The sequence below is a fragment of the Grampus griseus genome (genome assembly GCF_964374135.1).
Source record: "Grampus griseus genome assembly, chromosome: 5".
NCBI lineage: Eukaryota > Metazoa > Chordata > Mammalia > Artiodactyla > Delphinidae > Grampus > Grampus griseus.
The window spans coordinates 128,206,160-128,278,248 of record NC_138998.1 but is presented as its reverse complement, the minus strand read 5'-3'; the positions used below and the strand labels follow the sequence as shown (position 1 = coordinate 128,278,248).

The window sequence follows — 72,089 nt, the reverse complement described above, 5'->3', positions numbered from 1 at the left end:
AAAGGTACAAACTTTTAGTTTTAAGACAAATAACTCCTGGGGATGTCAGGTATGGCATGGTGACTATAGTTAACAATACTGTATTGTGCATCTCAGAGTTACTAAGAGAGTAGATCTTGAAGTTCCTATTGTAAAAAAAAAAAATTGTAACTATGCAGTGATGGATGCTAACTCGATTTATTATGGTAATCATTTTTATATATATATATATATATATATATCACATCATTATGTTATACACCTAAAACTAACACAATGTTACATTATATTCAATTATATTTCAATTTAAAGCAATAAATTAAATAGTTTTTCGGTCGCACAAGTCATGTTTCAAGTGTTCACAAACCACATGCGGCTAGTGGCTACCACATTGGACTGTGTAGATATGGAACATTTTCATCATTACAGAAGGTTCTATTGGACAATGCTATTTTGGAGTTTCAGAGCCAATCATTTTTGACACTGAGAAAACACTCCTTTCTCCTTTGCAAGACTAGATTCTTAATATTTTAATCCTCAGTGAATTGAGCTTTTATAAAATATGAAGGTACATGATATCAGAAGCTTGTAAGAACAGAATATTATTTCTTATTTTAGAGACAGGCCAAGTTCCCTTGATAACTCTATTTTTAAACAGCCTTACTAGGGCCAAAAGACATGTAGAAGTCCAAAGCTGCAAAACTTTTTCCTAGAAGCCTTAATGCCTTTCACATTGCTTACAAACCATAAAATTTCAGCACTGGGAGATTTAAAATGTTGAATTAATAACCTCATGCATTCAGCTTTTTCTCAGAAGTTTTCATGGCTTCTCTACTAAGCATACAATGCACATCTTTGTATTATATTCTTTTCCCATATTGGTCATTTTCACTTCCCTTTTGCATGATACATATTTTAATGTATTAATGCTACATTATTTGCTGATGTGGATAGATATTCATGTGAATATTACAGAAAAGAGAACTTTCAGGAACATTTTTGGAATTCTGTCATCTTAGAGTCTGATAAAACTAGAGACTTTTTATTTGCTTGGAACAAGAAAAATTATGAGTTTTGAATATTTTAGAGTTCATTATACAGCTCTTCTTCTCCACCAAAGAACAAGCTGAAGAAATCTTTGTCAGAGTTTAAATTTTTCTCTAATTACTTCCTCCGGAAAGACTTGGAAGATTGGGTCATCAAAAACAACATTCGTTGTCTAAGGAAGACATGTTCAAATCTCAGAAATTTTATCTAATGTTTAGCCAGAATATGTTATTTAATCTGTCCAGAGTGGGAAAATCTGTGTTTAACCTATAAAGTCTCATTATGATTTTTTTTGAACTGTCAGCAGATTATAGGGAGACTGAAAAGACATAGCTTCTTTATAAGCAATATGGCCGCCAACACAGAGCAACACTTCCATGTCCTCCTGGAGCACTGAAGCCCACAGGGAAACAATCTGGCTAGAGAATTCTACAAATGTACTTGTGTGATGTTTACTGTGGCTACCACTGCACGGTTCTGGCGCCAGACTTCTGAAAATAAATTATTGTGGGAGGACGAGGGGAAGATGGTGGAAGAGTAAGACACGGAGATCACCTTCCTCCCCACAGATACACCAGAAATACATCTACATGCGGAACAACTCCCACAGAACACCTACTGAACGCTGGCAGAAGACCTCAAACCTCCCAAAAGGCAAGAAACTACCCACGTACCTGGGTAGGACAAAAGAAAAAACAGAGACAAAATGATAGGGACGGGACCTGCACCAGTGGGAGGGAGCTGTGAAGGAGGAAAGGTTTCCACACACTAGGAAGCCCCTTCATGGGTGGAGATGGCGGGTGGCAGAGGAGGAAAGCTTTGGAGCCACAGAGGAGAGCACAGCAACAGGGGTGCGGGGGGCAAAGCGGAGAGATTCCCGCATGGAGGATCGGTGCTGACTAGCACTCACCAACCTGAGAGGCTTGTCTGCTCACCCGCCGGGGTGGGTGGGGCTGGGAGCTGAGGCTCGGGCTTCGGTCTGAGCACAGGGAGAGGACTGGGGTTGGCGGCCTGAACACAGCCTGCAGGGGGTTAGTGCACCACGGCTAGCCGGAAGGGAGTCCGGTGAAAAGTCTGGACCTGCCAAAGAGGCAAGAGACTTTTTCTTCCCTCTTTGGTTCCTGGTGCACGAGGAGAGGGGATTAAGAGTGCTGCTTAAAGGAGCTCCAGAGACGGGCACGAGCCGGGTCTAACAGCACGGACCCCAGAGATGGGCATGAGACGCTAAGGCTGCTGCTACCGCCACCAAGAAGCCTGTGTGCGAGCACAGGTCATATCCACACCCCACTTCCGGGGAGCCTGTGCAGCTCGCCACTGCCAGGGTCCTGGGATCCAGGGACAACTTCTCCGGGAGAACACACGGCGCGCATCTGGCTGGTGCAACGTCACGCCAGCCTCTGCCGCCGCAGGCTAGCCCCGCACTCCGTGCCCCTCTCTCCCCCCGGCCTAAGTGAGCCAGAGTCCTCAAAGCAGCTGCTCCTTTAACCCCGACCTGTCTGAGCGAAAAACAGACGCCCTCCTGCGACCTACATGCAGAGGCGGGGCCAAATCCAAAGCTGAGCCCCTGGGAGCTGTGAGAACAAAGAAGAGAAAGGGAAATGTCTCCCAGCAGCCTCAGAAGCAGCGGATTAAAGCTCCACAATCAACTTGATGTACCCTGCATCTGTGGAATACCTGAATAGACAATGAAGCATCCCAAATTGAGGAGGTGGACTTCAAGAGCAAGATTTATGATTTTTTCCCCTTTTCCTCTTTTTGTGTGTATGTGTAAGCTTCTGTGTGAGATTTTGTCTGCATAGCTTTGCTTCCACCATTTGTCCTAGGGTTTTATCCGTCCTTTTTTCTTTTAAATTTTTTTTCTTAATAATTATTTTTTATTTTAATAACTTTATTATATTTTATCTTACTTTATTTTATTTTTATTTTACTTTATCTTCTTTCTTTTTTTCCTTCCTTCCCTCCTTCCTTCCTTCCTTCCTCTCTCCCTCACTCCCTCCTTTCTTTCTTTCTTTCCTTCTTTCTTTCTTTCTTTCTTTCTTTCTACTTCTACTAATTCTTTCTTTCTACTTTTTCTCCCTTTTATTCTGAGCTGTGTGGATGAAAGGCTCTTGGTTCTGCAGCCAGGAGTCAGTGCTCTGCCGCTGAGGTGGGAGAGCCAACTTCAGGACACTGGTCCACAAGAGACCTCCCAGCTCCACATAATATCAAATGGCAAAAATCTCCAAGAGACCTCCATCTCAACACCAGCACCCAGCATCACTCAACGACCAGCAAGCTACAGTGCTGAACACCCTCTGCCAAACAACTAGCAAGACAGGAACACAACCCCACCCATTAGCAGACAGGCTGCCTAAAATCATAATAAGTCCACAGACACCCCAAAACACACCACCAGACGTGGAACTGCCCACCAGAAAGATGAGGTCCAGCCTCATCCACCAGAACACAGGCACTAGTCCCCTCCACCAGGAAGCCTACACAACCCACTGAACCAACCTTAGACACTGGGGACAGACACCAAAAACAACGGGAACTATGAACCTGCAGCCTGCAAAAAGGAGACCCCAAACACAGTAAGATAAGCAAAATGAGAAGACAGAGAAATACACAGCTGATGAAGGAGCAAGATAAAAACCCACCAGACCTAACAAATGAAGAGGAAATAGGCAGTCAACCTGAAAAAGAATTAAGAATAATGATAGTAAAGATGATCCAAAATCTTGGAAATAGAATAGACAAAATGCAAGAAACATTTCACAAGGACCTAGAAGAACTAAAGATGAAACAAACAATGATGAACAAGACAATAAATGAAATTAAAAATACTCTAGATGGGATCAATAGCAGAATAACTGAGGCAGAAGAACGGATAAGTGACCTGGAAGATAAAATAGTGGAAATAACTACTGCAGAGCAGAAGAAAGAAAAAAGAATGAAAAGAACTGAGGACAGTCTCAGAGACATCGGGGACAACAGTAAATGCACCAACATTCGAATTATAAGCGTTCCAGAAGAAGAAGAGAAAAAGAAAGGGACTGAGAAAATATTTGAAGAGATTATAGTTGAAAACTTCCCTAATATGGGAAAGGAAATAGTTAATCAAGTCCAGGAAGCACAGAGAGTCCCATACAGGATAAATTCAAGGAGAAATATGCCAAGGCACATATTAATCAAGCGTCAAAAATTAAATACAAAGAAAATATATTAAAAGCAGCAAGAGAAAAACAACAAATAACACACAAGGGAATCCCCATAAGGTTAACAGCTGATCTTTCAGCAGAAACTCTGCAAGCCAGAAGGGACTTGCAGGACATATTTAAAGTGATGAAGGAGAAAAACCTCCAACCAAGATTACTCTACACAGCAAGGATATTATTCACATTTGATGGAGAAATTAAAACCTTTACAGACAAGCAAAAGCTGAGAGAGTTCAGCACCACCAAACTAACTTTACAACAAATGCTAAAGGAACTTCTCTAGGCAAGAAACACAAGAGAAGGAAAAGACCTACAATAACGAACCCAAAACAATTAAGGAAATGAGAATAGGAACATACATATCAATAATTACCTTAAATGTAAATGGAGTAAATGCTCCCACCAAAAGACACAGATTGGCGGAGTGGATACAAAAACAAGACCCATATGTATGCTGTCTACAAGAGACCCACTTCAGACCTAGAGACACATACAGACTGAAAGTAAGGGGATGGAAAAAGATATTCCATGCAAATGGAAACCAAAAGAAAGCTGGAGTAGCAATTCTCATATCAGACAAAATATACTTTAAAATAAAGACTATTAGAAGAGACAAAGAAGGACACTACATAATGATCAAGGGATTGATCCAAGAAGAAGATATAACAATTGTAAATATTTATGCACCCAATATAGGAGCACCTCAATACATAAGGCAAATACTAACAGCCATAAAAGGTGAAATCAACAGTAACACATTCATAGTAGGGGACTTTAACACCCCACTTTCACCAATAAACAGATCATCCAAAATGAAAATAAATAAGGAAACACAAACTTTAAATGATACATTAAACAAGATGGACTTAATTGATATTTATAGGACTTTCCATCCAAAACCAACAGAATACACATTTTTCTCTAGTGCTCATGGAACATTCTCCAGGATAGATCATATCTTGGGTCACAAATGAAGCCTTGGTAAATTTAAGAAAATTGAAATTGTTATCAAGTACCTTTTCCGACCACAAAGCTATGAGACTAGATATCAATTACAGGAAAAGATGTGTAAAAAATACAAACACATGGAGCCTAAACAATACACTACTTAATAATGAAGTGATCACTGAAGAAATCAAAGAAGAAATAAAAAAATACATAGAAACAAATGACAATGGAGACACAATGACCCAAAACCTATGGAATGCAGCAAAAGCAGTTCTAAGAGGGAAGTTTATAGCAACACAATCCTACCTTAAGAAACAGGAAACATCTCGAATAAAAACCTAACATTGCACCTAAAGCAATTAGAGAAAGAAGAACAAAAAAACCCCAAAGTTAGCAGAAGGAAAGAAATCATAAATATCAGATCAGAAATAAATGAAAAAGAAATGAAGGAAACAATAGCAAAGATCAAGAAAACTAAAAGCTGGTTCTTTGAGAAGATAAACAAAATTGATAAACCATTAGCCAGACACATTAAGAAAAAAAGGGAGAAGACTCAAGTCAATAGGATTAGAAATGAAAAAGGAGAAGTAACAAATGACACTGCAGAAATACAAAAGATCATGAGAGATTACTACAAGCAACTCTATGCCAATAAAATGGACAACCTGGAAGAAATGGACAAATTCTTAGAAATGCACAACCTGCCAAGACTGAATCAGGAAGAAATAGAAAATATGAACAGACCAATCACAAGCACTGAAATTGAAACTGTGATTAAAAATCTTCCAACAAACAAAAGCCCAGGACCAGATGGCTTCACAGGCGAATTCTATCAAACATTTAGAGAAGAGCTAACACCTATCCTTCTCAAACTCTTCCAAAATACAGCAGAGGGTGGAACACTCCCAAACGCATTCTATGAGGCCACCATCACCTTGATGCCAAAACCAGACAAGGATATCACAAAGAAAGAAAACTACAGGCCAATATCACTGATGAACATAGATGTAAAAATTCTCAACAAAATGCTAACAAACAGAATCCAACATCACATTAAAAGGATCATACACCAAGATCAAGTGGGGTTTATTCCAGGAATGCAAGGATTCTTCAATATATGCAAATCAATCAATGTGATAAATCATATTAACAAGTTGAAGGAGAAAAAACATATGATCCTCTCAATAGATGCAGAGAAAGCTTTCGACAAAATTCAACACCCATTTATGATAAAAACCCTGCAGAAAGTAGGGATAGAGGGAACTTTCCTCAACATAATAAAGGCCATATATGACAAACCCACAGCCAACATCGTCCTAAATGGTGAAAAACTGAAAGCATTTCCACTAAGACCAGGAAGAAGCCAGGGTTTCCCATTCTCACCACTCTTATTAAACATAGTTTTGGAAGTTTTAGCCACAGCAATCAGAGAAGAAAAGGAAATAAAAGGAATCCAAATTGGAAAAGAAGAAATAAAGCTGTCACTGTTTGCAGATGACATGATCCTATACATAGAGAATCCTAAAGATGCTACCAGAAAACTACTAGAGCTAATCAATGAATTTGCTAAAGTAGCAGGATACAAAATTAATGCACAGAAATCTCTGGCATTCCTATACACTAATGATGAAAAATCTGAAAGTGAAATCAAGAAAACACTCCCATTTACCATTGCAACAAAAAGAATAAAATATCTAGGAATAAACCTACCTAAGGAAATAAAAGACCTGTATGCAGAAAACTATAAGACACTGATGAAAGAAATTAAAAATGATACAAACAGATGGAGAGATATACCATGTTCTTGGATTGGAACAATCAACACTGTGAAAATGACTCTACTACCCAAAGCAATCTACAGATTCAATGCAATCCCTATCAAACTACCACTGGCATTTTTCACAGAACTAGAACAAAAAAATTCACAATTTGTATGGAAACACAAAAGACCCCGAATAGCCAAAGCAATCTTGAGAAAGAAAAACAGAGCTGGAGGAATCAGGCTTCCTGACTTCAGACTATACTACAAAGCTACAGTAATCAAGGTAGTATGGTACTGGCACAAAAACAGAAATATAGATCATTGGAACAGGATAGAAAGCCCAGAGATAAACCCACAAACATATTGTTACCTTATCTTTGATAAAGGAGGCAGGAATGTACAGTGGAGAAAGGACAGCCTCTTCAATAAGTGGTGTTGGGAAAACTGCACAGGTATATGTTAAAATATGAGATTAGATCACTCCCTAATGCCATACACAAAAATAAGCTCAAAATGGATTAAAGACCGAAAGGTAAGGCCAGAAACTATCAATCTCTTAGAGGAAAACATAGGCAGAGCACTCTTTGACATAAATCACAGCAAGATCCTTTTTGACCCACCTCCTAGAGAAATGCAAATTAAGAAAAAATAAACAAATTTGACCTAATGAAACTTCAAAGCTTTTGCACAGTAAAGAAAACCATAAACAAGACCAATAGACAACCCTCAGAATGGGAGAAAATATTTGCTAATGAAGCAACTGACAAAGGATTAATCTCCAAAATTTATAAGCAGCTCATGCAGCTCAATAACAAAAAAACAAACAACTCAATCCAAAAATGGGCAGAAGACCTAAATAGACGTTTCTCCAAAGAAGATATACAGACTGCCAACAAACACATGAAAGAATGCTCAACATCATTAATCATTAGAGAAATGCAAATCAAAACTACAATGAGATATCATCTCACACAAGTCAGAATGGCCATCATCAAAAAATCTAGAAACAATAAATTCTGGAGAGGGTGTGGAGAAAAGGGATCAGTCTTGCACTGCTGGTGGGAATGTGAATTGGTACAGCCACTATGGAGAACAGTATGGAGTTCCTTAAAAAACTACAAATAGAACTACCATATGACCCAGCAATCCCACTACTGGGCATATACCCTGAAAAAACCATAATTCAGAAAGAATCATGTACCAAAATGTTCATTGCAGCTCTATTTACAATAGCCCGGAGATGGAAACAATCTAAGTGTCCATCATCAGATGAATGGATAAAAAAGATGTGGCACATATATACAATGGAATATTACTCAGCCATAACAGGAAACGAAATTGAGCTATTTGTAATGAGGTGGATAGACCTAGAGTCTGTCATACAGACTGAAGTAAGTCAGAAAGAGAAAGACAAATACCATATGCTAACACACATATATATGGAATTTAAGAAAAAAAAATGTCATGAGGAACCTAGGGGTAAGACAGGAAAAAAGACACAGACCTACTAGAGTATGGACTTGAGGATATGGGGAGGGGGAAGGGTAAGTTGTGACAAAGCGAGAGAGAGGCATGGACATATATACACTACAAAACCTAAGGTAGTTAGCTAGTGGAAAGCAGCCGCATAGCACAGGGAGATCAGCTCGGTGCTTTGTGACCGCCTGGAGGGGTGGGATAGGGAGGGTGGGAGGGAGGGAGATGCAAGAGGGAAGAGATATGGGGACATATGTGTATGTATAACTGATTCACTTTGTTATAAAGCAGAAACTAACACACCATTGTAAAGCAATTATACTCCAATAAAGATGTAAAAATAAATAAATAAATTGTGATGAAGAATGTTATTTTTCATATATGCAGAATTTTTTTTAACTCTTACGAAATTTTTTAAATGGAAAGGGATGATTCATACACCCCTCCACCCCCATTTCTTACAGTTAAAGAAAGACAGAGAGACTGACTTTGGAAAACTAACGGACAATATTCAACAATTTGCAAAATGTTTATTAATTTTCTAAAGTTTACTGCAGTCCTGTTAGTATTATCGCAGACCCGGCATGGCTCTATATAAAATAAACCACCAATGATATTAGAATCCAGAGGAAGGAAATAGTATCAAAAGTTTGGATTGAAATGAATGGTCAAGGTTTTGAATTTCCAGGAAGGGCAGCATTGCAATGAATTCTAGATGGAGTAGGCAGGGAGAGAAGGAGGTGACAGGAATGAGCTAACCTCTGTCAGGAAGAGTAATAATGCAAAATGCTGTCATCAGTGATTTCAGACTTTAGAGTGCACAGGAATCACATCTTTCCAAAATGTAGCTTTTGATAAAATAAGTCTGGTTTAGAGCCTGAGAGTCTACATTTCTAACAGACTCCCAGGTAATCCAATGCTTTGCTTCCATAGACCACATTTTGAGTAACAAAACTGTGATAGATTCAACTACCACAGTCACTAAATAACTCACATTTATATTGATGCTTTGTTGTCTAAGATCGGCTTTCACATGTTTTACTTCATTTGATTCTAAATGAATGAAACAGGATTCTGTGAGTATCTGCTCTTATACGTCACCTCAAATCTTCTACATTGCCTTTCCCAAACTGGATGTGATTAGATATACCGGCAATAAAAATGCTCCACACTCAAAGAAGTTTGAAAAACGTTGAGTTAAACACAGTTAGATAAGTTCCTTCACTACAAGCCTTTCAGAGCCTTAAACACAAATGTACATTATGAATCTTCAAGAAAGAAAATTGATCACACATAATGCTTTCTTCATCGTAAGGCTATTAATACTTCATGGAGTAGCTTCCCTATGCTGTGAATAATGAGGTTTTGAATACAAGTTCTGAGGTCTCATTGGTTCTTAAGTTCGTAGATACTACTTTGCTCAGTGCAAGTGGTGACCTATACTGAAGTGAAAGTCACTGATAAGAGAGTTTTCAAAGATGACCAAAGCATCAGGTTAGAAATAATGATCACCTTCGGGCCAGTCAGAGCAATCTTTGCAATCAATCAGATGAGGTTGAGCAGAGAGCGACTTTTGTAGAAAATACTGGAAAGAGCATGATGCTGAGAATGTACAGAAGACATGTTACAAAATTAGGATGTTACCATTTCATAGGGTACAACATAGCTAGAACCTGTGAAGAAATGATGGTAGCAAACAGAACAGACCAGTCTTCTGTGTACCAAACAGAAATGGACTGACTCATGAAAAGTAAGGCACGAAGTGCCCAACCCAGGGATATGGTTTAAACAGAAGTTTTCCAATTGTGCTGCATAGTGCCTTGTAATCATTGCCTTTGCAAGCGAAGACTAAGAGCAAACGCTTTGCAGCACGAGATTTGGGAAGTCTGATCTCACCCCTGCCCACTATGATGACTGGATAAGAAGCTTCTAACTATATAAAATATGTGAAACCCAAAGCTTCAAGAAATACTCCTCTGGCATTTACTTGGACTGGTCATGTTGAACTAAATGGTAGATTGAGGGTTTGCCTACAACAAATGGACACAGGGTGCTGATGGGCCACTTCCTTCAATGAATTCTGAGTAAGCCAATAATGAACTTGTTCCTTTTAACATAAAAAATGAAAAGAGCTTCAACCAAACTGGCTTTATCTTTTCTGCGTATGTAGAATTTTATGCTTTCAAACTTCAGGAGGAAGTAGCAAATATACTCTCATGATAGCTAATGAGGATCCCTGATGTCAAAGTCTCATCTATATGGGACTAGAATGTGATGATTCTCAACATTTAACTGCATCAGAATCACCTGGAAAATTTTTTAGACACAGAGTACTGCAGCCCACCCTAGAGTTTCTGATTCAACAGGACGGGGATAGGGCCTGAGAATTTGAATTTATAACAAGATCTCAGGTGACGCTGCTCTGCTGGTCCAAGACCCACACTTTGAAGAAGACTGCTGGAATGGAAGGAGCCTTAGTGATCACCTGGGCCATCCCCTTTACCTTACAGATACAGAGTCTGAGGAACATAGAAGAACTTAGCACCCAAGCTGGGGCAAGAAACCATCCCCTTGACCACAAGTCATGTGTGCCATCCCTGCAGTATACCCAGATCTCTGCTGCTTCAGTCATGTCCAGTTTCTCAGAATGTCACACAGCTCCTGCCTACACTCTCCTTCTCTCCATTCCTGTATCAGGAAAAATTATGAAAGACTTTGATGTGGGCAAAAAATTACTGGGTGTCCTGTTCATCTACCTTTCTAGTCTATCTTTGCCTTTTAATGTCTTTCTGCTATTTTATGACTCTAAAAGTTGCAGAAAACTGATAATAATGCAAATGATTCTTGTCTGTAAAAATGCAAGTGAACTGGGCCTTGTGAAATAAAATTGATCATTGTGTTATTAACCAGATATGCCTCTATTTGTAAAATTATTTCAGCATTCTCAGTTGCCTGTGTGTATGTGTGTGTGTGTGTGTGCGTGCGTGTGTGTGTGTGTGTGTGTGTGTCTTTTAATTCTCTCTTGATTCTGTAACACCTTACTGGGTCCCACATTAAGTAATGAGTTAAGTAAAATCACTGGCATGTGCTCATTTCATATTTGTATGATTTGTGTATCACAATTTTACTTTTTTTAAAAAAAATCTTTTAACATCGTAAAAAGGGGGAGTCCTCTTGAATGACAGATTAAGGATCTTCAAAAATAAGCTACTTCATAGAAGCAATAAAAGCAGTGGCAAAAATTGTCCAAATCAACTTTTTCCGGAAGTCTGCAAATTAACTAAAGGATTGCAAAATTCTAAGGAGTGTTTATCAAGAAAAATTGTTGAATTTTGGTAAGAACAGCTAGCTGCTTTGTGGCATTTTAACTTGACCTAATCCCATCTTCCTCTCCCCATCTCCATGGTAGCCTTGAAAACAAAAGGCATCACAACTATGGTAGTTGTGCAAACTAGCAGTCTAGCAACCACTGGACAGGGTAGAACGGATTTAGAGCTTCCCAAAAGCCCTGTAGTTGTTAAGATTTGACCAGTGCAGCAGCTCATTGAAAATCCCCATTCTCAGGGCTTATATTTATTTGACCTGACTCAGGACATGCTCTGGGCCAACAGTCCCATCTCTAGGGAATTTGCTGGAAAAAAACAATCAGTGACAATTGTTTAACAGTGCAGCTGCCTGGGACGATGTTACTGGGTAGAGTTAACCAAAACACTTAGAAAGAACAACTGGGGAATGAGAGGTCCATGCAGGACTTTTAAAAGCTCACGCATATTCTTAGGAATCTAGAAGACCATCATAGGGCTGTGTGTTTGCACAGGAAAGACCAAAGAAAGTTCTAAACTCTCATTGTTAGCTTGCCTTGAGGCTCTGCACAAGCAGAAAGTAAAGGCTAAGGTAGAGTTGTAAACTGCCTGTAGGATCATTGAAGACATACCCCAACACACACATATAGCCAATCAACAAAAGCTGGGAGAGTTACTGGTTCAAAGCATTTATGAGAATCTCTTCTAATCATTAGCTAAGACTTCAATGGCCACACATGACAAAGAATACAGACTTTATAGAATTAGTCCAGGAAAGTCACAAACAAATGAATAAACAAACAGCAACAATAATAACAAAAACAAAACTAGCAACAACAACAAATCCTGGGGACAAGACAGTGTCTGATTGTCAGAGTCACAGCAATACATTATTTTAAATGTTCAGTTTTCAACAACAACAAAAAATGAGATACACAAAGAAATACAAATGCATAGCCCATTCAAAAAAAATAAATAAATAATCAGTCAATTCTCCCTGACAAAGTCCAGATTTGGACTTACTAACCAAAGACTTTAAGATGATTTTTTTAGTGAACTAAAGGAAAGCATGTCTAAAGAATTAAATGAAAGTATAATAATTCAAAAATACAATTAAGAAGACAATTCCATTTAAAAGAGTATAAAAAATAAAGTATTTAGGAATAAGTTTTTTTGAAGCATAAAACTTGTACTGAAAATCTGTAAAACATCATTGAAAGAAATTAATATCTAAATAAATGCAAAAATATCCTATATTCATGGATCAGAAGACTCTATCCTTAGGATGGCAATATTCCACTAATTGATCTATAAATTCAACTCAATCCCTATCAAAATCCCATCTTCTCTTTTTTGCAGAAATTGACAAGTTGATTCTAAAATTTACATGGAAATTCATGGAAACTGAACTACACAAAGCAATCTTGAAAAAGATGAAGAAAGTTGTAAGATTTAGACTTCCCAGTTTCAAAACTTACTACAACATTACAGTAATTTAGACAATGTGGTGCTGGTATAAGGATAGACATATAGATTAATGGAACAAAACTGAATTCAGAAATAAACCCTTACATTGATGGTCAATTGGTTTTCAGCAAGACAATTCAATTGATAAACAATAATCCTTTCAACAAATGATGCTGAAACAACTGGATGCAAAAGAATAAAATTGAACCCCTACCTAAACACCATATATAAAAATTAACATAAATTTGACCATGACATTGGGTTAGGCAATGGTTTTTTAGATATGACACTAAAAGCACAAGCAACAAAAGAAAAAATAGATTAATTCAATTTCATAAAAAGTAAAACCTTTTTGTGGTTTTATTTTACAGTAAAGAAAGTGAAAAGACAGCCCACAGAATTATAGAAAATATCTGTAAATCATATTATATATCTGATAAAGGGCTTATATCTGGAATAAAAACAAAACAAAACTCTTACAACTCAACAATAAAAAGAACACAACAAAAAAAGGAGGAAGAATTTCCTCCTTGTAAATGATACTCATGAAAAGATACTCACTATTAGTCATTAGGAAAATGCAAATCAAAATCATAATTCGATACCACTTCATACCTACTAGATGGCTGTAATCAAAAAGACCAGTAAGAACTATTGAGAAATATGTGGAAAAGTTGAAACTGTCAGACATTGCTGGAGGGAATGTAAAATGGTGCAGCCACATTGGAAAGCAGTTTGGTAGTTCCTCAAAAAGTTAAACATAAAGTTGACCCAGCAATTCCTAGCTATATACCAATTCCTACTCCTACCCAAGAGAACTGAAAACATAGGCTCCCCCCAAAATTTATAAATTAATATCCATAACAGCATTTTCATAATAGCTAAAAAGTAGAAACAACTCAAATGTCCATCAACTGTTGAATAGATAAAATGTGGTATATCCATGTAATGGAATATTATTCAGCATGAAGTACTGATACATGCAACAACATGGATGAAACAATATTTTTCTAAGTGAAAAAAGAGATTCAAAAGGCCACATATTATATGATTCCTTTTATATGAAATGTCCAGAATGAGAAAATCCATGGAAACAGGAAGTAGATTAGTGGTTGCCAAGGGTTGAAAAAGGGGGAGTAACAGCTAATGAGTACCAGGTTTCTTTTGGGGGTAGTAAAAACATTTTGAAATTGAGTAGTGGTGATAGCTGCATGACTCCATGAATATACTGAAAATCACTGAATTGTACACCTTATTTTTTCCAGGTTTATTGAGATATAATTAACATATAGGATTGTTTAAATTCAGGGTGTACAGTGTCATGATTTGATACAACTATGTACTGTGAAATGATCACCACAGTAGGCTTAGTTAACACCTCCATCACCTCATAATTATCATTTCTTTTTGGTGATGAGAACACTTAGATATACTCTCTTAGCAACTTACAAGCATATAATATGATACTGTTAACTATAATCACCGTATGGTACAGTAGATTCCTCAAAACTGATTCATTTTATAACTGAAAGTTTGTGCCCTTTGACCAAACTCTCCCCATTCCCCCGCCCCCTGCCCCTGACAACAATTCTACTCTGTTTCTATGAGTTTGATTTTTTTTTTTTAGATTCCACATATAAGTGAGATCACACATATTTCAAGGTCCATCCATGTGGTCACAAATGGCAAGATTTCCTCCCTTCTCTGGATAAATAATACTATATATTACAGCTTCTTTATTCATTTATCTGTAGACAAACACTTGTTTCCATATCTTGGCTATTATGAATAACGCTGCAATGAACGTGGAAGTGCATATATCTCTTCAAGATCCATTTCCCTTGGCTATATGCCCAGAAGTGGGATAGATGGATCATATGATAGTTCTATTTTTAATTTTTTGAGGAACCTCCATACTATTTCCCATAGTAACTGCACCAATTTACATTCCCCCTAACAGTGCAGAGGGATTCCCTTTTCTCTACATCCTTGCTAATATCTTATGTCTTTTGATAATAGCCACTCTAACTTGTGTGAAGTGATACCTCATCGTGGTTTTGAGTTGTATTTCCCTGATGATTAGTGATGTTGAGCGTCTTTTCATGACACTTTTTGGAAAAATGTCTATTCTGTTTCTCTGCCCTTTTTCTTTCTTTTTTCTTTTTTGCTATTGAGTAGTATGAATTCCTTATATATTTTTATATGAACCCCTTATCAGATATATGGTTTGCAAATATTTTCTCCTACTCTATATGTTGCCTTTTTATTTTGCTGAACATGTCCCTGTTAACCAAACTGGAACACTGAATGTATCTTCCCCACAGAAATAATACTACACGTACTTCAGCCACTTGGCAGTAGGATACGCTTGGTGGGCTAACCCTGGAGCCCTCCTAACAATCTTAGAGGATATGTAAGAAACAGAAACTGCATTCCCACTTCCAAACAACCAGTTTATAAATAAACGTTTAGATCAAACTCATTCTTCTGTTCTTCAGCCAAAGATTTTTTATGTCTGACCTTCTTTCTGTTTGTAAGCAAACTGATGCTGCAGTTCTACAGGAAACTCCTGAATATATGTTCTGAAAACTTGGCCAGAGAGAGCACAAGAGGAAGATGGAGCAGGGGTTTTCCTGAGGGTGTGGCAATAGTAATGACTCATGCTACTTCCTTATTCTAACATTTTCCATCAGTGGGGTGGAGAAAGCCCAGTCAGGCCTGGGGGAAGCCATCTTTATTTAGAGGGTGCCCTTTGTATCATGACTGCTTTTTGTTTTCCTTTTGCCACAATGCAAAGCAGGGAAATTAAAATGCAGAACAAGATAGAGTTTAAGATGACAAGAAGAGTCATCTGTTAAATAAATGCAACATACACTAAAATTAATTCCCTAGTGTATGCAAAAAAGAAAGGCAAACTCAGCATATTTTTGTGTGTGTTTGTGTAGTCAGGTACTAAATGACTCTTGAATCATACAAAGCCAATAAAGAGAAAAGAGACCAAGAGGAAAAAAGAAGAGAGAGGAGTGCAAAGAAGAGGATAAGTGTGAACATAAATTAGCTTTCCAATGTGGGTAGTCTAGATAGTATCTCAGTTCCCCAAACGATGTTTGTTTTGTAATTTCACTGCATTAGTCTTTCAGATGTTTTCTCTCTGGATGGCTAGAGGTCCACAGTTCCAGACTCTAAATCTGTCTGTTAAAGTAAAGCACTCGTGTCCTTTCTAGGTCACTCCACTCATAAAAAGAGGGATAATTGAGGTTTTTATACCTTGAGAGATTTCTCAAAGTATTGCACAGAGATTAAACATCAGCAATTATATAATGCTATCCATAGCTTAAAACTGAGGGGAAAGAAGCCAAGCTGTTGAAGAAACCAAAGCCAAAAAATGATTGCCCTTTTGTTCATTGAACCATACTGGTTTTGAAATACTATAACTCAGATCATTCAGTGAAAGAAATGTTTGCTTAACATTTTTTCTTCTTTATTAAAAAGAGAGACAGAGTAAGGAAGGCATGAATTGCTGTTCCATAAAACAGGTATAATTACACCCACTGTATGTGATGTTATAAAAATTAAATTTTAAAAATTATAGGTAAAAAACTACAGATAAAACAGTGTCTGACACATGTATCAGTAAGACTTGTCTGTCATAGTTTTTACTTTTATTGTTCTTACTCATTGTTATTATTATAGAGGTGGATCTGAGAGTGACAGAGTGCCTGCAGTAAATGGATGACTGATCCAAATCATTCAGAATGCTTGTGTTGTATCTCATGGACCATGTACAGAAAAGAGAATGATATTTCAGTTTGTATTTGAAAGTATAATTAGTTGATACCAGACCCTCAAAAGAATCCTTAATGTTCATGTTATTATCCAAAATGAGTTTCAGTGCCAAATTCCTGTATGTGAATCTTTGACCGCCCCCAATAATGAATTGTATTCACTAGCTAGTTTCTGAATCTTGAATTATTTATAAATACAAATATGTAAGATGCACCAAAAGCACTTTTTAAAGAAAAAATATGAGAAAAAAATTGTGAAAGATTTTGAACTTTACTAAGTGTCCTGTCCAACTCATATATCTGGGTTATTTAAGCCTTTGTTTGCCTCTAACTAGGCTATTTCACAACCTTTTAGATACAGAAGTTAACTTAGAGAAAATTAATTGTAGTGCAAGTAATGCCTGTCCATAGAAATGCAAATTGTGTTCCTGTGGATATTGACCAGTTTTACCAATTTTGCATCTATTTATAAATTCACATTCTTTATCTGACTATAAATGGGTGCTTCTCTTTTGCACTGCTTGTAGAAGCTATTGGTCTCTCATTAATTCCTGAATTAATATTTGATACATGTACATTTTATATTGTATGAAAGTCATGATTTTATCCTCATTGAAAATTTATCCTTTAATATGTATAAGCTTCAAATTTATATGACTCTCTGAGGAGCACATCTGAAATTCAATCAAGTTACCTCCCTTGCAAACTGGCTAGCCAAGGTCAGAATTATCTTCTTGTGGTTCCTGAACAGTCATTGTTAGAAAATCAGTAAGCCAAACATGGTTGTCTGAGCTTACTAAGTAAAGAGCAGTGCTCTGGGCATTTTGGGATAGCTTCTTCTACACACACAACACACACACACACACACACACACACACACACACACACACACACACACACCTGCAAAGTTTCTATGGCAACATACAAATAGTTTAACCAAAATGAGTTAAGATCTGTCTAAAGGACTTCCTGGAGAGAAGATGTGGGAGCTACATGTAAGTTAAAAGAGGACAGCAATATTTGCCCATCTCACAAAACTTTATTCAAGGCTACTACTCTTTGATGTTTTAAATTAAATTTTAATTAGTGTCTTCTGAGATAGAAAAACATTGAAAACATTTTGTTCTCATATTTTATTATTATAGTTGTATTTTTTTAATATAAGAATAGAACTCTTCAGGCTTTCTCTAGGAAATAGGTTGCTAAAACTTCAGACCTTTCTTTTTACTTATTTTAATCTTACATAATTACAGAATTGAATATTTTACAACTATAATACAATTCCAGTTAAGTAACATTTTATATAATTGAAATAATTATATAGGAGGAAGTTGGTCAACCCAACTATATAACTATTCCTGTAGGTTAAAGAATTGTAAAGACATTTAAAACATATTTCTATGGGAAGGTGTAGTGTTTCTAACAAAAGTGGTATCAAACTATAATCATATGAGTAGCTGAAGATTATAAATAATGACCTTTTAATGATTATGACTAATGATATTAGTGGGTGTTTAATAGAAAAAGGGAGAAAGTATGAGAATTTAATTGTGTGTCATCGATGTGGAGCACTTAATAAAAGATTACAGAAACCTAGAGAGAGCTTTTTAGAATGAGCTGCAATATCTGTTTCTAAAATTATTAATACTTCTTTTACTTGTGAGTATTCTTCATGCATTGCCTGTTATTAAACTTATTAGAAGGTGAAATAATTTTGTCAGTCACTACTCAGGCATCACTTCCCCTGCAAAATAATCCTTGATGTCTACAAGACAGAAATGTTCTTTCCTTTCTGCTCACACAGTGTATATGCCACAAGTGCTCAGTAATTGCTATTTATACGTGGGTCTATATCTATAAGCGTGGTATAATGGAAACAACATAGAAGTTGGAGTCAAGTCAGAATGAATTCCAAAATAATTGCTAGTTGAGTGATCATAGATGAGGAAATAAACATTATGAACCTCAGCAAGATGTGCATAACAATTGTTATAGTATTATTGTGTATACTTATACATATATACATATATACAATATTATTATAGTATTATCGTCAAGATTAAGGGAAATTACATATGTTGTTACCTGGAGCATAGTGAGTGCTCAATAAGATTATACAAGTATTTCCACCGTACTTATTTACATCATAAATAAGCTATTTTTGTCTGTTTCATTATATATTTTCCATAGAGCGTATTACCATATTTACTATAAAATGCTAAATAGATATTATAATAGAAAATTGGAAAAACCTAACATTACAACATTATAATACTAACGTTGTTAGTATTGTTAGTATTTCTCACACCATCCCTCTTGTTTTGATAAGTCATCATTAGTATTCATTTTTTCCTCGCCTTCACTAGAAATGGTGTTTTGACACCAGTGTTTGAAACAAATGAAAATGGTTGAGAAATTCATGATCATTGCAAAATGCTCCTGGTGTTTCTTCTTCATTATTTACAGAGAGAGACTAATGCCCAACTTGCTGAGCTGGGTAAGGATGAAACTTTCACCCAGGCTCCATCCTGCCTGTTCACAAACTTTGGCCTAGGTGAAGGGGGCAGGGGTGGTCAGAGGAGTGAGACTCTGACATGTGAGGAGTCACCCAGCCTGACTCAGCCATCTAGCTAGGTGGTGTCTCACCACCCAGCTCATGCATTCTCATAATGGTCAAACCAGATTCCAGCCAGTCCTGAACCTGCCACTGTCTTTTCCCCTGAGATGTCGTCTACCTGAACTCCATTTCCTCACATTTCGGCCTGCGTCCTTTGCAGCTCAACTTACTTTCCATCTTTTCTAGAAAATCTTTCCTGAATTATCTCCCTTTCTCTAATAACCCCCTTGCACTCCCCACCCCACCACAAGAAACAAAAATAATCTCTTGTAGGCCATATTCCTTTCTCGTAGTGTTGACAGAATACAGGAAGTCCAGTCAAATCTTAATTTTAATAAACAATTTAAAACTTTTAGTATTAGTATGTCCCCAATATTCCATGAGATGTATATATACTATTTGTTGTTTATCTTGAATTCAATTTTAATCGGGCACCCTGTATATTTGTTTAGTAAATTGTGTGCCCCTACTCTCCTGTCTTGCACTATAGTATGGTACTATGTCACTTGTCTTGTATCACACCATGAGTCATAAGTGTTATCCAGGCTGCAGGCTCTTGAAGGCCAGGAATAGTGTCCAATTCCTTTGTGTCACCACCACTTTTACCTCACCCTTCCTGATGCTTCACACCAGTGTCTTAAATGCCACTGAGAGAGCAGGACTAGGGTCCTCATTCATTCTTTCATTCCTTCCTTCAGTTAACAAATATCCATTAAATACCTACCAGCTGCCAAGCACTGAAGTATATTCTGCAGATACAACTTTAAACAAGATACAACTACTGTCCTCAAGGAGCTCCCAGCTCATTCAGGCAGACAGGCATGTCAGGAAGCCATTTCAATCAGTATGATAAATTCTAAAATAGGGTAAGATGTGAACACAGGGGAAAGGCACCAAACCCAGTCTTCAGGGGTCCAAGGAGACATCTGAGAGGAAACAGCAGGGAGGCGGAGACCTAATCATTAATAAGCGTTAACCAGGGGATGGCAAAGAAGGCTTTCCAGACAGAGAGAGTGGCATGAACAAAAGCTGAAAGTAAGAAAGAACATGGCATCAATGTTTAATCACTTAATTAAATCTTCCTTTTAGTTCAAGTTTTTTCTGACCCATGGATACCACTGTCTTTTGAGGACTCAAGCCTCTTAACAGGTTTTCTCAAGGAATTCAATGATGACAGCTTTTCTTTCTCTCTTACCTCATCACCTCTAGGCTGGTTTCTTTTCTCCTTGTAATCCAAGCATTTTGTTCAGTAACGTAGAGCTAAAAGTGACCAACTGTCTTGGCTTCCTCACCTTCCTTTCATCAGTCTCACTCTCCCTGCTCCATCCAAGTTTCTTTCTTCTTTTTCCCTCTGTTTACTCCTTCCAGCTCTTGTTCTCCCATGGAGACTGATGCCTGTAACCATGCTACTTTCTAATCCTCTTTAGGTGATTCCACTCGCCCCTCATTCTCTCTTTTCTACATAACCCGACCGTACTCCATATAGTAGTGGTGAGACATTTGTAGGGTTCCAACACTAAAAGTGCAATCACAAGAGAAAAGAAAATCACATCCCAGGTGAGAGGGATAAAAAAAAAAATGAAGAAAGGAAGTTTTCAGGTGAAACCCATTGAAGTAAAGCTGCTTCTTGACAATGCCTTTTGGATTAATCAGCTGTTCTTAGGCATTTCCACAACCCTAGCTTGTAGCACAAAGCAAGCACTCAGTAAACTGTTGATGTGAGAATTTACCTTTTTCTAATTCTCTAATTTACCTTGTTCTAATTAAATCTTCAGTTATGGCAAGTGGTAGAATTGAACAAATAATGAACAGTAGCTAGCTGTCTGTATAAATGTGAAGCTAGGAATTTGAATATAGAATTTGTGATGACACGGTATTTGTGATGGTTAATTTTATGTGTCCAGTTGACTGGGTCGCAGGATGCCCTGATATTTGGTGAAACATTATTGTGGGTGCTTCTATGGGGGTGTTTGGGGATGAGAGTAACACTTAAATTGGTAGACTGAGTAAAGGAGATTGCCCTCCCTAATTGGGTTGGCCTCGCTCAATCACTTGAAGGCCTGAATAGAGCAAAAAGGCTGACCCTCCCCCAAGTAAGAGATTCTTCCTGCCTGAAAGTTATAAAATTGGGACATCAGCCCCTCCTATGTCTCAAATGTGCTGGCCTTGGACAAGAACTACACCACTGGCTCTCCTGGTTCTCAGGCCTTCAGACTCAGACTGGGATGTACACTACCAACTCTCCTGAGTCTGCAGCTTACAGACTCACCCTGAAGATCTTGGAACTTACCTGTCTTCATAATTGCATGAGTATATATATATATATATATATATATATATATATATATACACACACACACACATATATATGTATATATATATGTGTATATATATATATATGCTATTGGCCCTGTTTCTCTGGAGGGCCCTAATACAGTATCACAGGAAATAAGGTAACCAGAAGCTACTTTGATTATAATACCTGCCTCTAATTTGTCTTATAAATTTTTCATGATCCAGGTACATCCCTTCTCCCTGGGTAATTAGATCACTCTTTACTACATGTGGGTGATTTGATTCTTATAGGCCATTTTTCCATACTAAATGTCAAGATCCTTTGAAGAATATTCTTAGTTTATTTGGCAGGAATCGATCCCTTACAAACAGCTCCACAATGTTTACCACTTGTGTATCCATGACAATAAAGCTGCCTCAGGTACCGCATCGTATAAGGGGTGGTCAGAAGACAGGGAAATGTCTGTGAGTTCTGATATTCAGGAATAGAAGGTAAAAAACTAGGTTAAAACCAAGTAATGCTTTCTCATCAGACACTCTTCTGTCCCATACTGTTATACAAAAGTAAAGATTGCAGAAGTAATAGAAGATGCAAGGACATGGGATGAGGGGATGAGGTGAGAGTTTAGTGAGGACTTCAAGGACATCAAAGTGCTAAACGTACAATGCTAAGCAGGGCCAACATCACAGAAGTGCCGTCTGCACAGATGCTCAGAAGGGCCCTGCACTGACTTTAGTGCTCTGCTGTCACCATCTTGAGACTCTTAATAAGTTTTGAAACAAGGGGCCCCAAATTTTCATTTTGCACTTGGTCTTGCAAATTACAAAATTGGTCCTGATGCTAAGTAAATCTTCCTTTAAGTTTGGTAACCAGTTATAAGTTCAAAGTAAATGTTTATTCAACTTTCCACCTACTGATTATTCTAATGGTCTTATGTTAGGATCTAAGAATAATAGCAAACCAAACTGAAATCCCATCATCCCATGTTCTTCCCACAGATGGAAAGAACAGCAGGCAAGAAAAGGCCTTGAGCAACAGCCATGAGGAACTACGTAACAACCAGTCCTCATGCAGAGCTTGAGAAGAGATGCAAGTTAATTAGCAGTATTTACAAGAGCTTGGATAACTGCTTCTAAAATCAAGGACTGAACCTCTAATAATGGGATGATATTGGCCCCCCGCCAGTGAAATAGCTTCAAAATGCCCAGTCGAGGAACTGAGTAAAATAATTTGGCACCATTGTCAAAACCTTCTTTTGCCATCCTTCACTCTTGACAAACTTCCCTCGGTGCAAGAAAAAAGAACTGCCTACAATCTGCAAGTGTATTACTTGCTATACAAAAATAATCACCCTGACTTCCATTTCAGGCATTAAAAGAGACCAAATATCGTATTTCCAGGTTTTAGACAACACATTCTTATAAACACAAATGTGCATCAGAGCTTTCCATTTGTTGAAGCATTTGTATTTAACATACTCTGCATAGGCATTAAAAGTGAAGGAATTTGTATATGATTAATATCTTCCAAGAACTCTCATCTGGTGGGACAGAGGATGGCACTGCCACCCAATTTGATAAATGGAGAACTTGGCCTGCTGATTTGGCAATACTTCTGACCAGCTACCAAAATAAAAGACAGCACCAACATCACTGCTGACTCACAACTGTCCTGAAGGTTTGAGTTTCCCTCCTTTGGCAGAATATCCTACTTGTACCCTACATGTTTCACCCCCTATACTTCTCTCCTTCTTCAATGCTAAGTTCCAGGCAATAAGATTGTATTAGTCAGAGTCTGCAGAGAAACAAAACGAATAAACATACATATATAGAGAGATTTATTAAAAGAAAATGATTCAAGTGATTATGAAGACTGATAAATCACAAATCTGCCATCTGCAAGCTGAAGACCTAGGAAAGCCAAAGGTGTAGCTCCCATCTGAAGACCAGCAGGCTTGAGACTCAGAAGGAGCCAATGTTTCTGTTCTACTCTAAAGGCAAGAAACAACCGTTGTCCCAGCTCAATGCAGGCAGGCAGGAAGAGTCCTCATAGAAAAGTCAGCCTTTTTGCCCCATTCAGGCCTTCAACTGCTTGAGTGAGGCCCACCAACATTAGGGAGGGCAATCTGCTTTATTCAGTCTTCCAATTTAACTATAAATCTCATGCAAAAGCACCCTCACAGACACACACAGAATAATGTTTGCCCAAATATCTGGGCACCCTGTGGCCCAGTCAAGTTGACACATAAAATTGACCATCTCAGGATGGTCATTGGAAGCATATTGTGGCAGCTCCCAGGATAATCAGTCCACTCCTAGACTGCTCCCCTTCTTTGTCTCTTCCTCCTCCAGCTGCCACCATCTTGGACCATGACAACAAGGGACATACCTAAATAATGGCAGAAAAATTGGGGGCTCTGAAGATTTCATGGAGCAGAAACACCATGTCAGCCCAGGACTTTATATCCCCAGTCTTCTACATCAGAGAAGAAAGAAACTTGCACCTCGTTTAATCTGCTGTTATTTGGTGATGATGTTTTGTGGAGAAGGAGGGGATCTGTGAAAGCTGATGCTAATCCTAACTGATATATCTCCCTTTTTCTCCCATTTCACACTGCAGGAGAGAATGATGGATTGGGCAACAAATTAGCTAAAATACCTATGACTAGAAAGAGAGAAAACCCTAAGACCTGTGTAGCCCTCAGCTCTACAGTGAAGGTAACAATCAAACTTTATACAACACAGTAAAGCTTTTGTGCAGCCTTTCATGACATTATATCTTTCCAAAAATAACCTTGTGAGGCAGAGAAGCCTTATGTTTTAATCCTCATTTTTCTCTCTGAAAAACCTAGGATTGTCCTTGCTTAGATGATAATTTGGTTTTGAATTCTTCATATTAAGCTAAGCAAAACCATGCAGTATCAAGTGGGCAACAATACCTTATTCAATAGAATTCTATCCCTTTACAAACATTTATGGGGAGCTTTAAAACTTCTTTATAAATGCAAATTAAGTCTTAAAGCAAGATTATAACAGTGAAATTCTGTTTTAACCTGATGGACACCAAAATGACTTTGCTAAATTTAAACTGCATTTCAATGGAAACCCATGGTCACTGTGGAACCAAAGGGTATTGAGCCTGTTGTTTGTTTGCTGTGATCGTTTGCAGATAAAGCAAGGGAACACTATTATTTGTGTCACAGTCCATGTTAGCCTTAAATGCTGGGAGAAATCCTACAGCTGCAAGAACTCTTTAATTGAGCCCAGAGTTTCTCAAACTTGTGTGACCATGAATCAGTTTTTTGTTTTTTATTGCTTTTTTCTTTTCTGGTTTTGTTTTTTATAAATACTTTACATTTCAAACACTGGTGTTGCAAGAGCGTGTTTTCGGAAGCACTATACCACTTTCTACTTTGAGGGCATTTTCTTCTCACTAAACATACTGCAGGGTAGGACAGGGTTGGAGGGGGCAGGGGACGGAGGATTACGTGGCTGCACTTGCGGATTTTTCTCCATACCACCCTCCTTAATTAGGATTACCAGTATTAGCCAATAAGAATACAGGATTCTCAGTTAAAACTGAACTTCAGATGAACAGCAAAAATGAATTTTTTTTTGTATAAGTATGTCCCATGTGATGTTTGGGACCTACGTATACCAAAAATCTATTCATTGTTTACCTGATTTCTGAAATTCAGTTTAACTGGGCACCTTGTACCTTGTCTGGCAACCCTACCCCTAATCCATCGCCAGGGAGGAGGAGCTTCTGGTCGTCCTGGTTCATATTTCGAGGCATTTAATGGGGCTTTATGACTAAGAAGGAGTGCTGGAGTCAAATCACAAGCCTCTGCCCCCAAGTTTGTAAACAGTCTCTCCATGAAGTTCTCTTATTTCGGCCTCTTTTTGTGCTACGCTTCCTTACAAGGACCATGAGTAATATCCTGTAAGACTAAGATTTAGGACAAATGGAGATGCCTTGCCTGAGCCTTAATCCTAAATCTCAAACTCAAACCTAGGTTTGCAGAAAGTCTTGCTTTGGGGGTTTTCGCACCAACAATAATGAGGTGCCCTTTTTCTTATTTCTGGACCAGCTAGCTATAGATCAATGCATGCCACTCAGTAGGCTTAATATAAGCTATTGCAATCCCTACAACTATTATTCTTATTAGCACCCTAAATATCTGTATTGACAATATTGCAATGGTTGTGTAACGGTTTGGGGGTGGGAGTCAGTGTACTCAAATGCCATCAACGCTCATCTCTCTCTACTTTAGAGAAAAGGAGAACAGACCACCAAATAGAGATTTGCACACAGACCACAATGACCCCGTGGTAAGTCTTGGGTCTTCTTTCTTGCCTGGGATCTGGGAATTGACCACTGTGTTCACCGTGTTAATTTCTAGAAATCATAAAACCCCAAAACTTGATTGACTGACCAGATGTTCTAAGAATACTTAGGGCTGGACACAGGAACAAGTTAATTTTTTTTTTAATCTTAAAAAAAGAAAACACCCCAACTTACCCATAATCGATTTCTTACTTTTTTTCCCAGCTGTTTTTAAATAATCAAATCACCATAGTCTCTATAGCATTCTGGAGATTACAGGGCTTGTGAGTCATATCCTTATTTACAGGAATGATGGGGGAAAGTCAGCACTTCAGCATTTACTCCATTTTTGAGAAGTGAACAGGAATTAAAAAGCTCAGGGTGGCAGGAGGAAAGCTGTTTAATACATAATTTTACCTTGTCCTACTATTTCTTTATCTTTCCCTTTTCAAGACTCAGACCTGAGAGAACTGCCACTGCCCAGACACGTCCAGTGACAGATACAATATGTTAGTGTAGCAGATGGCAGACACATATTCTTCCTTGTTTGGCTGTTAAAAAACTTGATTCCTCCTTTTTTTCACACTAGCTCAGTCCTTCTGCTCAGAATTTCTTGTCTTAAACTTCTTAGTCCAAAAGAACAAAAAGTTTTTAAAAGAGAAACTGCTTGGGGAAAACTTTATTTACCAGCTTGTGTGACTCAGACCATCACCTCATGGCCGTTACTTACTGTAGCCTCAATAATCTACTCTCATAAAAGCCTCTTCTTTTATCTCCCTTCCCCAGAGCTGTCTGAGAAATGTGAAAATAGGAGGACTGATTAGGAACATTTTCAAAGTTTCAGGGAGCAAATTGAAATCGATATGATTTTAACATTAGAACTTAAAACCCCCCTGAGTATATAAGACACTTTTCTTTTGGGGAGCATTTGTTTCTAACCATGGGAAATAATATATTCCCCGTTAATTAAAACATAGAAGGTTAGAACTGGAAGGGTGTTCAAAGAAGCTAAAGTTTAAGGCTATCAGCTTTGTGGGTGATTTCATCTCTGCCTTGTGAACATTTCACATGTGTGACATGATCTGCACGTCCATCTTTGATTATTACCATTCTTAAAAATAACATGGACAGGTGGAAAATATTGTCTCAAAAGTTCTAACTGCTTAAGAATATTCTCTTACGAGCTGTGAGTTTGGCAACTTTGAAACATGAAATAAACATTAAAAAACAGATCATAGAAATCTTCATTAAAAGGCAGGATTATTAGTGTCACTCAATTAAATATGTTAATGATGACAGCGGAGGTAAATTCTGTCTTCTATTCTAAGCCAGGCCACATGATACAATTAAGGGTTTACCTTCTCTCTAAGGAGAAAAATAGTCACTAAAATGACTTCTCAAGTAAAATGTATATAATACCCTATACAAATAACCCTATCAACTGTATAGCTAGCTAAATCTGTATAGTATAAATAACGCCATACAGTATAGCACTCTAAGCAACTTAAAATGAAGTAACTTAACAAAGAAAACCCTTGAAACATGTTACCCTAGAAGATAATGTGTTAACATGTTGTCCCTGTCCTTGAAAGTCTTCAGTGGCTTCCTATTGTTTCTAGGATTAAGGCCAAAATTCTTAATGTGATCTTCAAGGTCCTGCCTTATCCTGCAACCTCATCTTGTACCACACTCTCCATACCTCTTCATGCTCAGCCACATGGGCCTCCCTCCAAGTCTTTGAACATGCCCCAGGGCCTTTGCACATGTTTCACTCTGTCTAGACACCTTCCTCCTCCTGCCTTCTTTGCCTCTTTAGCTCTTACTCATCCATCAGATCTCAGCTCAGTAGTCACCACCTTGAGAAAGTCATCCCAGACTCTAAATCTCAGTTAGATTCTCTTTTGTATATGAACTCATAGACTATATTTCTTTTCTGTTTGGCACTTACCTCATTTATTTGTTGTATTTTTTTATCTATTGCCACATAACAAATCACCCCAAAATTTAGTGGCTTAAAACAGCATTTATTATCTCAGAGTTCCTGAGACTCAGAAACAGGAGCAGCTTGGTGGGTGGCTTTGGTTCAGAGTCTCTCACGAGGCTGCAGCCATTTGCAGCTTCACCTGGGATTGGAGGACTTGCTTCACAGTTCACTCATGTGGCCTCAGGTCCTTACCACATGGGCTTCTCCGTAGGCCTGCTGGAGCCTCTTCAGAACACGGCAGCCAGCTCATCCAGAGCAAGTGATCCAAGAGAGAACGGAGAAGAAGGAAGCTCTGTGTCTTTGTGACCTGGGCGTAGAAGCCACATACTGCCACTTCTGCTTTATTCTGTTTGTCACAAACAAGTTAAGTCCACCCCACACTAAAGGGGAAGAGAAATAAGCTCTACCTTTTGAGGGGATTTTTGGATATATTTAAAACTACCCCAGGTAGGTAGTTAAGTAAATGTTTACCTTCCCTACTAGACTAAGGATTCCTTGACTACTAGACCCACATTCCTGTTGTGCACTGTTGTGTCTCTGACATCTTCCAGAATGCCTGGCAAAGTACAAGCATTCAGAGAAAGAAAGAAGGAAAGAAGGAAAGAAGGAAAGAAGGAAAGAAGGAAGGAAGGAAAGAAAGCAAGAAAGAAAGAAAGAAAGGAAGGAAGGAAGAAAGAAAGAAAGAAAGAAAGAAAGAAAGAAAGAAAGAAAGAAAGAAAAGAAAGAAAGAAAGAAAGAAAGGAAGGAAGAAAGAAAAGAAAAGAAAGAAGGAAGGAAGGGAGGAAAGAAAGAAAAGAAAGAAAGAAAGAAAGAAAGAAAGAAAGAAAGAAAGAAAGAAAGAAAGAAGGAAGGAAGGAAGGAAAGAAAAAGAAAGAAAGAAAGAAAGAAAGAGAAAGAAGGGAGGGAGGGAGGAAGGAAGGAAAGACGGAAGGAAAGGCAGAGTGAGGGAAGGAAGGGAGGCAGGGAGGGAAGGTAAAAAGTCAATTTGCATTTGAATCCCAGCCCTGCAAAACACTGTACAAATTATGTAACCTTAGTTTCTGGCTTTGGGGAATGGGGATAATTATAGCTACCTCTCAGGCTGTTCTGAGAATTAAATAATACAGCCTATATGATGAACCTGGATTTTTCTGGTACAGAAAGGGCTCATTAAACATTACTTTTATTCATCTTTTTGCTTCAATGACACCTGCCATCCATCCCAAGGCACGTGGATTCTCCTTCTCATTTTGTCTCTCCCAACCCTACTAGTCTGTTCCTCCAATCCAGTTGCTGCCACTCTCCCTTGTTGCACAGTCCTTCTTATTAGCCTGACAATTTCTGGTATCCATCCATCCTGTACACCACAACCCTATTCATTGTCTTCAAGACCAGCCCTGACCATTCACTCCTCTTTTCAAAATGTTTATTTTGTCCAAACTCTCCCACAACCAGGGCCCAGTGGAACTTCTCAACTTAATTTGTCACTATTCCCCTACATATACCCTCTGAGAAGACTATCTACTGCCTCCCAAAGTGTGGAACACTGGGATTGTGTCATTCATTTTTGCTGTTATTCTGCCTTGCACTTGGTAAGTAAATAGTAAACTTCTGTTGAATTGAATTTGAATTCCAGATCCCTTTTAGTTCCTTGTTTGTACTGAGTTAATGATACATCCAAGCCCAGGTACCAGAATGACATCAAGATACCAACATCAATGAGAAGAGAATGGGCTTTTAGTCACCTGTAACCACATTCTTTTATGTCTATGTAAACTAAATGGCCCACAAATAGCAAATTCTTTAACAGAGCAGTTACACAGTATAATGTGGGTTACATTTTCTTAAATTCTCTAAAGCAAGCACTTCATCTTAATACTAATAGAACCTCTGTGCTCATTTTTAATGCTCTATAAATTTTTCATTATTGCTAATAGCAAGAACATTGTAAATATATTTGAAGATATAAAATTCTTAAATGATTCTGTGTTATACAGACGATAGGCAGCGGTAAATAAGATTGGAGGAAATTTGTCAAATGAATGAAAAGATGAAACTGACAATATAAGAAATTTTGCCTTTAGGTTTCTCTGAAAATGCTACAAAAGTAGATGTTTTTATATTTTTAATGAATAAAAGTCTGCTTAAAACTCACCCTCCTATGTTGAATCACTATGCTGTATACCTGAAACTAATATAATACTGTAAATCAGCTATACTTCAATTAAAAAATATTAAAACACACACACACCTATAGAAATGCTTACTTTTGAGTTATGAATAGATATCTTTTGGAAACAGTAAAATTCCAGGCTGAAACTAGAACAGATATGAAAACTATTTACTCAGTGTCTCCTTGACATAATAACAGAGTGTTCAAATATTTTGACCTTGTAAAATTATTTTCATTCTAGTAGAGCAGAGAGATTTTGCAACTATATTTCCATGCCCTCCCCTCCCATTTTCTATAAGGTGCCATGACTGCTTGAATTCTGTAAATACGTGTAACCCTCTTCAGATGGGCAGTGATCAACAACTAATCGTTGTATTTAAAGCTAGGTAACTTACCCTTCATCCTTCCATTCCATTGGCCTTAGATTTATATAAATTTAGTCAACAAGTCCTTCTTTATATTAGTATATATAAGCCTTGGGGTTCTTTTAAAAAGAAGGCGCTACCAGGATAATAGGGACTTTCACCTTTAGTTAAATGTTAAAGCAGCTGAAAGGTGAATAGGCTCACATAACATTCAAACGTTGAGAGCTATTGAAAAGCTTCATTTTACAAATGAGGAGACTGAGGTTAAGGATGCTAAGGACCTTATGGACACACACCACATGACAAGAAACCCATGGCCCTGCATCATGTTTCCGCTTGGCATTTGCCCAGCTGCCCAGTGATTAGTCTAACCCAAGGTGCATCAACCTCTGTGCCATTGGCATATTGGGCCAAACAATTCTTCTCTGTTGTGATGCTGTCCTGCATATTGCAGGATGTCTAGCAGCATCCCCAGCCTCTACTCTCCAGATGCCAGTAGCACCCACCCCCTCATCCTTGTCGTGACAACAAAAATATCTCTAGACTTTGCCAAATGTCCCTTGAGGGTAAAATCACCCCCAGTTGATAACAACCAGTCTATCCCAGACCATCTTATTGCTTTAATCAGCTATTCTCTTTTATGTTTTCTGGGCAAATACTTTAAGACACTAATGACCATATTCAGTATAGAGCTCTGAGTTATTTATATGAGAAACCACAGTCTTACAAGAAAAGGGACTTCACCGCTTTTTTGGCACTTCCAAATACAACTAAGAACAAATTCTGACTAGGGTTAACCCATCCCAACTTTTAGCATAAATTGAGGTTAAGAAAGAGACAAAATACAGACTGAGGGTTTTGATCTATGTTTAATGAAAAAGAAGTTACAGGAATAGAAATGGACATAAAACAAAGAGATCAATTTGGAAAACTATGGTGATAGATAGAACAAGGGAAAAATCATTTTAATCTTAAATTTACTCATATATTCTTATTAATCATTGATCCAAAACATCTCCTTAAATCCAAAACAGAGTAATAGTTAGAATTTTACTGTTCAAATTACTGGGCTGTTTTCATCGGAACTCACCAAGGTAACGTCCAAACAATACTTTTCCATTTCTCCCAGAACACAAGCAAAGGCAGAGATGTTTACCACGAGGTAACGTAGCACGGAGAAAATGCAGCCTTATCAGCTTTTTATTACAACAGCAAGTTAGCACTGGCAAATGTGCTTCTGGCACAAACATGCTTTCCGCTAATATTTTCATGAGAAAGCTTTTATGATATGCAACCATTTATTCTTAGTACAATCAATCATTGAGGGATTAAACCTAACTCTGGTGAACATAAATATATTTAGAGAAGTTTCTGACAGTTCAGATTAGAGCACCGTAGAAATATTGAAGATGTGAAATTTTAAAATACACAGATAAGAAACTGCAGTGAGCATCTTATTAGTTTGTTTCATGGCTGAATTCTGTTCATGATTCTTAGTAGAATCAGTCAATGTTCTATTTCTATCGTTTTCTACCCAGATCTACAGTATGATCGTATCTTGCTAAATAAGAAAAAAAAATATCTTTGGAAACGAATTATGATCTCTGAAAACATCTGGTAATAGGTTTGTTTCAATTACCTTATTTAAAATAAAATAACCCTTCTCTCAAACTATATCAGGCAAGCATTAAACTCGTTAGTATAGACGTTGGCCATGTGGGTAATAAGGAGAAGCAATAGATTTTACTCACTATCCCTTTAAAATAAAAATCTTTTGGCCAGTGCATAGCAGCCACCAACCTCTTATGCTCACATTGAATAATTTCAAGTTAGGACGAGCCCTGTCTCTTCTGATACTGTATTCTAAGTTTCTCCAGTTGTTCTATACATTGGGACTGGGCCAGCTTCAATGTCCGATTCTCCTCTGTCAGTGCCTCAAATTCCCGAGCCAGCTGAGCGGCATCCAGCTTCTCCTTTTCTGCCTGATCCAGCTTGGCAATGAGCTCCTTTCTGAAGATTCAGGGGGGCAGGTGAGGAAGAAGCATAAAACATAATGCAAACAAATTGAATTATACGCAACAGCATAATGGAAGTCGAATATGTCGTTCTACTCTTCCAAATTTTACCCATCTCTGCCTGCCTCCTTACTTTTATTTTTCCAACTTCACAAATGTTAGATGCCTTTATTTTATTCCAGCACCTCGTCTAGATATATCCAAAATATTAAACATATACCAGCGCAGATACAGAGAACAAATGTATGGATACCAAGGGGGAAGGGGGGAATCAGATGAATAGGGAGATGGGGATTGACATATATCCACTATTGATACTATGCAGAAAATAGATAACTAATGAGAACCTACTGTACAGCACAGGGAACTCTACTCAATGCTCTGTGGTGACCTAAATGGGGAGGAAATCTAAAACAGAGGGGATAGAAATACACATAAAGCTGATTCACTTTGCTGTACAGTGGAAATTAACCAAGCATTGTAAAGCAAATATACTCCAATTAAAAATAAATAAATAAATAGAAATAAAATAAACATATACCAGCAAAAGCTCAATAAGTCCTTTGACAGTCAAAAGGGGTGATCTTTTAAAGAGTACAACAAATTGTAAAAAATTATGACTATTTTGTAGGAAAAAAACAGAAAAATTTGTTTATAATTTAAGATGCTATTGTCTTACAGGTAGGTGAATCATAGTTTGTCCCTTACCTAAGTTTTGTCCTTCAAATTCAGTTATTATCTTCTTTTGTTTTCTATTTCTGAGTTTAACAAATCTTTACTAGGCAAAGTAACAAATCTTTATGAAGAAATTCCAGTTGCCTCCTGCAGATATTATTTTCCATGTCTTTCCCTAGCCCTTATATATATCTTGTCGCCCTAACTAACAAAGCAATATCTCTATGTTTGGTGCTGTCCTGACTCCTGAATTTAGGAAGCAAGCTAAGGTTATTGGAGGGAACTTGTAGTGATAACGCCTAAAACAATAAATATTTGTAAATAATTCATTGATGTAAATACACATAATAAGGAACTAAAGATTTGCAGTCTATATTTAGATTTAATAAACATGACAACACAAAACGGGTCCATTCCCCTTATATGTGTCAGTTAATCCTAAACTAGACTTAACTGAATTTTCCTTTGCCTCAACGTAAGGGTATGTCATATTTCTTTCTCCTCTGTATGCAAAAGTGCAGAGACCTGGAAGACCACTTGAACCAAGTGATTAAACTTGACATCATTAGTAATGAGACCAATAGATGCCCCATGCATCACAAAAGACACAACATCTTTTCTGTGGTATTCCTGCCAAAAAATGCACACATCAGACAACCTCAAATTGAGGGAAATGTTACAAAAGCATTTGAAGCCTGTATGCTTCAAAATGTTAAAACTGCTTCATATTTAGAAAAACTAAAGAGAAATGGCAATGAGATGCAATGTGCAGTTCTGGATTGGAAAGAGAAAAGCTGTGAAGGACATTACTGGGAAAGTGATACAATTTAAATATGGCCTGTGAATTAGATAATACTACTGAATCAATGCTAAATTTCTTAATTTTAATTATTGTATTGATGTCAAGTGAGAGAATGTCCTTGTTCTTAGAAAATACTCCCTGAAGTATTTAGGGCAATGGAGCATGAAATATATATATATATATATATATATATATATATATATATATATATATATACACACACACACATATATATAATTGTATATGTGCATGTGATATAGATAGATGGATAGACACCCCATCTCTCTAAGAGAGAAAGAGAGAGAGAGCCCCAGTAGTATGTAGCTTTGGGAGAGGGAGAATAAAGCACAACTGGGGAAATTCTTCATAATTAATGAATGCTGTAAAGGAAGTATGAGGGTTCTTTTTACCATTTTTGTAACTTTTCTGTAAATTTGAAACTATCACACAGTTGCCCCAGGAAAAGGATAAAAAGCAAATCAGAATAGAAGTTCTAGTATTTTCTTCCTGCATTCAACAGACTGCTTTGTGTACCCAATTTGGTGACCACTGAGCAAAACCAGGCACCGGAAAGAACGTGCCCAACAGGGACAAAGGGAAGATAATCTGGAACATTCATATACATATACACAAGGTTCCTTTGGGCTCTTATTGATCTTTGAATCTTCCATAGTATTTGGAATATAAAGGCTCCCAGAGATAAATTAGAAGTTTGGGATTAACATATACACACTACCATATATAAAATAGTTAAACAACAAGGACCTACTGTATGGCACAGGGAACTATACTCAATATCTTGTAATAACCTATAATGGAAAAGAATCTGAAAAAGAATATATATATATATATATATATATATATATATATATATATATATATTTGTATAAAACTGGATCACTTTGCCATACACCTGAAACTAACACAACCTTGTAAATTAACTATACTTCAATTTTTTAAAATGGTTTAAAGAAAGAATATAGGGAATTCCCTGGTGGTCCAGTGGTTAGGCCTCTGCTCTTCCACTGCAGGGGGCATGGGTCTGATCCCTGGTCAGGTTCAGTGTGGCCAAAGGGGGAAAAAAAAAAGAATATAAAGTCTCCCAATAAATACTTATTGAATAAATATAATTGAAGAGTAAGGTACCTCAGAGACAACGTATATTTTAAAGATGAGGAAACAGAAACTCAGAGTGCTTAATATAATTGGAAAAAGTCACACACCTAATAAGAAGCAGCCATGAATCGAACCTATCCTTCTGATTAAATGCTTAAGGTTCTTTGCCTCTAAACATAGTTTAAGCAATAAATGTCAATAATTAAATATTAGTAACGTTTCTTACATAACTATCTTAAAGAAATTGATTAGTAAAATTTATGTAAGTAAAAAGAGACATGCCTCTAAATCCCTCACCCATCAGATCATCTACTCTTGTTCTTTTCTTCCTTTCAAATTAACTGTGTCACACAAATAATGGCTACTGTCCAGGCTCCATATCTGACCTCATTTAAAATTCCTGAGGATATCTGTTATTAGTTTTGACTAACAGGGAAAATAAATCACAGATTTTACAACTGAAAGGAATGGTCATGATTGTCTAATCCAATCTTCTTGCATTGGAGAAAGTCAATAATAATTTCTTCCTTACTGGAATCAAGAAGACTCAACTGATAGGTTTCTAAATTAATTTCATGTATTTGATAAGTAGTTACACATCTATTTAATGAATACTGTCAAAACATCTGTTGCCTCCTGTCCAAGACCTATTTATATAGAAAAATTGATGCTCATTCATTAGCAATTCATAATTAAACCCCAGCACATCAACCTACAAAGATAATCTTATAAATAGATGATCTGGGGAGCAAGTCAATATGTACAATTGGCTAGAATGTGGTCCTGCCTTTGATTTCTTGTTTATCATTTCCCTTCAGTGTAATGTGATAAAGGTGTAGAAGATCATCATTACAGGAATCTTATTTATACCATAGTTTTCCAGATGATGTACCTCAACAGTGAAAAGGTCATAACCTTGGGTCCACCATAGATCATCTGCTGGCCCCATCCTAAGCCACATGCCTGGATAAGTTTTTATTTGCTAAAACAAATGGGGGAAGGGGAAATCCAAGTGAGTCGGTAAAGAGAACTAAAACTTTCTGCAAACTAATTTCAAAATTAAGGAGATTCTTTATGTTGTAGGAGGTTGGGAAATGGATTCATCATTAGTACAAGTATTTCTCTGTTTCTGGAAAGACCAGAACTCTTGGAACTTTCTAAGTTAACTAAAGACTTTTATTTGGAAAAGACAAAATCCTAGGCAGTTTAGTCCCCAGGAGCTAAAGCGTTTTGAATAATAATGTAACAAAGGGTCTTCCCTGGTGGCACAGTGGTTAAAAATGCACCTGCCAATGCAGGGGACATGAGTTCGAGCCCTGGTCCAGGAAGATCCCACATGCCGCAGAGCAACCAAGCCTGTGCACCACAACTACTGAGCCCGTGCTCTAGAGCCGCGAGCCACTACTACTGAAGCCCACGCACCTACAGCCCGTGCTCCTCAACAAGAGAAGCCACCGCAATGAGAAGCCCACGCACCACAATGAAGAGTAGCCCCCGCTCGCCACAACTAGAGAACACCTGCGTGCAGCAATGAAGACCCAATGCAGCCAAAAATAAATAAAATTAAATTAATTAATTTAAAAAAATAATAGTGTAATAAAATACTATCTTCATCGTAGGAGAATTTTAGCTTAAATTGTGATTTAGACTGTACTGTTAGTGGTTCTTGAAAGATGTGTGTTCTAGCACCAACATTTACACACAAGAGAGGAGTAGATGCTTCAAGATGACATAAAGGATGTGAAAGTTCACCTTCATCTTATGCAGGTGAAGGAACAATAAATGGTATTGAAATGGAATTTCCAAAACGCAGTCTAGACTTTGGTATTGAAGTCCTACAAATGAATGATGCAGGAAGAATAAATTTACCCTATCTTCTGGGAGCCAAAGGGCAACACCTTACCTTTGCAGGAAGAAGTAAGATTTGCTCTAGAGTTTCTCAGCCTTGGCACAATTGATCTTTTGGGCCAACTCTTTGTTGTTGGTGGCTGTCCCAGACATTGGCATTATAGAAGGTTTAGCAGTATCCTTGGCCTCTACTCCCCAGATGTCAGTAGCACCTCCCCTCACCCCACATCATCACAACCAAAAATGTCTCTAGACATCGCCAATGTCCTAGGGGTAGGAGGCTGAGGAATCAGTCTAGTTAAAAACCCCTACTCTATAGGAAATGGAGATTTCCACTATCAATCACCGGAAAAAGAGTTAAATTCTGGGTTAGGAATAAGGGGAAAGGCAAAATGTTTTCCTCGTTCTGTTTTTTGTTTGTTTCCTTATTTTAATTAATTAAGTAATTTTATTAAAGTATAGCTGCTGTACAATACAGTGATTCACAAATTTTAAAGGTTATACTCCATTTATAGTTATTATAAAATATTGGCTATATTCCCTGTGTTGTACAATATATCTTTGTAGCTTATTTTATACCTAATAGTTTGTAGCTCTTACGTGCCTACCTCTATACTGCCCTTCCCCTTTCCCACTCCTCACTAGTAACCACTAGTTTATTCTCTATATATGCTAGTCTGCTTCTTTTTTGTTATATTCTCTAGTTTGTTGTATTTTTTAAAATTTCACATATAAGTGATATCATCAGTATTTGTCTTTCTCTTAGACATAGACTTAAAATAACTGATTAATATATTCAAGAAATAGAAGAACAGATGATATATTTCAATAGAAGACTGGAGTCTACCAAAAATATCAACAGAATACATTAATTGAAAAATTAGATGAATTCCAAGTAAAATCTAGAGTTTGTTAATAGTAATATATCAATGTCAGTTTCTTAGTTTCGACAAATGTACCATGGTAATGTAACATGCTAACGACTGAGGAAACTGGCTGAGGGAAAAATGTTTCCTCATTCTGCTCCCCTAAAGATTGGAGTTTCTTTCCTTAGCAAGAGAGACAAAATTAAAGGCACTCTCACTGAAGAGAGGTAAATATTCTGTCCCTTTTAATGTGGTTCCAGGCAGAGAGGATTAGGTGGAGAGATACCTCGGAATGAGATTCCAGTTAAAAGATTGGACTGCCTATAATTAGGTATAAAATGCCCAAATCATTATGACTGGGGCATAAATGGAAAGTGTAATCTCACAGTCTAATGAAATCTGGTATATTGGGATTTCACATAAAACTAAATCCTCAAACAAAAGAATCCCCTTGTCCACACGGGGAGGGGGAAGGGTAAGCTGGGATGAAGTGAGAGAGTGGCATGGACATATATACACTACCAAATAAAATAGATAGCTAGTGGGAAGCAGCCGCATAGCACAGGGAGATCAGCTCGGTGCTTTGTGACCACCTAGAGGGGTGGGATAGGGAGGGTGGGAGGGAGATGCAAGAGGGAGGAGATATGGGGATATATGTATATGTATAGCTGATTCACTTTGTTATAAAGCAGAAACTAATACACCATTGTAAAGCAATTATACTCCAATAAAGATGTTAAAAAATAAAAAGAATCCCCTTGTCCACACCTCTGCTTCTGAGTGAAGAGCCAAGACAGTTCTTTGGTCCTTCTACTCATTCACTTGACAAGTATTTGTTGAAATCCTATTGCAAACCAAGCCCTGTCCTCAATTCTCGATAGACTGTTAGTCTCGGGGAGTGTATCTCCACTGTTGGAAAATGAACTCAAAACCTGTAAATTATACAAAAGGCATCTTATCCATATTAGACATCTTAGGAATGAGGATAGAACTTTCCACACATTACTACATACCCTGCAAACACTTGTGGAGAAATACCTCAATTTATTGTTTCTTTATGACAGTGGAAACCTGCTTTCTGAGGGCTGTGTAAAGATTTAAGAAAAATGTGCCTGGAATAAAAAAGTGAGGTTTGGTTTTCAATGTTTTCTAACTGCGGTATCGTTTTGCAAAGAAAATTGTACCCTGAAGTGAAGCAAATAAAACACATAAAATTGAACTTCCCCTGTTTGGCCCTTGTACATTACCCCGCCCCCCCATCACCCTCACCATCCCCAATCTCTGAGAGGTTTCCTAGAACCCAGTTTAAAAACCTCTGCCTTCAGGAATGCCCATAAAGAAATAAATGTTTCTGATTAATAATAAAAACCTCTTGTTGGAAATTTCAGGATAAAGTAAATACCATGACTAAAAACAAATCAGAATGGGGCTATTTCTAGACTATGCCTTTACAAATTACTTATGCTCCCTTTTCTCCCATCCTGATATGTTCCCCTCGAAGAGATGTTGCTCCCTCAATCATCATTTTGTGTATCTTAAAAAAGGCATGAAAATACAGGTCTTATACTTATTGTGGTACTCTCATATGAAAAGAGTTTTCTAATGTTTTGCAACTAAAATTATATACAACATTTTTAACTCAATAATAAAAAGACAAATAACTCAACTTAAAAATGGGCAAAGGACCTGAATGGACATTTCTCTAAGAAGTCATAGAAATGCCAAAAAGCACATGAAAAGGTGTTCAACATTTTTAGCTATCAGGGAAGTGTAAATGAAAACCAGAAAGAAACATCATTTTACACCCACTAGTGTCGCTATAATCAAAAAGACATAATAAAAAAAATAAATAAATAAATAAAAAATAAAAGACATAATAGGTGTTGGCAAAATGTGGAGAAAGTGGAAACTTCATACATTTCTGATGGGAATATAAAATGGTGCAGCCACTTTAGGAACAGTCTGGCAGCTCCTCAGAAGGTTACACATTGGGTTATCATATGACTCAGTAATTCTACTCTTAGGTACACACCCAAGTGAATTGAAAAGATACATCCACACAAACACTTATACATAAATGTTTGTAGCAGCATTATTCATAATAGCCAAAAGTACAGACAACCCAAATGTCCATCAACTGACAAATGGCTAACTAAAATGTGATATAACCATATAACGGAACATTATTTGACAATAAAAAGGAATGAAGTACAGTCATACCTCATTTTATTGCACTTTGTTTTATTGTGCTGCACAGATATTGTGTTTTTTTACAAATTGAAGGTTTTTGGCAACCCTGCAATGAGCAAGTCTATTGGCACCATTTTTCCAACAGCATTTGCTCATTTCATGTGTCTGTGTCACATTTTAGTAATTCTTGCAATATTTCAAACTTCTTCATTATTATTATATTTGTAATGGTGATCTGTGATCAGTGATCTTTGATTTTATTATTGGAAAAAAACCACGATTCGTTGAAGGCTCAAATGATGATTAGCATTTTTTAGCAATAAAGTGTTTTTTAATTAAAGTTTGTATGGTTTTTTTTAGACATAATGCTATTGCACACTTAATAGATTACAGTATAGTGTAAACATAACTTTTGTATTCACTGGGAAACCAAAAAATGTGTGTGACTCTCTGTTGTAATACTCGCTTTATTGTAGTGGTCTGGAACCAAACCTGCAGTACCTCTGAGGTCTGCCTACACTGATGCATGCCACAGCAAGGATGAACCCGGAAAATATCATGCTAAGTGAAAGAAGCCAGTCACAAAAGACCACATACTGCATGATTCCATTTATCTCAAATATCCAGAATAGGCAAATACATAGAGACAGAAAGTAGACTAGTCGTTGCCAGTGGCCAGCGGGAGGGAATGGGGAGTGACCACTCAGGGGTACAAGGTTTGTTTCTGGGGCGATGAAAATGTTCTAAAATCGTGATGGTGGTTTCACAGCTCTGTGGGTCTACTGAAAACCACTGAATTATTTTTTAAGCCCCTGAATTATTTCTTTTAAGTTATATAACATTTTTCAACCTGACTTTTCTAAGATTTTATCTTTTTCTGACAGTCTAAGTCAATCTTTTAAACACCGGAACACCTCGCACAATTTTTCATATATAAAGCAGAAGAGTGGTCTCTCCTCTGAACAAGATAAAACACAAAGCAAGTTTTACTAATGGTAAATCTATTTGTAGAACTAATTATAGTTTAACCATATATTTTTTAAACTGCCAAACAATTCAGTGATAAATATCAAATGCCATAAAATATCTGTACCTCACTTCCATGAGTTTCCATTACATACACAAAACCTGTATGTGTTCTATAAAAATGCTTAGAATATTTATTGAAAAAAGTATGTATACATTTTATGTTACTATATAAGCAATTATATAAAAAATACCTATTCACATCCAAAAGGCCTAGAAAAAATAGACAAAAATGATAGTAGGAGTTCTGTAAAGATGTCAGAATTCTTCGTAAATTTTTAAAGCTTTCAATAAAATTGTCATTTTTTTCCAGTTAAGAAGAGAAAAATTTCCAATGAAAGTAAGAACAAGCTTTTTGCATATCACTGGTCAATAAGCCAGAAGCTATTCTTTAAATTAAATTCATCCCATGCTGAATTTGTAATCCCAGAAAATGTTTGACTGTCTTTATCCACCCAACAGACATGATTTAAAACAATAGTTATAATCAACTCTTCTCCCCTCCCCTCTGCGAAGTCTCCCAAACTAGGTCCAGGGAGACCCCCTCTGGAGATGAGAGAGAAGTTCAGCTTAACCTGTACCCACATGGCTCCAATATTCAAAAACTCTCTTTTAAAATACCTGATTTAGTGCCTCTCTGTGTGTCCAGCATATGCTAGCCAATCACTGGAAGCAACATAATCAGCCACACTTTATTAAATGATGGGGAAGAAATTCTCATCCAAATGATCAAAAAAATGGAGAGGGAATTTACTTGGGTCAAATCCATTTGGCCCAATTTATCTTGCTTGAACACAAAGACTGTTCAGGAAAATACCTGTTGTAAGATGAATTTCTGCTTCAGTAAAGTGTTAATGAAAACACGGATCACCCATAACCCTTGGAGGGCCAAGTTCATTTATTTATAGATATAAAATATCACCCTACTTTGAATTTTAACAATTTATCTTAGCAATTCTTTATTGCTGATATTGACTCCATATTTTAAATACAGACAATACAAATTACAAATTTAAAAAATGCATACATGGAGGATATAACAGTTTCCTATCATCAGCTACTCTAAATCACCCCTATTCGTATTTTACCCTACGTGCAGCTCCCTATTCAGTGATTACGATCCAAAGAGATGTTCAAGGTTATCCAGGTCTGCAGAGAACTATACATAGTCAGAAAGGACAGAAACTTCAGTGGATAGCTATTGATAACACTAGCCCACAAAAAGTGCCCAAAGAATCATTCCAGTGAATTTTCCTTCATCCAGGAAAAGCACTGATCACTGTGGGATGGTTGGGCTAGGGATACAGGCTAAGCTCTTTTCAAGGACAGCATTTGGACAGGTGAAGAGGAAGGAGGGAGACTCTATACTGAGAGCCTGGTGTGAGCAAGGGCACCGAGGTGGACAAAGTGAATAGGTCAACGTAGCTGAAGACGAAGGATGAGCTAGAACATTCTGCAGAGGTACTAAGGCCCAAGGTAGATCTTTCAATCCAGGCCAAGCACTGGGTGCCCTTCTCTAGCAATAGGAAACCATAGGTAGGGAAAGCAATTATAATATTACATTGATCAAGATTTGAAGTAACAAGTCCTGATCCCAAATGGCAGAAGTGGGAATGAAGAAAAGGAACTTGAGAGACTTTATAAAAAAGAAAGGAAAAAAAAAATCAAAGAATTTGGTCTTTGTCTCTTATCTAGTCAATTATTAGGAAGAAAAGAAAAAAAAAAGACAACATCATGGTTTCAAGAAAACTCCAAAGTTCAAAGAGGTTTAAGGAGGAAGTAAGATTAGTTTTGCAGAAACAGCAGGAATATGTTTTAATAAAAGAGCAGATGAATCACTCTCATATTGTTATCCTATTGTATTTTTTAATGCAATATACAAAAATATAAACTTACAAAATATATAATTTAGTGGGTAAGTCTTGCATTGCCCCTACCCAAAAAAGCTACACATGGGGTTAATTTAAATAACACTGTACTTCCAGTCTAAAGTGTTTACAAATAAATACATAATTACCTGGGGCTTTTTTTCCTGTCACAACACCACAGTTCTCACACACACACATACACACACACACACGTACACCCACTGGAAGATACCTTTATAGGCTACTGATTATACAAGTCCTCCTTTAACTTAATCACTGGTCACATTATTAGTAAGCTTCCTCTCTTCCTTTATGAAACTGTTTTTAGGGCTCATATTGTGTGTAAATGGACAATCTAAGCATTCCGACCAATTTATGAAAACTCTTAGACCAAAAAGAAAGTCTCAGACATACAAAGGAAAAGTTGTATTTCTGATTTCCTCATAAGCATCCTTCAATGTCCTATAACCAAAAGTCCAGGTAAGACTTTATGTTTGAAGCAAGGAAGTAAGAAAATAACATGCTAACTGTGGTCTTACAGTGAATGTAGAAGTCTGACCCTAAAACCCATGCTGCTCCCTAGCATATTATACTGTGCAACCACTATTCTGGGGAGTCTCCAAAGAGTCCCACGAATTTAATAAATCTCTCAAAACAAAATATGTTTCATTTATATTCATTTAAAAAATAAGTTTTATATAAATATAAATACAAAGTATAAATACTGATATAAATATGGAGTGATACCATGTATTACTCCAGTAAGAAGAAGGGAAGAAGCAGAAACTTACAAACTCACAGTATGTTTGGATTATGTGACACTCATTCAACAAAAATTTATTCAGTATCTACATGCCATGCACTGTGCTAGGCTTCAGGAATATGATGGTGAGAGACACCTGACTATCCTCCCTTTTACGACACTTACCACTTGGCAGGAGATGCAAATATTCATCAAAAGATCTCCCTAATAAATGTGTAAGTACAAACCGACCAGCGCTATGATGCTTTGAAAGTATGAAAGAATGGGGATCACTGGGTAGACATCAGCAGAATTTAGTGCAATCAAAAGGAGAATTCTGAAGCATAAAGTTATGAGTAAGTAAAGTGATAGTGCTTTAATTAATAGAACTGCCTAATTCCCTATAGCAGAACTGTAATGGTAATAGAAGCTATCAAGATAAAAACTTACTGGACTATTGGGCTATAAAATGTAGTTAGGCAACTAATCCTTTTACATTATTCCAAAGAGCCATCACAGTGACTTCTTTGCTTCATGTGGGTACTCCACCATTCAAGCATTAATTAAAATTCACCCCAAGACAAAGTGCTCTGGGGCCTTTGGGCACATTCACATGGAACAAAATGTGGCTCTAGGTGGTATTTTGGCATCTTTAATTTCCTGAACTAAAGAATGCTTATTAAAAAATTAAATTTGAGTAGGAAGCACTCCTGTGGTTCCCCTCACTACTCTGTAAAGCCTTTCATCTAGCGCCGTTCCATTTGGATCATTTCTAGAATCAAACATGACATGCGTGTAACCTCTGAACTACAGAATGTCAGTTCTCCTCCCTGTATGTCTCCCTCCCTCTTGCTCCCATGCTCAGCCTTTTTCTCCCCTGCCACTCCCAATCCATGACCCCTGGTCCATGACCAGCAGTCAGGATTCAGGGCTGAGGGTGCTCAGGGGGACAGTACTTACTTTCTTTCCTCAAGCAGGGCGATTTCCTTTTTAACTTCACGGTATTCTTCTGCTATCTGGCAGTGCTGTTTGAACACCTGCATGGATTCCATGGAGTCATGACAAGGCGGCAGAGGCTTCACAAACAACAAGAAGAAGAAATCAGTCCATTTCCTTGTAGCAGAATAAATTACCAACCATCGTGCTCTACTGATGTTCTTTAGAAGGAGAGTTTTTGCATGAGAATAGCACTGTCAACCCTCATTGGACAGAGTTCAGCTGATTCTACTTGACTACAAATAGAGAAGTGGTCTGATCCTCCCCACATGTATCTTTCTGTGTTATTCCAGGGCATTCTCAGGCCCAAGCCAGAGCCATAAGACCCATTACAGATCAGTTACCTGCCATGCGCTGGAGGAAAAATAAGTCCCCTGATAATTCTGTACTTTTCCCCAGAAATCTTAGACTCTGCTTTAGAGAATTAGTGATGGGGAAATAGTTCAGTCGTCTGTTTCAATCCCCCCCTTGTTTTCTGTTCCTGTAGCTCTATCAAATCTTGTAGGGTGGAGGAGCCCTACAAGAAAGGAATCCAATGAACTTATTCATAAAACAAAAATAGTCACAGATATAGAAAACAAACTTATAGTTACGAAGGGAGAATGGGGGGGGATGGGTAAATTGGGAGATTGGGATTGAGATATACACACTACTATATATAAAATAGATAACTGGGCTTTCCTGGTGGCACAGTGGCTGAGAGTCCACCTGCCGATGCAGGGGACACGGGTTCGTGCCCTGGTCCAGGAAGATCCCACATGGCGCGGAGCGGCTGGGCCCGTGAGCCATGGCCGCTGAGCCTGCGCGTCCGGAGCCTGTGCTCCGCAACAGGAGAGGCCACAGCAGGGAGAGGCCCGCGTACCGCAAAAAAAAAAAAAGATAACTAATAAGGACCAACTGTATAGCACAGGGAGCTCTACTCAATACTCTGTAATGACCTATATGGGAAAAGAATCTAAAAAGAGTGGATATATTTGTATATGTATAACTGATTCATTTTGCTGGACACCTGAAACTAACAAAACATTGTAAATCAACTATACTCCAATAAAAATTATTTTTAAAAAATGAAAGGAATCCAAACTGAAAAAATGATGCTGGCCTGGAAATAATGCTTGCAAGAATTAACAAAGCATATGAAAGACCAAACCCCAAATAAAACGATGCTTATAAAGCGTGTGGCCAAAGAGAACAAGGCTTCCTGTCTTTGCTTCTCTCCCATCCATGAGGGAAACAGAGGCCAGCATTCAAGCCTTTCTAACCGAAACATGTTGAAAATCTTCTTTCCAGAAATTATTTTTAAAGAACTAGCTTTCCCTGAGTTTGTAATCCTTAGTTCTAATTAGTGGCACATTATTTCTTTTTTTAAAACATCTTTATTGGAGTATAATTGCTTTACAATGGTGTGTTAGTTTCTGCTCTATAGTGGCACATTATTAAAAGCATTACTTGGAGAAATATTAGCTAATAGTCTTTTAAAGAGTGTTTTAATCACCTTTTTCAATTATTTATAGAAAAATGTTATATAATATCTGAGAAATATGACTTAATTGTTAAATAGGCTCTTCTGTCTAGTCCTCTCTTCACAATAGTCTTTATATGTAAACTATGTGTCTGACTAGGTCATAGTCTCACTAATTTTATATTAATTAATTTATACTAATGAATTTCTTACTACTTGCTCCTCTCACTATATATTCTTCCAGGACACAGATTTCTTTGGGTGTCATATTTAGTGACCTCACCCAGGATGCAAAAGAAATTCTAGAAAGTTCTACAAAATTCTATAAAATCTGATTGATAAGTAAGATGACCCTTCCTATTTATCATGAAACCTCTGAGTAGAGATCTTCAAAAGGAAATAAAATTTGAAATAGACTTGGATGAAATTAACCTTTATGTGGAACATCTGTTGTGTTCTAATCCATGTAAATTCATCTAATAATTATATTATGTAGCATCTTTCCCTACTGCCCCATGAACATATTCACAGCATAAACTCAGCCTGTTGGAGCCATTATCTCTTTCTATAGTGAAATAAATTAAAAAGTAGTGCCTGGGAGTATTACAGTACAACTCACCGCAGCAGATAAAGGCATTGTCAAAGGCATTCAGAACTCCTGGGTCCTCCAATCCTAGAAATCGCCACCCCCTCATCAATTTTCACCTGTTACACTGGCAAATGACCAGGTATAATAGTAAGGGGAATGAAAGCAATTTACTCTGGGCACCCTCACCAAGCTGCTATTAAACCACCTGTGCCCTGTTAAAGGACTTGCATACTGGTAAGCCCCAAGACTCAACGTATCCTATTTCCTGTCCTCATGAACACTGATAAACTACACCCAGTTCAGCCCATAACTTGCCACATGGAGGTACCTGAACCACGAATTCAGCATAGTTACCTATGCGACAGCCAGAAGATTTTAGGAGTCTGTGTTTGCATGCCTAAGAGGATACAGATGAGAGCAGCCATGGAAAGGGAGAAATACCCTTTGCTGCTATAATTTAAAAGAAAAACCGAAAATTACAGAAAATAATTTTCTTAAGAAGAGAGAGTCCTCTTTTCCCCCTTGGCTTGCCAACCTGCAATGCTTTTTACTAAGGGGGAAATGTTTTCATGACTTCTTTTATCATTGGCACTATTTAATTGTGGGAAATTTGAAGATGTTTTTATGTACAGGTAACATGATCATGCTAAGGGGACATTAGGATATAGAGTATTTCAGGATATATTCAGTATCCTCATATGTTCTCAGCAGGAAGATCATGCTATACGTCACAATATTTTCAAGATTGCCCACAATTAAGAAATAGTGCCAATTTTTAAAAAAGCCAAAAATACTTAGTGTTCAGTGTTTCAGGGAGTAAATGGATGCCAGGTGTCACTTCAGTTTCCGGCTCCTAAAAGCTCTGTCTATACCCAGACTGACATGTAACTCAGCAGCAGTACATACATGTTCTTCCAATTTGTATGAAAGCATTAAAGAACAAAATTAATTATTTTTTAAGCAAGAAGGGAAGTTATATTGCACAACACACCACAACACTGTAAAATTATCTAATTAGTTGCCAGGGGCTGGGGGTGGAGGGGAGGTGAGTAAATGAGGAATTATTATTTAATGGGTATAGAGTTTCAGTTTTGCAAGATGAAAATGTTCTGGAGATTGGTTGCACAACAATACGAATAAGAAAAAAAAACAATATGAATATACTTACCACTACTGAACTGTACACTTAAAATTAAGAAGAGAACATTTGTGTTATGTGTTCTTACCACAATAAAAAAAAAGTTTAATGCAAAAATAAGTAACATTAGATCCTTCTGCTGCCCCCAGCCCATCTTCTAAGCATTGCTACCAGGATTCCCTATCTGAGACTCACTTCATTCACACCCTACCTTTCTCTCCTTCCCAAATTTCTCCCCAGGAAACTTAAAATTTCTCACCCCTTTATAATTCGGAGCCATGTACCACTAAACCCAAACGTTGCTGGACAAATCAAAGTGCCCTCTGGTCAGCAGGACCCACTGTTCTTAGAAAGCCATTTGACATCATTGGATGTTTACTCCAGTTCAGGAAACTCATCAAAGAATTTTTTAAACACATATTGTTCTCATCCCAACAGGAATTTACCTGATATAAAAAGTAGAACTACAGAGTAATGAAATGTATTGTCCTGCATGACATAGCACACTCTCATTGTTTCATGATATAATGTGGGTTTGTGTGTAGCATCATAAGGTCCTCACTGAGAGTGACTCTCTCTTACCTTCTTATAAGTCCTGAAAACAGGAGAAAATATATGACCCACAGGGTTCATTGAATAAAGTGTTTACCCGAGGAAATAGATTCCTAAAATTCAAGCACAAGAATCAGGTTTCCAATTTAAAAATGGAACTACTAGTAGGCTTACATCATGTGACATTTAAAACACTGGCACCCATGGATTAATCAACTGTACATGGATTTAAGATACTATTTAACATGTGTTCACATTAAAAATAATAATAATAACGTAAAAGAATGCCTGTGATAACCCAGATGAAAACAGCTATTAACATCTTGGAATAAAAATTAACACAGTTTTAAAAAAAATTTTTGAAGTATAGTTGATTTACAATATTTTATTAGTTTCAGATATGTACAGCAAAGTGGTTTGGTTGGTTGTATATATATATATATATATATATATATATATATATATATATATATATTCTTTTTTAGATTCTTTTCCATTATAGGTTATTAAAGATATTGAATATATTTCCCTGTGCTATACAGTAAATCCTTGTTTATCTATAAAACTTTTTATTTCAGTTCTCATTGCTTGATTTTGACTATTTCATCCAAGAGATTTTCATACTTATAATCTTGTGCTGGGAATGGGCAAGCAATAAATAAACTCCATGTTGATAGTGAATTTCTTTTCTCTTCAGGAAGAGAAAGTTTCCTTGTTATTTTCTCCACAATTACCCTACATCCTCCCATGGTTTGTATGCATTTATCACACGCTCTTGCTTAAAGAATGAAATATTGAATTTCAAAGAAAAGGAAGCCAAAGATATTTCATGTGAAAATGAAAAGGTAAAAGTATTCTTCAGGCACTAGGGGACAAACTCTGTAGGGTCACAGAAACAACTTTTCCGGTCCACTCGATGCCATGGTATCTGGTCTACTCACAACCCAGCCAGTTCTAAGAAGGTTAAATTAAGACCTTCCCTTAACAGTGTCTCAAGCCAACTTTGAAACACATTTTCCCAAGACACAGATTGGGGTTTGGATGAGGTCAGAGCCCAGGAGGAGGCACTTCCTCCACACCCCCTTTCCTCTATCCCCTCTTATCCTGCTACTGCCTGAGGATGGAGCTTGCAAGGGCTTTAAATTACATGGCAGTGTGAGAGAGCCGCTACTATCTCTGGTATCCACCCCAGTCATCTGGACCAATTTAACAAAATGAAGTAAGAGAGAAACCACAGGCTCCTGTTCCAAGAATGCAGGCTTGAGCCACACCATCCCATCCACCGGTTTATAGCAAGCTCCTCCCGAAATGGACTCTGTCCTCTGGAAGGAGCCCCGTGGGAAAAGACCCAGCCAAGCATCTCTCCGCAAGAGGCAAAGCCAGCTTAAGCGTTTCCGTTTTCTACTTGGCTTCTTCAAATACTACTGGCCCCATCCACTTCAAAAATGTAAGAATTTAATTTTCCTCTCCCAGCTTCCCACACAGAAGATATATTTAGGAAGCTAAATATTCTACAGTTGCTGAGCAGACTGTATTTGTATTTATTCCTTGATTCTCAGTGTTATCTTTATTTTGGAGGCAGAATGGGGGTGACTGGCTTAAATTCATGTTGCATTTTAATGTCCCCAAATTAACAAGCATAATTTGCTAAAACTAAATGGAAAAACACAGACAGGACTAATTGCAATATTTGAAAACTCTGTTATCAAGAACTGTAAATATTTTTAAAATATACTATCTACATTATGGTCAAAGTCAGCACTAGTACTAATTATACTACACATCTTATACATTATATAATATTGGAATGAAGGTATTTAAGTCATTTCTATCGATGTAGGCAATATTAAAGGGAGCAAGAACTCGAGCGCCCCAAACGCTTCTAACAATGCATATCCTAATGAACTGGGCTTCTCAAAAAAAAAAAAAAAAAATTAAAGGGATCAAATTAAGCTCCAAGATATCTATATATGTTTTCTGTGTGGTCCCAGCAGCCAGAAAAACAACTGTAAGATACTTTTCAACGTGTGCCTCAGAGAGAAAATGGCAGACATTTTTTCAGTGTTTTCTCTAGATGTTCAAGACTAGTGCAGTAGAATCTTAGAATGCTAAGACTCCTCCATTTTCTACCATTTTTGTTTCCCAGATAGCAAGTGATACACTGATGCAAGACCTAAAGGAAGTTTCTGGAGTGACTGCTCGGACAACAAGATACTATAGTACACAACCAAAGCTACGAAATTGTTTATTTGTGGAGGTGACATCAGTTTCTGGACTTACCAAACTCTGTCTGAGAAAAAAGCAAGTTCAATGTGTACCACGGAGACACCTGTTACTGTCTTCTCAGATTAGATGGGAGTACTTTAGGAGGGATTGAAGCTATTGCTCAATTTGGTTTGAAAAAAGAGTCGTATTGTTTTCCAAGTACCTTAACTTAAAGAAGAGGGCATCAGCATCTCTGTTCCTAACCCAAGAATCCAAAGAGATGTTTCTCTCATTTCATTTTACACATATAAAGATACTAGTGCTTAAATATTTCATTCAATAAACAATTTCACTAGGGAAGGAAATTGACATTAATTGAGCAATTATTTTGCCAAGCACCATGCTCGATCTGTTCATTATCACATTTAATTCACACAACGATGTGAGATATTATGTCCACTCTGCAGGTCAGAAAAGTGAGGTTTACAGAAAGTAAATAACATGCCCAAATCACAAAACTAGTAGGTGCGGAGCTGAGGTCCAAATTCATGCCAGCCTAATGCCAGTGCCTATGCCCCAGTCACTGTCACTCCCATTAGATTTATTACAATCTAGTTATCAGCATGTCCTCCACCTGATTACAAATAAAACATATTCTTCTTTCCGAGGCAACAAAGACCACAAAGCTTAGCTTTGGATCATCTATAGGTCAAACCACAACCTCCAAAACATTACAATGTGGTTAAATTTTAAGACAAATTTGGTTCTGACCCAGACCTTGAGACTATTAAAGGATTGTGCCATCCTTCAGAAAAGGGAGGGAGGTCCATCATTACCTCTTCTTCAAATAGAAGGAAACGGAGGCCTAAAGAAAAGTAGTGATTTTTCATTCGTTCTTACACATGGACATAGGATTGAACCTCCTTTCTTTTGACTGTATGGTCTAAACTAGCTCTACCCAAACATGGCCCCTAATGGACATGAAGAATTTAGAAGCCAAATTCCAGGAAAGGAATCCGCACAAAATAGAACCAACCTACCACCTGCCCCTGGGCAGAGGCCTACAAAGAGATGTTCATTTTAACACCTACCTTAGCCCAAGGTCTCTTGCCCAACATTTTGCCTTAATAGAGACATCGAGAAAAATGTTTGTCACTGCTATTCTTGCCCAAGGCTTTTTTTGGCTTCTGTGAAAATAGAAGCCCCACGAATTACATGCTTAAACATGTCCACATTCTTGGCAAAGCAACCGAAAACTCTTGGGGGGGTCAAAGTGGTGATAGCGTATCTACCAAACAGATACTTTATAGCTGCATTTTATAAACTATGAAAGAACGTGTAACGGATATCAGGAAGCCAGAATAGATTTTACTAGGTTGTTCTATAACCACATTATGGCAACTTCGCAAGCCAGAAACCAAAAACCCTCCACCTATCAACATAATTTAAGCAGGCCATAGGTTCCACCAACGCTGTAAGGAAATGAAGGCTACCTAGATTCAGAATCAGGGATCTAGTCTGAATTAGCAAATTTATGTAGACCAAACTTTGACCTCATATTTCTCATCCCTAAAGTAGAGACATAATAGTTAGCTTACACAATTGTTGCGGGGATCAAATGAGGTCATTTGTGGGGAAACCCCCCTTGCCTAGCGGTACTCAATATGCATGGGTAGGATTTAAATCTGAGGGTATTCAGAGAGGAAGGCCAGCAATAATCAACTGGCATCAATTATTTTTCACTGGGCACGTTTCTAAGGCTCTAGCAGAGATAAGTAAGAGTCAGTTCATTCTCAAGCAAATAGTAACAACCACAAGGCACTTCATATGCCTTTGTAACCTAACTTTTATTTTTCTGTAGAGGATTATGATGGTTGGTTAAATCCCAAGAGTCATTATTATGTGATAAAAGCACACTGGATTGACTGTAAAGACAGCCTGCTCCATGGAATGGATTTTTCCTTTCATACATAAAGCATCTTCATTGCTTTCAATAGAGACTTCCTGCTGCAGAATGGCTTAAATTTATATGCTTATGCTAAGCATGGAAACAAGAGTCTGCTTTTAGATGTAGCTTTCTGTGTTATCTTTCCCCTCTCAATCCCCTCCATCTTATATTTTAGTTACTCACACCCTGGAGTGTAGAATAAAGGTAACTGACAACAGCCCTAGACAGAGGCAACCCTAACCAAATGGCTTGGCCACTGGTAAATGTTTATAACAAACTCAGTCATATCGTTCAACCAAAAAAACAAGCCCTTACTGAAATGCTTTTAGTTATAGTGCTGGGAAGGTCCTCTCTGTTCATGAAGAGGCAAAGCAATACCATATTTTAGGGTGGGGAAGTTGGGGGTATCATAACCCCTGAGTCTGAAGTCAGCTTCTCAACTGACTAACTCATTAAGGATCAATGAAGATGAAATAGTCTCATTAGATTAAAATAATTAAGTAGACTTAATTTCTAATATATGTCAAATGGAATTAAAGCTATAAAATTCAAAGGGATCTTGCGATGCTTTAACAGAAAAATTATCTGGATAATTGCCAGAGGTGCCATGAATCCTGGGAAGAATGATCCATGAGCCAGGGAAGACCATTAATGTTCCCAAAGGAAAAAAACTGTCAGCACAAGAAAGTAGAATTAATGATCCATAATAGTGGTGGGGGAATATGAATCTAAACATGCTTTCCCTCTTTTATTTGCAAAACGCATTAACTCCTTATTTTCAGCTGACTCCTAAGATAATAAAATAGCTTTGTGGTGACAGTAAAATAAAGGGGAAAAACTGTGACTGGGAAAAAAATATAGTTATTATTTTGCAATCCCAACTACACCATGAGCAGCACACATACAGCCCATCAGTGAGGACAGAACCCGAGCAAGGAAGGTTGTACGTCATGTAAGCACACCAGACGGAAAAGCAGAGGAACAGCTGAGTTGTCCTCCATGGTGAGAAGAAGAGAGGTTGGGGGATATGGTTAGACAGCAGGAACCAGAGAGCTGGGCTGAAGACCCTGCATGGGGGACGGGAGAGGAAGGAGATATGATGGCTGATAGCTGCAGAGGAAATTTTAGAGAACAGAGCTGTCTTTTGACAGCTGCAAGGTCATTAGTATAACCTCCTGAACAGTCTTCAGAAATCTCTACATTACTGATATTGCTCTGTTGGCAGGCTTTCTGTTGGAGGGCTGTGACGATGCCCAGGCCTGCTCAGAGATGAGACAAGAGCTCCTCCAAGAGGTCTGGTCACACCTGAGTTGTGTTGGATAGATCTTCAGGGGACCACCCCAGCAGTGAAACACCAGCTCTTCAGACCCAACCTAGTTGCTTCCAGGTTTTAATTCAATGCACTGGGCACAGAGACAAGAACTGGAGCCAAAAAAAAAGGATTCTATCTTGGGTTGCATAAGGGCTCATTCCTGGTTCTTCCACCTCTGTTAAGGGCTGTTCTGGTCCAGGGGCCCCAAACTCAAATGACTTCAGGATGCCAAGCACACCCACACATGGGAAATGCTACCAAGTGTAAGATAAGAAGAAACGTCAGTTGGGAACTGGAGGTGGCAAACCCCTCCTAAAAGCTTTCAGAATCAGTATTTAGAGAAAAAAGTGGTGACTAAGCAAACATCTGTGCACAGGATTCAAAACCCCTATTAGACTGGTCTAAATGTGACAGCAAAGTGAAGTACTCAGGTGAACATTTGACCCAAGGCCAGTATCCAGGTATTTTAAGCAGAGCCTCTTCCTAAAGCCATCTTTCTGGGATCACCATATATCACCTAAAGAAAATGAAAGGGTCATAAATTATCTTCTTTCAAATAATTCTGGTGTATTAAAATTAGATATCTTTGATAGGTCATCCATAGACTACACATACAAAATATTTTTCTCATAGGTCAAACCAGACAGGATTCAGAAGGCTTAACTTAAAATAATTACATTCTACTACAAATTGTCAGAGAACTGGGGAAAGGGTGAGCGTGGAGAAGAGAAAGGAAGATTATTCTGAAGTCTCGCCACACACGACAAGTGTCCCTTGTAGTTTATCACTAAATCACTAATCCAAAATGGGCCAAAACTACAATAGCCCAGAAACATCCATAAGCAAGGAGAGCAGGGACCAGCCCTGTCCCCAGGCTCCAAAACTCCTTAAAAGTAGGAGCTTACACCCTAAATTCTTTTTTTAAAAATTAATTAATTAAATATTGGCTGCATTGGGTCTTCTTTGCTGCATGAGGGCTTTTCTCTCTAGTTGTGGTGAGCGGGGGCTACTCTTCGTTGCAGTGTGCAGGCTTCTCATTGCGGTGGCTTCTCTTGTTGCGGAGCATGGGCTCTAGGTGTGCAGGCTTCAGTAGTTGTGGCACATGGGCTCAGTAGTTGTGGCTCGTGGGCTCTAGAGTGCAGGCTCAGTAGTTGTGACACACAGGCTTGGCTGCTCTGCAGCATGTGGGATCTTCCTAGACCAGGGCTTGAACCCGTGTCCCCTGCATTGGCAGGCGGATTCTTAACCACTGTGCCACCAGGGAAGTCCCCTAAGTTCTTGCTATTCTCATGCTATAGCCACATAAACAGACAGGGGCATTACCTGAGGGCTTCATGACCTTGAAACCCTAGAAATGCAAACCTTGATGACGTGAAATGTCCCCCACTCTGTCTCCAGGTCAATCTTTCTCAATTAGACCACTTTTCCACTCACTGTATTTTGTGAAACTAAGGAGGAAAGAGTAAAGACTGCAGAAAAATCCTTACCTGTAGCTGCTGGTCTAATTCTGGAAAGACCAGAGGAATGGCGTCTTCAGGAGGTGTATCATCTAAAACATGAAAATAAAGTGATTCTTCACTATTAGAGCCCTTTCTCTCAGGAGAGTTTTCTTGCTGTTACCATCTTTGGACTTGCACCGTCAGTATACATCAGTTAGGGACGGAAAGAATGCAGAAGCAATTTGGCTCATTTTTTGGTACAAACAGAAGCACAGAAGGCGTAGTTGGTTTGACCAAAATTTTGCAAACAAGTATCAGAATCCTCAAATGTTCAGTCTAGTAGTTCTCCAATTAAGAAGTACTGCTTATCTTTCAATACTCCTACGTTAGCCAAAACCAAAAAATATGATATTCAGGAAAGTGCTTTATTTAACCAGGTAATAATGAGGTGACCAGAACAACCTCACTGGGACAGAAGAACGTGTTAGTGAAAAAAAGTGTTAGTTCTGCTCTGAAAGACTCCAAGCGTGGCAAGCTTTGATGGGTTTGCCCTCTGCTCTTACCACAAACCACCACTGACAGGCAGTTGACCAGAGCTTCCTCTGGGTTACAGTGGGTGACAGGCAGTAACCTGATCAGGGCGTTTCTTCCCAACGCACCAGGCAGCAATCCCAACCCGAGGCCTATACACTGTCCTGATGCGGGAGAGCCCGCAACTCTGTCCTCAGCTGCCTTCATCTGGCTGACTGGCAACAGGCAGGTGTTGCTGGATCAAAAGAGGTGGTTCACAGAAGCATCAGAGGAAACCTGAGAGAAGTTTATCCGAATCTCTTCAAGAACATACTTCTGCTATCCTTGCCATAGCCATAAGGCTGACCTCCTTAGACTAAAAAGATGTTGAGAATTGTACCATTCAATTATTTGGCAAGGAGGAGAGTTTTTCTACTGCAGAATTTCTAATGGAATTCATGCCAATTGAATTCATATGGTAAGAAAAGGTAAGAACCTAACTTAAGAAATAAGGTGAGTGGAGACAACTCTATTCCCCTTCTACCTCTTCATATTCAGAAGTAACCACTATCCTGATTTTAGAGGTTATCATGTATATGTATGTATTTATATTTTTATTATGTATGTATACACCCACAAACTATATAGGTAATATAGTATTACTATGCATGGATGATTTTAAACTATAAATTGAATCACATTGTAGATATTCTTCTAAAATTTGTTCTTTTTTTTTGATTAACATTATGTGTTTGAGATTGAACTAAATAAACTTAGTTTTAGTTTGTTCATTTAACTGATATACAGTATTCACTCATTCATTTATTATTTGAATGTATTTGTCCATTTTCCTATTGGTGAATATTGAGTTCCAATTTTTTGTAATAATAAATAATGAAAAAAAAAGAAAAGGAAGAAAAGCTGTGCATACAGTCAGAATAAAGTGCTTCTCAAGAATAATATGATCTTGAAGTAGAGCATTTTGACCCTCACTAGGAAGTTTAAAGAGTTATAGGATCTAGAGCAGTGAGTAGCTATTGGTGTTTATTCCATTATTTTCTACAGATAAAGATAGAAGTGTAGCAGTTCAGGTTGGAGTTTAACTAAGTAATTTTAGCACTAATAAAGACTGTCCTTGGAAATTTAAAAAAAAAAAAAAGAACATACTGTTGACCTAGCTCTGGTACTAGAGGACAGCCCTCTTGTCAGCAGAACCTCTCTATCTGGCTCTGTGGGTCCACTGGCCATAGATTTCCAATCCTCTCCTTGTTGACAACCACAGGTACCACAGGTATGACTATGAGACTATGATGAAATACAGGCTACATGAATAATTTCAATACCAAATCTATTTTAAATTATAAGAAAGAAAGATCATGCTTTTTATGTTCTCACTACCATAAACAAATTTATTTATAAAAACTGTTGAAGTCCTCTTTGAACGAGAAGAAGTAATACGGGTCATGCACAACGCAGAAGCAAGCATTCTCTCCCTACTCACTGACAGTACTATCCACAATAAAACACAGCACACGAGGAGCTCCTGGCTTCTAAGAGACTACGTTTCTTCAAAGGCACCCAAGATAATCACCAGAAATATCATTCAAACAAGGACAGTATTCACCTCTTCCAAACACCTTAAGGGCCTCTGCTATAATTTAGTCAAGAGTAGTGTAATAATACTCCCACTTGAGTGGCTTCAGACAATGGCAATGGGGCACCAACTGTGAATCCATTTGTTCCTGTACCTGCCGGACAATGGATGCCCCCAGGTTCACCGACGCTATGTAGCTGCAGAGAGCAAGTAGAAACAGGGAAATCTTCCCAAGACTCTCGCTGCAGGTTGGAGTGCCATCTCACAAGGAAACAAGGAGAGTCAATCCCTTGGCCCTTGGAATGCCTTCTTCTACTCGGAGGTGACAACTTCTGCCAAATACTGTGGCTTTTTCAATCCACCCCATCATTTGCAAAGAATTGCACCAAAAAAACAGAAAATTTTTTTTAAAAAGACAGAAATAACCATTTGTTTCTACTGACCCTTTGGAGATAGCCTTTATTATAAAACCTATAGTTTGTATATAAAATGGACTTTGGTCTAAGGTGCATTTCAATTTACTTGAACAAAATATCAACAACCCAAACATCATGATTATTTCCACTCATTGAGTTCAAGGCTGGAACAACTTGGTACGGGTAAATGGGAACATATTATACTTTGGCACCCCAACCTTAATAGTCACAGATGAGCAGCCACTTTTTAGAAGGAGAAACCACTTCTACAAAGTACAGAGCAGATAGTACATTCTAGAATTCTAAAAGACAGCCAGGAATGGAACTCAAGTCTTCCTGGGACTTAATCCACCTTGTTCCCCATGAAGTCACGCTCCTTCCTGCTTAATTATAAAAAATTTAAAATAAAAAGGAAAAGAGTTATTCATTTGCATTACTATAGTCAATAGCAAATATCTGGTATGACCCAGAATTAATAAAACCCATTATAAAAATCTGTCATTATTGATAGTCACACCATGTAAAGGCATATATATGGGACCAAGCTGATAATTTTGCAGATAAGTAAAGGCTTAAGATTAGATTCCTCGAGTTGGAAAAAATAAAAGTCTAATTGATTGACATAGAAATAAACATAGAATAAATATTTTAGAAAGGCAAAATAAAAGCAAGAGTTTTGTTAAAGTTGATTTAATCCAAGCAGGAAATGGCATTGGAAACAAGAAAACCAAAGACAGATGTAAGGAGATGACTGAGTTTGAAAGCCAGTCCGGTATTTCACTGCTTGATGCCATCTGGTTTAGCTGGCATCCCTGCCAGCCAGAAATTTCAGAGCTTGCAAAGCTGCTTACAAAGCTGCTCCAAGTTGATGTGTGGTGTGTTTACTTTTAAACAGTGGCTGCCTTCTTTGACTGGTTTTAAAAATAGGCAAATATTCTAAAAGCAGAATGATGAATCACAGGATTGGGCCAAAAAGAAAGAAGGAAAATGACTTAGGCAGACTAGTAGCACAGCTGTTCCACAAACATTTGGCCAAATCGTTGTAAAACATTTTGACAGTGATATCAGATCGGAGTTCCTAAGAGCAGTTAAGTTTGTTTTGACAATTCCAGAAGCACAAAGTAAATTGTACAGTAGCTATGCAAGACACCCCCTTGGAAAATTTAGCTTTTTTTAAAAAAGGAGAGTAGTTGCTAGATATGTTTATAATGTGATAAAAAATCAGAATGCAAGTACTTTTTTGTTAAAATTTATTTATCAATCAAATATTTATTAAATGCCTATTACATTCAAGGCAGGGACTGAGGTTCTATGCCAAACCGGCAAATCACTTTACCACACTTTTTAATGCATTAAGAAAATAATTCATAGGCTTCCTTTCCAAAATGACACTGTGGGCTTGATGGACCAAGAAAAATGTATCCTCAGGAATTTGTTAAAGGACGAAAGATAAAGGAAAGAATGAAAGAGGAATTTTTTTTTTTTTAATAAGCAGATGTTCACTGCTTGTTTTGCAAACACAATGTGACTAAGTCAATGGTACTTAATATAGAACTTTCTGATTGGTATCCCAACCATTATGACATACCATAGTACATTTTATGATGGGCTTGTCTCAGTGTCTATTTAGCAGCTGTTGGGTTGCTTTGGTGGTTATCCTGCTTCAGGTTTCCTTAAATTGTCTGCTTTGTGCTTCTCCATGAATCAGATAAGGGAGGCCCATTGGGTCTGTAATCCAAATCCTCACTGTTATTTAGTAATTATGCAGCCAGAGCTCTCAGATAATGCTACAGCTGGAAGGAACTGCTGGTCATCTGGTCCCAGTCTCTCAGAGCAGAGCTGAGGACAAGGGCCCCACGAAAGGAAGAGTCTCGTAAGACTAAGGGGTGTCTCCCCGCCCAGGGCTCTTCTCATGCTGCCCTGTGCTTCTTCACCTTCTGCTTCATGGGTTCCCGTGCACTTGTATTTCATGAGCCAGTAAAATTTTCCCCAAAACTTTGGGAATCATGCCCTTAGACTGTCCAAATTTTTATTCAGCTAGTGAAGATTCCAAAACAACGACCACGTATCTCTAACATCTCTTTATGACAGAGAACATTTTAACACCAAAATTATAAGACAAATATAATCTGAGAATGCAAGTGTATCCATCATAATGGATAAATTTAGCTTTATAGACAAACACACACACACAACCTCACGGTGCTGTCCTTATTTCTTTTGTTTTACATCAGAGAGGAAAACTTCATCAGAACCAGACCAGGTCTGTGAACCAGTATTTGAGAACAACTGCCCTAGACAACATCTTGACTGGACTTTGGAGTCAACTCTCTCCCCATCCCACTGTGCCCTCCATCCTAAATATTGTACAACTGGGTCTGTGCTGGGAAACTCTAAATCCTTGATAGAATGAGTGTCGGTTTCCACACAGAGAAGAAGACCTCGGGAGAGGGAGAAGTCACGCTCAGAGAACATCCCCAAACCTCACTCCACTCCCCAACCAGGAACTTCGAGAGGCAGCTGGCCCAGAATCCGTTCAACCCGTCTACGCTTCCGGCAGTCAAAGCCGGCTTCGTGGGAATGCACCTGCGCAGTCGCAGGAGCTCTTCGCAGGCGGGTCCGCGCTTGGTTTAATGATCCGGGTACACTGTCTTGAATTTTTTAATAATTTTTGAAGAGCCTCAGAATGTTTGCACTGTGCCTCTACACATTATGGTCCTGCCTCCAGAACAACCCCTGAGTGCTGGTCTCCTGGAGACTGTCCAGGGCACCAGGGGCAAACTGACACTTAAGAGGCAAGTGAGTTGGGCAGTGGCTACACTGCAGAGACTCATGAAAAACCTTTCCTGGTAACTGTTTGCCTGTGAAGGCTCCTAACCACTAAGGACACAGCAGGTTGGTGCCATTTGGTAGGATGGATAAACCTGCCTTTGAATCTCTGGGTTGACCACTATTTTTTTTTTTTTTTTTCTTTTTGCGGTACGCGGGCCTCTCACTGTTGTGGTCCCTCCCGTTGTAGAGCACAGGCTCCGGACGCGCAGGCTCAGCGGCCATGGCTCATGGGCACAGCCGCTCCGCGGCATGTGGGATCCTCCCGGACCGGGGCACGAACCCGTGTCCCCTGCATCGGCAGGCAGACTCTCAACCACTGCGCCACCAGGGAAGTCCTGGGATGACCACTTTTTAATTGGTGAATGTGGACAATCAACATAATCTCTTTGAGACTCAGTTTTCTCCTCTGCAAAATGGACGTGACATTCTCTGTCTCAGAAACTTATTAGTAAAGGAATGCATATGTCAACCATTTCGCCTAAAGCCTGGCACCTAGGAAATAATCAGTAGTAACAATGAATGCTTAATATAATCGAGTTTAAATTCCTTTTCACCATAAACTCAATCAAGTGGTAATGGGGAGGCAAGACGTGTGTGTGTGTGTGTGTGTGTGTCCGCATGCGCATATGTATGTGTTTAATGATGGGGGTTAAGGGTATCTTCCTCATCCGAATAATCCAAAGAGAACAGCTAGGGTCAAGATCACTGACTCTAATTACTGAGTTTTCCCCAGGCCAAGTTAAGGGAGATTTCCCTGGTGTGGCCATAACCTCAGCTCTCTTCATTTAAGTCTGAATTTTAAAAGTGTTTCTCTTTTACTTCCTTATCAAAGCACTTTCTATATAAAATATTGTAAAAAAAATTTTTTTAACTTACACATGAAAGGTCTTTGAGTACTTTTCCTTTAAATCTAAATCAAGATTCACATTTTATTTTTAGAAATAAAATAAGTGACATAAGTTTGCAAATCACATAACCAATACATCAAAAAAACTATTTTAAACTTTCTGGATACCTTGGTTCTTGTTAGAGCATCATATCATTTTGAAACACATCAAAAGCTTTTTTAACCTTTGCTTTCTGCTTGTTAAACATTAGAGATGCGAAGCTAATACACATTGAATTTTCAGGGCCCATAAACTTAAAACTATAGATATGGATATGGATAAAGGGAGAGCTTTCGTATGATACCTAGCAGATTGTCAATTGTTTATAATTAATAAAAATCACCATGTTACCTTAACCAGTACCTAAAACGATCAGGCAAACAAGATCATACATCAAATAGACTGAATGATATTTCTCTGCATGGAGAGACCTGATTCAGTTTAAAGACAGATTTTTTGTTTCTTTGAAACACTCATCTAGTCACTATTATTGTAGCTATAATTTGGTGAATCTTATTGATTTATCCTTTTGTAAGAATATTTTGACTTATTCAGCTTAAAAACATACTCCCTCACCCAGAAACATCTGCTTCAAGATGAACTCGTTGGAAGTATATTTATTTGTCAGACACCACTAAATAAAATTTACCTCTCCCTTTCTTCTTTCCTACTCTATGAAAACATATCAGAACTAACTTTCCTCCATCATTTCCCAGGATCATTGGGGAAGCTATTTGCTGACAGGAACAATCATTCTTTTCTCTTATTACTTGGATCCTGCCTCCAAATGGGCAATAAAGTAAAAACAGCCCCAAGAGCCTGGCTTTGAATCCCTTCCCATTATTTATTAACTGCTTGATTAGAGGCAAGTTATTTAACCTCCCTTAGCCAATGTTTCCACATCTGTAAAATGGGTATAATAACATCTTCCTGCAGAGTTATCACCTATACTAAATTGATGAGATAGTACAAGTAAAAGCACCTAGGGACTCCATAAGCATTCATTTCCTTTTTGACCTTTCTTTACAGCCTTAAGCAAACGATTCCAACCAATAAATCCAGTTGTATCTCAAAGAATCTTCACCCGATATCAGAATAACAAACTCAAAGGGGTTATAGATACTGTAGTATTGATTTTATAGTATTTGATAATTAAGTTCTACTGTGGTTCTCAACTCTGTAAAGGATGTAACTATAGAAGACCCCCCCCCACTCCCACCCCACTCTTGAGTGGTTTTCAACTTATTGTTATCAGTACATGCTGAGGCAGCCCTCAAGGTAGGGTCAGAGTTGGGACAGAATGCCACCTGGGAGAGTTCAAAGAGGCTCACCCAGCCCATGTCCCCAAATGCCATCCTTACCAAGTTGGCTGGTAGAATTCCAGGGGGAACTTTATCCCTAGACCTCCTACTGATACACAAAAATACACCCTGAGACAGATAAAAAGGTAAACCTCGACACTTATTGCTTAGTGTGAATGAGGTTTTCCAGAGTCTTTCCCAAAAGCAAGGATTGAGACTGCAAAGAGAAGAGAGTACAGAAACTTTTGGGCCCTGAAGAGGGAGAGAGAAATAACACCAAAAGGTACCACAGGGAGGAAAAAGTTGAAGGAAGGGGACAATGACAAGAGACATTTCACCTGCATCACAATTTTGCTGAGAGCCAGTTTTGCACATGTATGCAAAAAGACATTCACACGACACCCAGTTAAACTAGATTCAAGGATAGCTATTTCAGCTATTCCACATAGCTCCCACTGCCACACAAAACACCAGATGTGTGAGGACAAAATAGTATTACTTAAGCAGAGTGGGTCTTTAGTTTTTTTAAACTAAAGGTCTTATGATTAATTCATGCCCAGATATGAAAAATTCTAATAGCTTGAAAAAAAAATTTTTTAACAAATTGTTTAAAGCTACCAGCTAAGGCTGATACCACTATCCTTGATTCTAAATAACAACCAAAATTTTTTTTTAAAAAATCCAAGGTCTAGATTTACACAAGCATGTGCCAGATTTTGAATCTGCTGAAGATGAAGAAAATTCTCAAGTAATTAACATCAAATCCTCACGTCCGTCTAACTCTAAATTCTCTCTAATTGGAGAAGGGCCAGTGAGTCTCTAATAACCCAAGAAGTGGGATTCCTATTTCTCTTCTGCACATTTTCTATTGAGAAAAGTAACTTCATGAAGGTCCCAATTTAGAAAGTCAACTCTTTGGAATTCCCCGTTTGGAGGTAATACCAGTCATATCATAGTCTATTAAAGACAAGCATTGCTGGGAATTTCCTGGCGGTCCAGTGGTTAGGGACCCCATGCTTTCACTGCCGAGAACCCGAGTTTGATCCCTCGTTGGGGAACTAAGATCCCAAGATATCGCAAGCCTCTCGGTGCAGCCAAAAAAATAAATTAATTAAATAAAATATATTCTTAAAAAAAAGAAAGACAGGCGTTGCTGCCTCTGGGAGGTATGGCTAGCTAAGTGTTACTTAAGGATGGGTTCTAATGGTAGGCTAGAAATGGTGATTGTATTTTAGAAGGCTTTTTTTCCCTCTAACAACTTGCTTCCTTTATTTAAGCCCCTAGAGGTCCCTAGTCTTTCTGAAAACTTGTGGCTCATTCTGCTATCAATGATCAATGATCAATTCCCCATCTCCCAGGTCAGTCTGTCACCAAGTCCTTTCAACCCTTCCTTCCAAATGTACTCTGAATTCAATCATCCCATTCCATTCTCTAATCCAGGCTTTCATCACTTTGTCTGTGTACCATGATAAAAAGCCCCTTGCATTCTCTCATCTCCCCACATTCTAGACTATCTCAATTGAACACTCATCATTTTCATCATATTACTCCCTTGCTCAAGGACTCTTGAAACTCTATTGCTTCTGATCAAATCCAAACTCTTTCACTGAACTTTTAAGATTGACTTGGTAACTCTAGTCTACTGCTATCTAAAATAGACATTCTACCTAAGACTCCAGCACAATGCCCAGCTCAGAGAGGGGCCAAGTAAATGGCAGGAACTCTTCCACAGTTCAGACCTCTGTTCCAGCTGAAGAGAGTTTTAGTATTTCCTGAACAAATCGTGCTTTTCCTGACTTAGGATTTGCTCACGCTTTCTGTTTGAAGGGAAAAGGAAGAAGAATTGTTAGAAGATGTGTAGCTTCCTTTTCTTATACGTGGTATCCAGAAATGGCACCTTTCCTACACTACCCGCCTTCAAGCCCAGGATGACTATTACATCTTCCAAGAAGCTGTTCCCATCTGCTCTGGGGGACAGATTTTTCCCCACAGGAGAGATCATATTGTACTTCTCTTTGCACATATCACCAGCCTTTGGCAGAATGCTAGAAATATAGAAACTAAGTAAAGCTCAGCTAACTGCTAAGAGCAGAAGCAGAGGTACCCACAATCCAGCAACTGGATAACTACTCCCTAAATAATTACAGCTCAGTTATACTATAAACCCTACCTTGACAAGAAGTAGAAGTGTGAGATGTAGGTGAAACACAAAGCTGCTTCATGCTTTATACTTTCCTTTATTTTCCAGAATCAGTCATCATAAACACAGGGCCTAACTGAGTCCTTAATTTATGTCAAGTGCTATGCTACATGTTTTATCTATATAGTGTCATTTAATTCTCACAAGAACTCTGTGAGTTATTACTATACACATCTTATGAGAAACTGAAGTTCAGCAAAGTTGAGTGACTTACCCAAGATCATACAAACAGTGATGGAAATGGATCTAGAAACCACAGCTCACTGATTTCAAAGCCGTATTCCCTTAACCTCTACACTAAATTGTCTCAGATAAATATGCAAAAAAATAAAAAAAAAAGAAAAGAAACGGTCCTAACATGACCAGAGGAATAAGCACTGTATTAGGCTCATAAGAAATGAACAAGTCAACGTTCACAGGCAAAGACATCTCCTTTTATCATGGACTCTGCTTACTTCTCAAGAATAAATTCAATAATAAGGAATTACTCCCTAAAAGTTTACCTTAGTTTTCCCATTTATTGTAAAAGTCTAGGATTTTTCCTTTCTTTTCCCCCTAAGTGTGTGGTCTATGGACCACATGCACTGGAATTCAAAAGGCATGCATAGTGTGTATGATGGCAAGTGTTGCTTGGTGTGACACTCCACACACTCCTTATTCGAGAATTCAGAGGGAGTGTCCCCAGATATCTGCAAGGCATCTTTCTGTGCACTTGTAAGCTCAGGTGCATGGGAAAATACAGATTGCTGGGCTTCAGTCCGAGCCTACTGCAGGAGGAGTGGGGCCATGGAACATATGTTTTTGATAAGTGCTCTCTGGTGATTATTTTAAGAAAGATGGAGAAACACAGAACCCCAGCTCCTGTCTTGGACTCTCTAGTTAGGTGCCCTTTCGAGAGATATGGGGACACACTGATCATTTTACAAAATTTAGTTTTAGAAGGTTCTTCATAAGGCTTCATGAGCATCTTTCTGTAGAACTGGAAGTCAGGAATTAACTTGAAATAAATGACAACCCTTATTTGAAGCTACTGTATCAAAAACTGTGAATTTCAGAAGTGGGCATTCTTGGGACATTTGAAAGAGACTGGAACAAACCAATCGAAAATGACTGATGAAAAACATGTAGGAATTCCCAGTCAGGGGCCAAGAGGGTTCCAAGGATGGTGGCAAATTAATTACAAGTTGTACATCTTGTACTTCAAGGAAGAGTCTTTCATGTAGCCCAAAGAGAAGATCCACCTCTCCATGGTTCTTTTCTGTACATAAATTAAATTTTGTTAAAATGAATATGAGGGACCAATGTGTTTATTTGTGTTGCCCAAAATTATGATATAATAATATTGTTTGAAATAAACAAGCTTTATATACTAGATTTTTTCTGTAACACTGTTGATTGCGACAGGACTTGTCCTGCTCATGTGGGACACGAGCACAGGGAAGAAAATTGTACATCTTCTTTCTCCCTTGGGATTTTGTGTTTACATGTGTCTGTCTTGAGAGCTAGCCACTCAAGCACTGATTATTCCTCAAAATCTTGTATTTATGAAATGCGTAAAAACAGAAGGAGCGGGCTTCCCTGGTGGCGCAGTGGTTGGGAGACCGCCTGCCAATGCAGGGAGCACGGGTTTGTGCTCCGGTTCGGGAAGATCCCACATACCGCGGAGTGGCTGGGCCCGTGGGCCATGGCCGCTGAGCCTGCGCATCTAGAGCCTGTGCTCCGCAACGGGAGAGGCCACAGCAGTGAGAGGCCCACGTACCGCAAAAAAAAAAAAAGAAGGAGCTTTTCTTTTTTGTTTTGTTTTTAATTATTGACTTTATTTTTTAGTGCAGTTTTAGGTTTACAGATAAATTGAGCAGAAAGTACAGAGAGTTCTTACATACTCTCTTTCCCTACAAACATAGCTTCCTTTTCTTCCTAGAGATGCATGATGGGATAATGAAGAGTTCAGACAGTCCAGTCTAGGGACCTGAGTTTAAATCATAACTCAGTTACTCACTAACAGTGGGGTCTCTGGACCTTGATCTCTGTCTCTGCAAATTGGAAATAGTAATGCCTACATTGCATGGTTATTTTAAAGATCAGAAATAATATAAGTGAAGATCTAATGCAAAGACAAATGCAATTAGTGGTAGTTGTCATTTCTTAGTTGAGAGGGATTGGTTTGCCTTTTGGGAGGTTTCCCCTTCATCATTGTCTTGCAAGGCAACCTTGATTGGGAATATAGTATAACAGCGGCCATGGGAAGACTGTTAGAAGAACAGATGATGAAGAGTCAAGGCTTCACCTCTTCCTACTCTAGAACGAATTCTCCACTGGGGGCTGCATAGTCCAGGAACCCCAGGGCAGAGGTGTCACCACCATAATCACTTGGTATAATAAAGTCTAAATGGGTTGTGTAGTGTCAGACTTCACAAAGCCCAGATCCTTACTTTGCATTATTTTGGGGAGGAACCTGTCCCTTTTCAATCATTACTTTTTAAAGCATTCCTTCCTACAGGAGCATTGTAGGAGGGAAGGAAGGAAGGAAGGAAGGAAGCAAGGGAGGGAGGGAGGGAGAGAGGGAAGGAGGGAAGGAAGGAAGGAGGGAATCAATGCTCAGAAGATGCAAGGTTTAAATGATAATGTTGTTTAAGCGTATGACTATGTGATTTTAACAGATGACATTAGACTGAAAGCAAAAGATGACACCAGTGGAAGAGATCCAAGCCTTCCCTTCCTCACTGCTGTGACCTCACACCACCTGAGGTCCCCTGTCAAAGATGGTGGAACTGAGTATGTGTGTTAAGAGGTCATTGAAGGAAGCCATGACAAAGGGCTCTATGTATGGCAGCCTCACCTCAGACCATACTATTTCAAGAAGGTCTGCCTCACCTGTCTCATTCATCACTCCCGCTGAAGTCTGTTTATTAGCCGGAAGTGTGGGAGCACCAGTGAGAAACCAGCATTTGGAACTTAGGCTTCAGGAAATGCTGCTGGAACCGGGACAGTGATATTTTTATATTACCTAGCCAACTGCCAGCTCTTAATAAACATTTCCTCGTGCAGTTTTAACAATGACATAATTTGTTCTCATTAGAAATTGTTATAGCTCCATGAATTTTATAATAAAAGAAAACTAAAATGGAAAAAGTAAAAAAATAAGAAGAGGGACTTCCCTGGTGGTCCAGTGGGTAAGACTCCGTGCTCCCAACGCAGGGGCCCCAGGTTTGATCCCTAGTGGGAGACCTAGATCCCGCATGCATGCTGCAACTAAGAAGTCCACATGCTGCAACTAAAAATCCTCATGCCACAAGGAAGGTCCCGAGTGCTGCAACTAAGACCCAGCACAGCCTAAATAAATATAAATAAATACTTTTTTAAAAAAGAAGAAGAAGAAATGTGCTCAAACGACCAAAGGTTTGGAGATGGAAGTGTCACCAGAGGTATTTCTGGAAGCCACTCTCCAACGATGCATGATGAAGAATCACTCTCCCCATCATTGGCTCATGCCAGGCATGCATTTTTATTTTTTTGGCCACACAGCCTGCAGGATCTTAGTTCCCCGACCAGGGATCGAACCCGTGCCCCCTGCAGTGGAAGCTCGGACTCCTAACCACTGGACCACCAGGCAAGTCCCCAGGCATGCATTTTTAAATGCCCTTTGTGGAACTAGAAAAAATGATGGTAAGAAGGCGGCAGGCTGAGGAGGCAACACTTTCCCTCAAAGCAGAGCATACCTGAGGCATTATCGAGGCTGAAGGCAATGCGTACTGGCTTATCTGCAGGTACCCTGGCTGTGCTGATCATGTGGGCACCTGAGCCTTGGCCTTCCTCCTGGTCTTCCAGCTGTAATGACAAGAAAGAGCCATTGTCACTTTACCCAACATTACCCCTCGAATACTCAGAGGCCTTTGGAACTTAGAGGGGAAAGTTAGTAAGCACTGCTTTCTTATTTTAAAGATATTCCTAGCTCCTAGCTTGCTTTCCCTACACCTGTCCCATTTATAATTCTTTTTCTGGCTTATAAAAACATTTGCTTTGGAAATACATCTAGAACAAAATATAAAAGATGGGGCAAAATCTCCACCCACCTCACTTTTTTAGTATCCCTTACACTGACCAGTCCAACCCTGGCCCTTTGAGGTCTTATATAGTATTTTATTTTTAATTGAGGGGGATAAAGAAGTCTTAATAAGGCAACAGACATCTTTTCACACTCAAAAGCCTAAATTGGATCTGAATTATTGATCTGGGAGTGGTAACAAATACCTATCATGGAATTATTTCAAGAATACCAAAGACTATTTTAAAATATCCCCCAGTTATATTATGAATAGTATGCGCTTTAAATATCTGATTAAACTACCGATTAATCTACCAAACATTTCTAAGGTTGTGTGATATGAGCAAAAGACACATCCTAAAAACATCCTATTCATGATCTACATCACCTACTAATTTATCATTTAATAAACTAAGATAGAATGAATGGAAAAGCATGCTACAGATAATATGGGTTGGGGTGGGTGAAAATACATGAAAATTTCTTTGTATAATAATTTAACCAAGATATTTGATAATTTTTGTTCAATGGGTCTGGGAAAAGATATAATTATAAACACAAGATATCTTTGTCATTTAAATCCATATATTTAACTTTTCTATTTTTAGTCATGCTTTCCCCTAAGCCTTCTACTTTCCTTCTCATGGAGACAGTAAACCAAAAACTCTGAATGATGTTTTAAAGAAAATGTCTCTAAAAATGGCAAAATATAAATCATCTCTTTAACCATCCTTAGCGAGATTCTGGGAACTGCTTTAGCAGGACATTTTCTCACAGCAAGGTTTCTGATTCTTTCCCATAACTTTTCTCTATCTAAAAATAGTGTCTAGAACACTGAATTTTGTTTTTACAATTATTTATAGAGCCAAAGCGAATGCATATATACATATAATATATATATATTTAGACATACATACATATGGAATCATCTTATCACCAGTATATGAAAAAAGAACATGCTTATATTAAACACCTAGTATAGCTTTGGAGAAAAACCAGCAACTGTTCATCACCCAGTTAGAATCATATTTGGCCCATTCATTGAACACTACAAGTAGCAATGAACCATAAAGCACTCCAAGTCATGTCATTCTAAGTTAGAAAAGAAGTATTAATGTGAAACATTCGACTCAAGAAAAGGGTAATATAAAATCACTGTTACTTGACTCAAAATTTGTTTTATCTTAGCTCTGACATACATTTCTGTGTAGTCTCGTCTGCTTAGAATCAACCATCTTGTTAGCCACCTGTTCCTAGGGAATAGAACAGACTGTCTCAAATTTAACAAAACAGACAATAAAAAACCCCTTAAAGTTGTAGCGAAAAGAAAAAAATCTTATTGTTACGCCCTGTACCATCACCAAACCATTTTATCATAACATCTAAGGATGAAAAGCTTCACTCCTCTTTTGGCTAAATCTCCCAATGCTCTCCTGCACCAAGAAATAAACCAGAAGAGGTGGAAGTTTGCCTCCTGGGATTTTGTAAATAGATCTCTGGCAGTGTTTCCAGCCACGAGAAATGGAATTGATCAACACAGCTAATTAGAGTCCCTCCCCTCCACACAACAGAGAACATCTGTCCGCCTCCCAAAGGATGGCGGCGGCAAAGTTGGGTGGATTTTGAGTTCCACACGGTGTCAGCCACAAGAGCCCCTGAACCAACTTGCCTTTTCATCACACCGCCTGGGGAAATGGGCCACTGATTCCTCCTCTCGGCGGTAGCAGAGCTTTGGTTAAGTTGCTGGTGCTCTGAGCATTTAGTTGGGTTTTCACACCTGTCGCCTTACCTCACTTAGTTGAGTGTCTGCACTTGTGTAATCGAGGGCCAGCCACTGCCTTGGCCGGTCGTTGCCTTTGTGGAGTACAGACCTAGTGGCAGAGCAGGCTGCACCTGCCGCATAGCAGCCGCTGACAATCTGAGGAGCAGTGACAGCTGGGAGGGCGGCTCGCTGCTACCTGCTGTCCCCCAGACTCCGGCGTCCCACGGGGCCTCCCTGTTGCACTTCCCTCCACGACCCCTCTCTCTTTTCCTTGTCTCTCCAACAGCCAGGATGTTGTCATGCTTCTAGAAAAAGCAAGAGCAAAAGAAATCCCTCCTCCTGTCAGAGGCATTGATAAACAGCAAGTCGTGGAGAGTCCAAATGTTTTAATTCATTAGTCCTGGCAAACCTAAAATACAAACAGACTTGCTTCACAAGACAGGAATGTCTTCAGCGTGACCCAATCGGTGTCTGTGTCTATTCCAGCAAACTGGCAAAGATAGCATGACTCCAGTCAGCAAAAATGTCGGCTGCTCCAGTCAGCTCCCCGGGACCCAGCCAACTTGGACAGGCCACAAGCCGACTCTCAGATGATGGCAGCGATGATTCGGCTTAAGAACGTGAGGTCTGAGGTTGAGCTGCTGTTGGGCTTGATGACTTGATCCCATCTACGATGCAACCGACCGCAAACTGAGTCAATGGTAAACAGGAAGGGAAAGTTCAAACTGTTCAAACTTTTTAATAGCTATCAACCTGAAGATGGGTAGAACTTTAAAAGAGTTGGATGTTGATGTTGAGGTTAAATAATTAAAGATAAACAAGTATCCAGAGAATGCACAGACTGGGAGAAAATCTTTGCAAAATACATACCAGGTAAAGGATGGCTATCCAAGATATAAACAGAACTCTTAAAACTCAACAGTAGGAAAACAACCCAATTTAAAAATGGGCAGGGCTCCCCTGGTGGCACAGTGGTTGGGAGTCCGCCTGCCGATGCAGGGGACACGGGTTCGTGCCCCGGTCCGGGAGGATCCCACGTGCCGTGGAGCG

The 72,089-nt window shown here is 38.4% G+C and overlaps 1 protein-coding gene across 2 annotated transcripts; it reads right to left on the bottom strand.

Moving 5' to 3' along the window:
* Positions 1-32,532: 32,532 nt before the first annotated feature.
* On the bottom strand, positions 32,533-71,115 carry MAP3K7CL (MAP3K7 C-terminal like; the record flags this gene model as incomplete). Of its 2 annotated transcripts, none has more annotated exons than XM_082654706.1 (5): positions 32,533-32,713; positions 44,812-44,927; positions 55,541-55,602; positions 68,952-69,060; positions 71,067-71,115. In XM_082654706.1, 4 exons carry the CDS (start codon positions 69,019-69,021, stop codon positions 32,533-32,535), a joined length of 429 nt encoding a protein of 142 aa, XP_082510832.1. The 2 variants fall into 2 exon arrangements, with proteins under 2 accessions (XP_082510832.1, XP_082510831.1); XM_082654705.1 differs by lacking the exon at positions 71,067-71,115 and adding an exon at positions 70,477-70,512.
* Positions 71,116-72,089: the final 974 nt, after the last annotated feature.